Source organism: Corvus cornix, chromosome 1 (assembly GCF_000738735.6).
Source record: "Corvus cornix cornix isolate S_Up_H32 chromosome 1, ASM73873v5, whole genome shotgun sequence".
NCBI classification, from domain to species: domain Eukaryota; kingdom Metazoa; phylum Chordata; class Aves; order Passeriformes; family Corvidae; genus Corvus; species Corvus cornix.
In genome coordinates this window covers 86,935,341-86,998,941 of record NC_046332.1, presented here as the reverse complement: position 1 = coordinate 86,998,941, position 63,601 = coordinate 86,935,341, and the positions used below count along the sequence as shown (strand labels likewise).

The 63,601-nt window shown below is 40.8% G+C and overlaps 6 protein-coding genes across 6 annotated transcripts; 4 read left to right on the top strand and 2 right to left on the bottom strand.

Moving 5' to 3' along the window:
• Positions 1-4,460: 4,460 nt before the first annotated feature.
• Positions 4,461-8,762, top strand: LOC104686051 (lysozyme g-like). The gene is made up of 5 exons (XM_010394235.4): positions 4,461-4,534; positions 5,359-5,448; positions 6,434-6,630; positions 6,870-7,008; positions 7,712-8,762. Exons 1-5 carry the CDS (start codon positions 4,492-4,494, stop codon positions 7,840-7,842), a joined length of 600 nt encoding a protein of 199 aa, XP_010392537.1. The 5' UTR covers positions 4,461-4,491; the 3' UTR covers positions 7,843-8,762.
• Positions 8,763-16,282: 7,520 nt separating this feature from the next.
• Positions 16,283-18,784, top strand: LYG2 (lysozyme g2). Its single transcript, XM_019282691.3, is given in 7 exon segments — positions 16,283-16,399; positions 16,992-17,019; positions 17,021-17,093; positions 17,095-17,189; positions 17,301-17,353; positions 18,574-18,643; positions 18,645-18,784. Coding segments are annotated over 7 exon segments (480 nt in total). The 5' UTR covers positions 16,283-16,299; the 3' UTR covers positions 18,706-18,784.
• Positions 18,785-21,125: 2,341 nt separating this feature from the next.
• On the bottom strand, positions 21,126-23,664 carry MRPL30 (mitochondrial ribosomal protein L30). Its single transcript, XM_039548549.1, has 5 exons — positions 23,440-23,664; positions 23,020-23,100; positions 22,423-22,569; positions 21,560-21,633; positions 21,126-21,460 (listed from the first exon to the last, which is right to left on the bottom strand). The coding sequence occupies exons 1-5, from the start codon at positions 23,653-23,655 to the stop codon at positions 21,328-21,330; spliced, it is 651 nt and encodes a 216-aa protein (XP_039404483.1). The 5' UTR covers positions 23,656-23,664; the 3' UTR covers positions 21,126-21,327.
• On the top strand, positions 23,576-27,949 carry MITD1 (microtubule interacting and trafficking domain containing 1). The gene is made up of 7 exons (XM_039548541.1): positions 23,576-23,807; positions 23,977-24,078; positions 24,534-24,670; positions 24,749-24,835; positions 25,512-25,627; positions 25,953-26,013; positions 26,101-27,949. The coding sequence occupies exons 1-7, from the start codon at positions 23,654-23,656 to the stop codon at positions 26,194-26,196; spliced, it is 753 nt and encodes a 250-aa protein (XP_039404475.1). The 5' UTR covers positions 23,576-23,653; the 3' UTR covers positions 26,197-27,949.
• A 1,327-nt stretch (positions 27,950-29,276) lies between these two features.
• Positions 29,277-31,023, bottom strand: LIPT1 (lipoyltransferase 1). The gene is made up of 2 exons (XM_010394231.3): positions 30,947-31,023; positions 29,277-30,745 (listed from the first exon to the last, which is right to left on the bottom strand). The coding sequence occupies exon 2, from the start codon at positions 30,495-30,497 to the stop codon at positions 29,379-29,381; it is 1,119 nt and encodes a 372-aa protein (XP_010392533.1). The 5' UTR covers positions 30,498-30,745; positions 30,947-31,023; the 3' UTR covers positions 29,277-29,378.
• Positions 31,024-37,245: 6,222 nt separating this feature from the next.
• TSGA10 (testis specific 10) lies at positions 37,246-56,366 on the top strand. Its single transcript, XM_039555669.1, is given in 14 exon segments — positions 37,246-37,505; positions 38,868-39,023; positions 39,369-39,542; positions 39,730-39,807; positions 42,235-42,289; positions 42,292-42,371; positions 43,516-43,573; positions 44,765-44,928; positions 49,334-49,528; positions 51,160-51,335; positions 53,122-53,132; positions 53,716-53,899; positions 54,223-54,331; positions 56,259-56,366. Coding segments are annotated over 14 exon segments (1,632 nt in total). The 5' UTR covers positions 37,246-37,421.
• Positions 56,367-63,601: the final 7,235 nt, after the last annotated feature.

Genomic DNA, 63,601 nt, shown 5'->3' with positions numbered 1-63,601 from the left:
GACTTTTGAAGATGCGTAGATGTGGTGCTTAGGGACGTGGTTTAGTGGTGGAACTGGCAGTGCTGGCTTAATGGTTGGACTCGATGATCTTAGAAGTGTTTTCCAACCTATATGATTCTATGATTACTTCCAGGTATACTAGACGTGAAACAGGAAAAAATATGGAAATTTAATTATTAAACTGGGTGTGTCCCTTTAAAAGCTGGGAAGGACAACCATAGAGGATTTGTCTGAGACGATGCTATAGATGCATCTTTAACTGGTCAGTTAGTGGTAGGTATCCAACCTACGTCAGCAGTGATGGGCAGCTTCCCTATAAAGCAGTTACAAAGTCTGAGAATACCTGGTGTTACCTATAATTACATCCAAGACAAAAGGAACAACCTGAGAAATTCATCTGCCTGTCAATGTTATGAAACAAGTTGAAACTCACAATGGAGACAATAATTAATGTGGGTATCATTCCAAGTGATTTTAGATGGTATTCTCACCACCCAGTGACATGTGTTGCTATAACCTGCAACCTGAAGGAGAATAACATGTGCAGCATATAATTCTTTTCAAAATGATGCTTCATTTTGATCACTTCTCCATTAAGCAGAATGAAAAAACTTCACTTGGCATGAGGGGGAAAAAATATGAAGTGAAAATCTGTGAGTAGGAAAGAACAGTTGGAACTGAACCTTGGTGTGCTTTAGATCTCAGGAGTGGTCCCTTCTAGTTTATGTAAGACAAGTGGAAAATGCTTCTGTGTCAGGTAACATTTTTTGTCCACTCTGCTCTCCCTTTACCTGAATGTAACTGACAGTGTCATTGACAGATCACAGAGAAAGCATGTCTGTGGTCACTGACTGCAGCTGAATGCCAGGATGCACATGAATACCAGGAACCTTTCCTGCTTCTTAAATTTAAGAAGATGCAGGTACCATTTGGTAAGTGAAGTACCCCTCTTTCCTTGACTTTCCATTCCCTCCCTCCCAGTCACACTCTGTGCTGACCAAACCAAGCACAAGGAGAATAGGTATTGGCACTGTACTCCTGATGCAATTTTCCAAATTAAATCTATCATAAAAATGAAAAATTGTTCTGTACTAGTGACAGATGCAGCCCACTCTCATTAAGTGGCTCACCTACATTCAGTGCTCTGGGTTTACAGCCCCACAAAGGCCTTTGAGCAGAAGATGGTGTTTTCAAACATTCTGCAGCTCTCGTCACATGGTGGTGCCTTGGACAAATGCACTGGCTGAGAGCTGCTCCATTCAGTGTATATGAGCATGACCATGTTTCCGTAGAGAGGGTGCTTGCTTTTGGCTTTTACTCTAAAAGGCAGTTGGCAAAATTTATGTGGATAAGGAGGTTTTTAGCAAGAAAAAGTCCGTAACACTGCTGAAAAAATATCCTCTTATTTGGGCTTACAGTGGAAATTGTATGAATACAAGGAATCTGTCCCAGGGAACTAAGAGCTTCTAGCAGCACAGATAAAAATACTTGTATTTAAAACATAACATCCACTACTCACTGAGTACATAAGGAGCAATGCAATGCAGAGTAGGCATTAAGAATTCATGTGACTACTGGGAAATGTAGAAAAATGTGATTACATGGTAATAAATGAAAGAGAAAAATATGTAGCAATGACAAACAGTATTTAAATTCAAAACTTTATCTTAAGGACCATCAGCAAGTGGACAACACATTAGGAAATAAATCTTACCTAAGGTTAGAGGCTACTTCTCAAAAAAAGGTCCTAAGTCAGCATGAACGCAGGCTCAGTGACAGAGGAACATTAGTTGTTTGTCACTAGCATGATGCTGTTTTTATAACTTCCAGGTGGATGTTAATACTAAATTTTTATAATCTATTTGAGAGAAAACATCTCTTTCTAATAAAAATTGTCTTGTTCTGTAGCACATAAATGAATATGTCTACTGGGTTTGTTGCCATCAAGCTGTGCACTGTGAGCTTTTCCCAAATCATTTCTTCTGTCTTTCCTCCCCTCCAGCATTTCATCAGTTGCTGTTTCCTTTGAAAGGATTAAAGCACACCAAACATGTGATGTTTCTATTTTCTATGTGTTAAACCATGACAACACCACATGGATGTGCACCTTACATTATGTCAAACTTTACCTTCTGCTATATAAAACGTTAAACCCCAGTAAAAGGATTAAGTGATAGTCCAGTCTGAGATACCACAATGAGTTAACAGGTTTGTACATCAAGAATGATTGCCTAGCCTTTTTGTAATCTTTGGGAAGGTTTCATTAAGAGTTCTATATTTAAGACTCACCTTAACCCTTACACCAAGCCTCCTGTAACAATGCCTGGTTTTGAACATGTAAATTAGTATCCGGCCAAAACAGCATTTCCTACCTGCCCCATCTCAATCCCAAAAGAGAAATGGGAATAGATGGATTTGTGGTACATTAAATAATGAAGAGAAAGCTACCAGAAGAAAAACCTTGCCTTCCTAGCCTCCACGCATGCTGGGCAGAGTCTTGGGAAAAATATGACAACCGGAACAGGATTGAAGGGCACTGGTCTCCCAGTGTCCTTCCTTCTCCAAGTGACTCAGATGTTTTAGGTATGTGAAAAGTCTCTTGACTGCAAAGTGCAAGTCTTTCAGAGCCCCTCTGTGTGTCCCCACTAACTTCAGCTGCTGAGAGACCAGTTTCCTTCCTCCTAATTTCTGCTGCAACCTCCCACCTCCCCAAATCTGAAACTCAGACCCTGCCTCTGCTCTCAAAGTAGTCAAGTGCCCATCCTGAATTAGGTTTGTTGTAAGCAATGAAGCAGTGGGATGATTTTCCTTAATTGTCCTTGTTAAAATTCATATGGAAGTATGATACTTAATTAAAAGCTTGCCTAACTGAAATCATTGAGGAAACAAAACACAAACAATCCTTCCAGAAATATGTGCAGATGCAAAGCAAGAAGAGGACTACACAGGGATCTGTTTTTTGCCTGGCCTCTGCCACTGATTCACTTCAATAATTTCTCCAAGTCATTTACTGTGCATCAATGTACTTATTGATGGAGGAAAACCAGTGTTTATTTCCTTTCACAGACTTGTCCTGAGTCTGACTAACCACCACTTGTGCAAATCTTTGGATGAAAGGAATCATTGGAGTTCTAAGCTCTTAATATATATTACTTATTGTACTTTAAAACAGTCATCACACTAGGTAGAAATTAACATTCCAAAGCCCGTAGGGTGGATACCTTTTCCTACATATATATATAAAAGTCATCAAGTGACCTGCCTCAGAGGAAGGACACTGAATACAGGTGAGTCTGAATTCACTCACAGAATATTTATTTAGAACCAGAAGCCTTGATTTGTTTTGATTTAGCATTTCGCCAATATTGTGATTGCTATGCTGTTTCTACCTAATGCCTGTGAGGTTTTTGTGATGGGAGTGAAAAAAAAATCCTGCATGTGGAAAGAGCTACATCCTGTAGCTTTCAGTAGGGACCCAGATGGATTTGCCATTGAATTCATAGGTGTTGGGTCAAGCTGTATTAATCTGGGCTTGTGAATACTTAGTGTTAGAGCTCAAACGGAGCTACCGAGTGTACCCGGACCTGACCGTGGGCATTGCCAGCCTGAATAAGCTCAGTCGGGACAAGGGAGTCTTTCCAATGGTACTGGTGGATTATTTGTGTTTCTGTATCCACACAATCTGGTTTGTAGTAGAAAGGCAGGCTAGAGAAAAGGTCACATGCTATTAAAACTGATAAAGCATTTTCAAGTGTTAGCAGGACTAGTGTTAATTGCCTACAAGACTAATGGTGTGTTTTGTGTTTGAAATCTTCCTGGGAAAAAAAAAATGTAAACCATACAAGCTGCTCAGTTTAAATGTATTCATCAGCAAGGCAAATACAGCCAAATTTTTCCATTTGATAGCTATCATTTGACAACATTTTGGAATTTTATTTATAGGCACAACATACGCATTTATTAGTAAAGTGGTTATCCGCCAATACCACACAGAGAAGTATTATGTCATCAAATAAATCTTGGAGTTGCCTTGCATGCTCTTAGCATAGAATTAAGGGTCATAGTTCTTGATTTTTGAAAACAAGTTTTTCCAAAAGCCAAGGAAAAATCCTTTTTGAACAGAGAGGCAAGGATTGTGTGCACTTCGTAGCACATTAGACTTCAAACACCTATAAAATTTAAGCAAAGGTAGACACACTCCCCTTCGGGAGGGACCCTGTGAGCAAGCAGTGAGAACTGACAGAGGCTAAAAAGGTCCCTGCTGGCCCAGGCTGCCATCAGGGACCTCCCTGATCCCAATCTCCCCAAGGGGAGAAAGTACCTCTGCTGCCCAACCCCTCTTTGGCTAATGCCATCCCTCTCAGGATGGAAGCTTTTGGCACACCGACTTGACTTTGCTACAGTACTGTTGAAAATCAGCAGTAATTTCTTCATGTTTTGCAAACCACTGTGTTTCCAGGTCTCCTGGGACAGCTGAGGAGAGCCATCATCATGATCCCTGCACTGCTGTTGCTGGGCCTTTCAGCCCTTGTTGGTGAGATGGGTTTGGGTTGCTGTCAAAAGCACACTGGAAATTCTTTGCAGAAGGACCATGGAGAGGAGGTCTGCAGCCAGGCCTGAGGCTCCCTTCCTGCATGGCTCTGTAAGATCCTGTGTGGCTGAAGGTCCTCAGCTGCTGTATGAGGCTGCTTGCTGCCCACACAGGTCTTTTAAACCAGCACATCTGGAGGATGGGACTGAAACCAAGAGAGTCACAGACATGTCTCCTCTTGATTTTCCCAGCTAACCTTATCTGATTTCCCTGCATGCTCAGAAATGGTCTCACAAGTGGCAAGCAGTTTGATGGAGGCTGTTTGTTTCTCAGTTTCTGAGGAAAGAGGGTAATTTTTCCAGACTGAGGCAAGCATTCTCCTGAATTAATTCCTCACCAAATTAAGGAGGGACACAGGAGACAATCCCTGCCAGGGCGCTCAGACACCGCCAGCCATCATCTGAGTGGCTTTGAACACTGCAGGGCATTGAATGGGAAGAGCCCTCTGAAATAAATACAGAGGTTGTGGTTCTCCTTTCCCACACCAGCCTTTAGACCTAACGGGGCAGGTGCACATTCATCTAAATGGTCATTAGATCCCTTTGCTTCAATATTCAATTAGAAAAGAGCAAATTTTTGTTCTCTACCTTTCTTTGATAACATTACTGATGGAGAGCAGCAGCAACTGTACAAGCAGGGGCAACACAAGGGGATGTGGGTTGCAGGTCTGGACAAATCTCTCATGCTTGACTTGTATGCACTTGCAGCACTTGTATAGCACTGCTCTGAGATCTTATGTGTTCAAACACCTCCCTTTAATATTTCAGCTCCATCCGTGAGTTACAGTTGCTATGGCGATATAAGTGCTCTTCAACTCCCCACGATGTCCTGCACACCTGTAAGAGCCTCTGATTGTGGTATGTATCATTCATTACTTGATTTGTCATCCTGTTTGTACCTGACAGAGAGATGCCTAACCTTCTATTATTGCCAAATTAAATGTGGTGCAGCTATGCAGTTAGGTAAAGGGAGAAAGCGACAATTCCTCTCCCAAAATAGCATGTTCTGTGAAGCCTCCAGACCTGGTGGGAAGTGAAAGGATGAACTTCATGTCCCATAAGCAGGATCCTCAGCCTCAAAGAAAAGGGAAATAGTACTACCCCTTTTCAGTTAAAAGAGCTTCTCCATCAGCCAGGACTTTAGCATCAGCCTCCTCACAAAGCCCCAGGGCTTGTCTGTTCCCAGGGTAAGATGTACAGAGCCAGGTCCTGAGTGCTGGCATGTTGGCTGAGCTGGCCAGTGCTGACCTGCCAGAGACACACTTTACAGGGGGAAAGTCCCAGGTGTGTAGCCATCCTACCTCTGGTTGACTCATTTTTGGTAAATCCTTCACATTTCTCTCTTTCTTGCTTGGTGTTATTGCCCTGTGTCACCACACAGCTGACTGTGTCACATTCATACTGCTGATATCTCCAGGGATTTTGCCATGTTCCTCGGATGTAGGCTCTTCCGGGGCAGACATCTGACTGCGGATGTTCAAGCACAGATCTGAACCTGCTTGCTTGTTTCCAAAGTGTTCCAAATTTGCTTTAAAAAAGCCCCCACTCTATAAATAGAACACAGCTGTTACTGCAGTGTGGCCAGTCAGTAGCAACATATGGCTCAATTTTTTCAAATCCATTTTGAAACTTCACTTTTCTGACTCGGGAGGTGCAGCAGAAGAAGAGGACCACACATGTGTGGCCACAATAGGGCCGTGCTTGTTCCTCAAACCCCGCTGCCCAACTGGGTGTAGATGCAATTCCTTAAAAAGTTAAGTTACTCCTTTGTCACACTTGCTCAAGGGGGAAGCAAGGGGTCTGGACAGGGGTGTGTGTAAATCTGCCTTTTCCTACGCCGCAGGATATGCCATGGTACGGAGGACTGCTGAGGCAGACCTCGTACGCCTGAGGAGATACGAGATGCCAATTAGGAGAGTAGCCAGAAACCTGTGCTTGGACCCGGCGCTCATCGGTGCCATCATGTCCCAGGAGAGCCGTGTGGGCCTGCTCCTGGACAACGGCTGGGACCGGGAACGGCAGAAGTACGGCCTGATGCAGGTACAGCAGGGTGATAAGCAGGAGTAACAGCACAGTAATGTGGGGCATACCCCAGGGCTTTACCTTAGCAAATGGCTGCTCTGTGTTTGAAAGAGCTCTTTATTGCAATCCCTCTACATCAAAGGCTGTGCTCAAGTGCTGTCCTGAGTAAGGTCACTTCAATGTGTCAAAGCCTGGGAGTGCAATGAAGAGGGGGTGGCATTCAGAGGGAAACCCATTTTCTTGCCTGTCTTTCCTAGATCAGCAGGCAGCAACTGCAACCTTTTGCGGTGTGGGATAGTGAAGAGCACATAAATCAGTGCTCAAATATCCTGGTTCTTTCCATTAATGAAGTACGGGCAAGACATCCTACCTGGACCTGGGACCAGCAGCTGAGAGGTAAGGGATGGGCTTTGTACTAGGAAGGGACAGACTGACTGATGGGAATGTTGTGTGCTTGTTGATGTTGCTTTTAAGGGAAAAAGGAGCATCAGCCTGGCAGATTTTACAGCATCTCTTACCAAAAAACCCCAAACAAACAAAAGAAACCCCTGAAGCCCCAAAATAAGAACCAGAACCAGAGCTTTCTAGTTTAACAGAAGCAGTACCAGACCAGCAGACAGGCAATGAGAAATGGCTGTTAGGTGGATAAACAAGATGAAGCAACTAAACAAAAGTCACTGAGGAAACGGAGGCATGACAGCACAACAGGATTATTGTGGCAACCTGTTATGTCCAGGAAGCTTGCAGTTCAGGTTTCCTTGTAGTCTGTGCTATCTGTGGTGATGGTTTGTTCACCCGATGCTATTTCTTACTCTCCCTTCCTTTCTCTGATACTGCCCTTCCTTTGCTCTGCTTGCACCCTTTTCTGGTAACAGTGTTCCATTTCCACCTGCATTTGGAGAGAGTTATGGGCTCCTTCATTACAGCAGTAAAGATTTTACAAAATCAGTCACTTTTCAACAATAATGCACAATTGGCACTTCATCAAGCAGCTGTGTGTATTTGGTGAGGTGCATGGCCCTTTTTGGTACAAATTTTTGCTCTTAAATCTCTATTTCTTACTTAAAGCCGATAACAACTCCTTCTTAACTCTTTTCAGGGGGACTCTGCACCTACCGTGCAAAAATGGGCAACCTCCAGGTCTACGAGGCAGACCCATGCAACAGAGACTACAACTACGCCAACAGTGTGATTAGACGAGCCCAGTACTTTAAGAGAAATGGGTTCTAGGTCATAAACCTGCCCTGCCACTGAGCCCCCCTCTGCAGACTGGCCCAGCAGTGATTGTAGTACCCAGAGCAGCTCCCCAGGTCTCCTGGCAGGACCGATGCTGGTGGCATTGCCAATGACACCTTGCTCGCTCCAGAAAATCCCACCCCCTCACTCACTGATGGGCGAGCTCAGCACTGCCTTCCAGGAGACTCCCAGGGATGAGATACCCCAAGCTCAGGGCCCTTGAAAGGCAGTTGGGGACAGACCAGCAATGTTTAAATTTTGAGTGAGGAAGGTGACTCTTCCTGTTCAAAGCTGAATCCCGGGGCTGTTTGTGCATCCCCCAGACATGCACACAAGCAGCTCCCCCTTGGTATCAGCTGTTCTCTTCCCACCTGCATCCAGCTCCTTCCCTCTCCATGGCCAATGAGGGGGATGAATATCCTAAGTTTTCCTTCCCTTGGTGCTGCTGACTAAGGAGCAATGAAGAGACTTCTCAGCAAGCCTTTGGTCTCTGCAGTAGCTGAGTGTTCCTGTAGCCAGCCTTGAGGCGGACACTACTAAAACGTGCTTTGCTTTGTCCCCTGAGTCCATGGCCATGGTGCAACTGGGGACCTCTTCTTCTACAGAAAGTCCTGCAAGTGCCACAGCAAAATGCCTTTCCATCAGAGACCAGCCCCTGGAGCAGCCCCTGGAGCAGGAGTCAGCCCCGTATGTACCCACCCCAGCAGCTGTATCACAGCAATAGTTTTGGTAAAAAAACCCACAACCTTTCCTGCTTTAGCTTTGGCACATTTATGCTGAGTTTCCTCCAAATTTAAAAGCATTTCAGCATCTGTCCCTCTGCCAGGAATCCCAGTTTCTAATAGAAGTGAATGAGCTCTGGGCCTAAAAGGTTTGTTTGAAAGTGGACGGGTCTCTCAGTGCCAATTTATTAATTAGAGAATAATAATCAGAATAAGATAGAAATAAAGATAAATGTTAAATCCCAATGTTTATTTTTTTCAATTTCATGGGGCTCAGTGGGTAGCAATCTACAACTTGAGTAAATAACCCCATTCAGTACTCTTGGAATGGGGTCTAAAGCTCAGTTTGAGAACAGGGAGAGGATAATGGTGCTACAGACTGAATAGGTCAGAAGAGCTGGGCCTGAACACAGCTGCTGACCCAAACTTGTGAATGGGAATAGGAATGTTCACATTTAGCCTTTCAAATTACCTTTTTGGAGGTGTCAGGGCACTTTTCTTCCAGCTGCCACCATTGCTGATGCAGAAGTGGTGTGCCTGGCAGTCCATGCCTGGCAGCAAGGGGCAGTGCTGTGCGTGTGCCTGAGCTGCCAGGCAGGGTCAACACAGGCAGAATGAGAGCTGGTTTGGAGACAGCTTTTGCAAGCAGAGCAATTTTAATGCTGTGCCCCTTGTCTTGCCAGTTACTCATCTGCTTGCCATCATGGCAAGGACTCTGCATGATTAACATACGTTACAAGCAAACAAATTTTATCACCTCTGGAGACCAGAGGGAACTCTAGCTTGTCTCAAATGTCACTGATTTTTTGGGTTTTTTTTTAAGACTGCTATAAACAGTTCATTGTTAAGTAACCACAGATATTGAACTATATTTTGTTTAGTCATTAGAGAATTCTGCACTATATTAACATAATTTTACTAAAATCATTACTTTGTAATACAAATTTATGAAATGTATCACATGACTGTCTACTTGACAATACTTATGTAAAATTCATAGGATGAAGTCTTTGGTGCACTATGTTATGTAAACCTCTGTGTTACATAAACCTCTTATGTAAAGCCTATGAATGAATTTTTGGTAGATCAGTATAAACTTCAAACGGGGCAGGGAATCTCATTGCTGCCTATGTGTACAAAGCTGGGGTTTGAGTTCTGAGGGTGAACAAGAGTGGACCCCTCTTTAGTTGCCTTCATGTCAGCCTCAGTCACTGCCAGTGAGCTCCTTGTCACCACTGATGCTGCCAACCCTGCAGATCTCTGAGCTCCTCAGGAGTCCAATTTGTGCAAGTGCTACCTATGAAGCTGCTGTTTCATGTTGTGGTAGCAATATCCAAGGGCCTGCAGACCTGTCTGCTGAGTTGTGCAGCATCACCACAAAGGATTATTTGTATTTTTAAGTCTATTTAAAATTTAAAGTTATGGAATTTGTATATTTTGTTCCAAATATTGTTTTAGGGTATCAGCACTTTGCAGTGAATACAGAAAATCCCTGCAGAGAGTGAGTTAAAGCTTGATAAATTGGTAGGAAGGAGTAACTAATTAAGGAAAGTTTAACAGTAGCATGCTGCCTTAAGATTTGAGCAAAAGGTTTCCTGAAAAATAATGAGTTCAGATTGTTGTTCCCCTCTGATCTTTTTCCGGTCACCTTTGTCCATGTTACTGGAAGTTCCTGTTCTTCCTGATGTAGACAAGGAAGCTGCAGTCATGCTCTTGGTCACCCTTTTGACCCATGACCTATTAAAAAAAAACCAAAAACAACAGACATCTTGCAAAGCAAATGATCTAATACCAAGTAACATATCAGAAAAAGCAGAAGCAAGGGCAAGGAAAGAGAAAAACCAAATCAGATGGAAAAGAAAGGTCCAGGGAGTCAAAGATCAAGACACCTGCCCGAAACATTGAGGAAGATGCTAGAGTAAAGGATTGAATTTTTTCATCAAGAGATCCCATGGGACAACAAAACAGCAAGAAACAGTCAGGAGGGTTCTGGCAGCCTGGCTTGGCAGGGAAAAGCCACCTCAGACCAATTAAAATCTTTATCTAACTGGGTAAGTGGCCAAGAGAGAAGCCATGGTTGTGCTATATCATGAGGTCAATAAGGCTTTCAGCAGAAATATGAAGTGCCCTTGTACATGAAGGGCCTTAAAATAAGTAGAAAAAGCTTTGATTATCAGAAGCTTCTGGCCAAACTGCTGAGACTTTTCAAGTGGAGCTACACAAGTCTGTCTTATACCAGTTTCTCTGAAATTTGCAGTCAGGAAACTAATGGAGCATGTGAGCTATCAAACTGTGGGCTACATGGAAAGGGAACATGAGCACTTCCAGTGTGGTTAGAAACTGTGAAAACCAGCTAGGAACCACAGCACTGAAACCAATTTAACACAGGTGCAAAACACTTGATGAGGTCAAGAAGGGGTGTAGTGGGTGGGCAACTATCCCACAGAAAGGGCTGGGGATTCTAGTGGGAAGCAAAGAAGTTGGTGCCAGTAGAGGAGAGAGGAGAAATCAAAAGGAAGGAATATCCCATTTGGGGGTTATCTTTGTTATAGCACTGTGTGTGAAGCACCTGGGGTAACTCTTCTCTCAGCTGTTCAGCTGTCAGTGAGGCTTGGCGACAGTGTTTGGCCTGTTACACAAACAAAAATGTGCTCAGGACAATCACAATCCTGATGGAAAGTACAGCCTGTAGAAATAAGGAATTAGATTTTTTTTCCCCCGAAAAGAGAAAAAGCATACAGTTATGATTTTCTAATATGCAAAAGAAGTGAAGGGCAATGACCTGCCAAAGGCGTCCTTCCCTTCCCCTTGAGGGTAAGACAAATAGCGGTGAGTTTGGCAGCAGATTTGTGTTGGATACTTCAAAAAACTTTCAGGCTAATGAAGCAATACAACAATTCCTCGGTGTTTTAAACAACATCCAAGACCAACATGTAAAAGTAGCTGTACATCATATATAATGACAGAATGGTTTGAGTTTGAAAGGACCTTAAAGACCACCAAGTTCCAGCTCCCCTGCCTTAGTTAGGGACACTTTCCACTAGACCAGGCTACTCAGGGCTCCATCCAACCTGACCTTGAACACTTCCAAAGATGGGGCATCCACAACTTCTCTGGACAACTTATTCCAGTGCCTCACCACACTCATAGTAAAGAATTTCTTCCTAATATCTAATCTAAACCCGCTCTCTTTGCAGTCATGCTTTGTAGAGAGGGGAAATGCAGTAAGTGTTGTTTAAGGCTCTTTCCAGGCTAACACTGCTGAATCAGAATCAGCAGTCAGCAAAAGGAAAACAAATTACAGACAGAGAAGAAAAACTTTCTCTGTTGGGGTCCTGTGATTTGGTTTTACAACTGATGACAGTACTGGGAAATCTATTTAAATGTGCTTCCTACAATAAAGAGCAAGTGAGAGGTGGAGGCTTTCTCTTGCATCAACTTGTTAAGCTGCAGGTGGCATGGGCTGATCCCTCCATGGCTCAGGCGGGGATCTTCCTGGAGTCTGGAGCTGCAATGACTGGCTTTCATAGAAACCAGGCAGAAGGACCAATTAAACTACCTCTTCCATCAGTAACTGAAGCAGTGGGAAAACACTGTCCAAACCAAGTCCCTGTTGGGTCAGAGCCCTAAGCCACGTGGGAGAACAGATTGTTCCGATGGCTGAGTCCAAATGCTGCAGCTGAGTCTGTCTGAGCCACAAGTCCATGTCTCTCTCTTTGAGATATGCAGAAAACAAAGGGAAACACCAGCACATCAATGCAGAGCTGAATAACTGTGTTCGTTCTGCTTTGTTACTCATTGCAAAACTGGGCTGGGATTTCCTAGCCAGCAACCTGTCCCCAGGACAGGGCCTCTTATATTGCCCAGGATGGGCACCAGCCTGTGGACCCAGGGACCCCTATGGAGCCAGTGCTGCAGCTGGGGATAACTGTTTCTAATGCTTGCCTCAGTCTATTTAATTGCCTGCCTTGAAATGGAATACTCCCATATTGGATGCACATGGCATGCTTTTTCCCATTTCAGGGTTAAAAGAGATCACGCTGTAGGATTGCAACCTCAAAGCAGTTTCCCACTAACATCCCTCAAACAAAACCCTTGTGCCTCTCTCTAGTATTTGTTTCTGTGGGTTCCTCAACCAGCTCGCCCTAGAAGCAGGGAGTTATTGCAACTACAAAATTCTGCTTCTGATCCAGCTGGTATGCAGGCTCCCACTCAAGCCACCATCCTGCATTTACTGCTCCTCTGGCCTCACTGACCAATCTCACGGAACTCAAAAAGGACAGTACAGTCCTACTACAGCATTTTTATCAGTAGCGGCTGGGATTTCCACCCACAGGGTTTTAGCATGCTCCTCTTTTCCTGTCATATTTTTATGCTGTAACATTTTTATTCTTCACATACAGCATCACTCCTCCACCTCTACATCCTACTCAGTCGTTCCTGTGAGGCTGGCAGTGCTGCATCTCATTGGTTTTCTAGCCTCCACCAAGCCTCTGAGACACCTTCTACCTCAGGGTTATCATTTGGTCCAGGCATTTGGGTTCTGCCTTGATTTTGAAGTCTCTAGCAACTGTACAAAAACCCTTCTAAGTTTGCCTTTGCTTCATTGCTTAACGCTGCACATGCCAAATCCTTGCCACTGCATTTTGTCTTTCTCATGTATTGTGATTGTGCTGTTTATTTCCCTCATGTTTTTTTTCAGAGGTAAACCGAACATCAGCCTTGTCCACCATGCAGATCACATGAGTTGAAACTGGATATTCCTCTGTATTTTTCAGCTTTCCCCTTCTTCTAGTGGAAATGCTCATCTAAAAGCTCTTCAATTTCCAGTGATACAGGTTGTCTATGCTACAGCCCAGGTGCAGCCTGCCCCTTCTATGCTGCACCTCTCATCCATGTTTTGCCAGTTCCTCACATGTCTCAACCATCTACAAGTCCCTGCATTTCCCCATGAGGCCATCTTGCAGCCTCAGGACAAGGGACCTTCTCCCCGCATCCAGAGCACTGTGCCCTCCTGCCATGGGCTGGGCAACCTCCCACAGCTTAAACGGGCTTGATTGCTTTGGGAAGCTTGGATCAGCCTAGTTTCTCCCCTGAAAGCACAACTAGGATCACTCATTTCTTACCAACCCCTTATTAAGCTAATTAGCAATTAGGAGAAACGTTCAAGAGCACGAAAAAACCCCCACAGTGAGGATCTGGCTGACCTGAGACTCTACTGCTGCAGCCCTCAGCCTTCCACAAACACTCAATTTCCAAGAACTGGAAAGGTTTTTTGTTCCAAATCAGGCAAGGAGAAATTTGACTAATTGCTGTCATTTAAATCAGGTTTTATTTTATGAATTCCCTGCTTATTCAGCCACCCCTTAGCTGATTCAGATCAAGAAACTGACAGAGTTTTCAAAGGGGCTTGAGTGAGTGCATGATTACAGAAATCAGGATTATAGATTCCTGCCATAATAATAAAAATCCTGGGAGCATATTTTTTGTACCTTTCCTCTAGAAATGAAGACAAACTCTGAAAAGACACAGCTGCATGCCTGAGACATAAAGGCCATATAGAGGACCAAATTATCCCACAGATGTTTTCCCTGAATCATTTAATTGCCAGAGGCAATTCTTCCTTCCTGCCAGACACAGGACAGAAGAGTGAAGAGTAGCTGGTACTAGATCTGGTCCAGTGGCCTGCAGCCTGGCTTCTGGGTAAACCAAATTGTCCCTCCCCTGTGACCCTTGTGATCAATGAAGAGCTGCTTGCTAATCAGTCGTGGATACTGATATTGAATGGATCATTGTGGCCCTTGCTGTATGTACTATAGGTGGATGTCCTACACTTACACATGCACAAAATATTTCAGTATCAGGGCTGTCAGTTTGCCCTGTACGGAGGCTGAAGAGGTAGCTGAGTTTTATAAAGCAAGTCCCAGGGAATTCAGGTGAAACTGTGCAGGTGTGGCAAAGGAGGTTTGTATAGAGAATATGCACAGGGAATAAAGGTGTTCAGGGTGGGGGTGCCTCAACTACTGTGATGCAGAAGAAGCAAACTAGTATATCCTTTATGTTTCTGCCCCAGCAATGAGGGAATAGTAGCACAGACCATTTGGAGATTACTGGCTTGTGAATCACCTTTGGTAGTACTTTGAATTTTTTTAATGTCACTTATTTTGAGCCACATCTGCTCTATTTTCCTTCCTTCCAGATGTGCTTTCCTCTGTTCCAACCTTCTTTACACTCAGTCATAATTGTGAACTTGAAGAGCCCTATGCACGAGCTGCTGTGACTTTTTGCAGCTGGTTCTCATGGGTGGTATCAACAGTACAGGAAAAACTTACAGAATCGAATCTCTCAGTGCAATGACAAGGGACGAATTCCCCAGCTAAAAATGTAAAAGAGCTGCTGAAAGAGCAAAACAGCGCTTCACACCCACAAAATCTACCGTGGGGGAGAAGCGGGTCAGGATAGATTCTGCCGCGGGGAGTTCTGCCATCCAGCGGCTGTTTTCCTTACTGCTGCACAGCTACAGCAGCTTTGAAATCCACACCGCACGCTAATTTAGGGTTGTTGACCTTTGCTGTCTCTCTGCAAGACGGGATAACAACAGAGGCCTGGCATAGTCTCTGCATATCCGAATTCTCAGCAGTTGCAGCTCTGCTCATGTAATTGTTCCTGGATCTTTGCCTGCAAAAATTTGATTAAAACCAGAAGCACAGGTTCCCATTTTCCCATCGTCAGCATGTTTTTGCTTCCAAGAACTGAAGGGGAGCAGTTGTTTTCAGACAAGGCTCCTCCTAGTTCCAAACTGTTAGCAATGGGACTTTAAATTAAATTAAAAGGTATTTTATTTTTTAAAATCATAATTGTGTTTGTGCTGTAGAACAGAAGCCCTGTTGTGTTTGGGAGGATGCACAAGTTGTTAGGTGTTTCTGTTTCTTGTAAGACCAGCAGGGGTGGGAAGTGCACTGAGCCAGCTGTTGCAGAACACTGCCAGCAGATAGAAAGCCCATTTGTCTCCAGGAAGTGCATTGAGAAGGTGGGGAGACATCTGGCAGCAAACATGTCATGTCTGTGATCTTTGTCTAATATTCTTGTAAATGATTCACTGTACCAAAGGCTGTTTTCCATTAAGTGTTACCACTGCTCCTCTCAGTTGATGTTTGCATGTTTTCCCTCCTGCAATGGTGTGTTGAGACAACAGATAAATGCAGATAAATTGCAAGTCAAACAATCTGCAAGTCAGATAAATTGTAATGGGTGTAACTGAAGGATGTTTCTCTTCGATTTTCTTGTAGCTATGGAAAAGCCAGCTGGAGCCAGTAAACACTGTAGGATTTCCTTTGACTCTCATCAGATTTTTTTTTTTTTTTTAAATTTTGGAATAGGAATCCTGCCTTTTTGAGATGCCTTTCTCCATTGGCCAAGCAGGCAGCCCAAGTAACAGACTAAGACAACTAAGTTTTAGGCAATTAGGGGAGATTAATTGTTCACAAAGCACCAGTTCACCTCACAAGGTACACGTGAGCTAGCATTACCAAGAGGTAATCCCCTCCAGAGCAGGCCATACATACCGTGACTGCATCTGCTGGCACAAACACCTGCACTAGTATCAAAAGGATGCCATGGTTTTCAGTCATGGATCTGGAAGCAATTTAACAGCATGAGTCACACATTACACTGGCCTGACATCTGGTTGTAAATACTGCCCTGTGCTGGTTTCAGCTGAAACCAGCACATGGTCTTATGCTGTTCAGAGCGTTATGGGAATACACGGAACGTTGACACAACTGGAGCTTTGGAGGCAACTGTGAAACCAGAAGGTCTGAGCTGTGTAGGTAGGCACTAATTCAGTTGTTCATTCCCCCCTTGCACCCACGCATAAGCTCATGCCTGTTATGGATCCTGGTCTCTGATTGTTGGTCATTGCCAAGCAAGTAGATTTTTTTCACAATCAACAAAGATCCTACTTGGGCACATAAGTGTATGTTGGGAATAGAGTTGCCTTTGAGATGACATTTAAGACCTTCACAGACAAAATGAAGGACTGTTGGTTGTATCCAACTCCTGAACCTGCTTTTCTCTCTCCATTAAGAGAGTTTCCCTCAAAACATGAACTCCTAAACATTTCTCCACTATAGTTCTAAATTAAAAAGGACTAACTCTGGGACTAATCCAGAGGCTTAGATTTAAAACACTCTCAATCTGCATGCTAGAGAACTGCCCTCTGAATCTGAAAAAAAAAGTTTTTTGTATCATTTGTGTCTTGATTTCTAAGGCACCCTTCAGTAAAATTAGTCAATTCTACCTTTGTTTCACTCTAAACAGATTCAGAAGGATTCAAAATGTCAGCTCAGCTGTAATGGCCTTCAGAAAAACTGGGTTTGGATTCTAAAAATGAAAGGCAAAGTCATGCATGTCATGTTTTAGGAGTTCCTGCCTCAGAGAAGACAGCAGAAAAAGAACATGGAGAAATACCAGGCCAAGATGGCAAAAGCTGGCACTGGTGAGGGTCTTGCTCCAGCTGTGATTGATTGTTGGTATTACCTTTCAAGAGTCACACGCTGGGACAGTGCTGGAGGACGGCCTGGGTGACCATGGGAATGCACTTGGTTTAATGCAGCTATGGTAACCATAAAAACACAAATCTCATCCTTCCTTTGAAGCAGAGTCAGAAGAGTGGCAGGGGCCCTGCTGAAAGGCGACCCTCTAAACCTTTTCAGCCAATTCTTTGGCCAGCCTAAAGCCAACGCTGACCAGGCTGTCAGCTCCCAGCACTAGGGAAGGCCCCTGTGAGTATCAGTGCATGAGCAGAATGCTTTGACACTGTGAGACTGATGATTGCTTCCCAGCACTCCCTTGGGATTGAAGAGATTAATTGTCCCTATTTCACATTTAGATAATGTCTTGTTTCAAAAAGCACCTTTTAAAACTGAGCACACTATAGGCTGCAGCTACATACCATCAGGTTAATTACACTGTATGCACCACAGGGGCCTGGCTAGCGGGGGGATCTTGCTTCGTTATTCATGCCCACATTTGTGCCTCACTTGTTTGCCAAATTGTATCCTTGTCTGTAAAATCCCTAAACATTTGCTGCAGGCACGAGATCCACTTTTGTAACAGCTCCAGCCCCCTCAGACTTGTGCCTTACTACCTCATGGATAAAGGGAGAAGGACTGGGGCAGAGATCCAGGGGAGATCCCTATAGGAAACAGATTTTCCCACCCTTGATTCTGGGGAGGAGAGGAGCAGTCACTTTGCACCTGGAAACACTGTGAAGCAGCAGTAATCTTGCTTTCTGCATACTGTCACCTTTACAACAGCTGCTGTGCTGGTTTTTTAAGGCTCTGACAGATAAGGAAGTAGGGCAGGCATTCCTCTTCCTATTCCTTGGTTAGCCTTCTAGCATGTTTTTTTGAAACTTGGCAAATACTATGACATTTTTCAGTTGCAAGGAGTAAGGGTGGGCTCTCCCCCTCCTCTCTCCATTCTATTTGTTTTGTGGTTCTATACCCACCTACAAAAAGCAACCTATCCTGGCAACTCTGAAGGAGGAACACACTAATTTTGAAAACTCATGATCCTCTCTGGAGGAAACATTCCTTATATTCCTGGACACTGGTTACACTGAAGCACTCGTTATGGTTGGGTTCCTTCACCCCAACTACAATACAAACATGTCTGAGGTTATTGGTGTGGGTGGGTGTGAAGGAATATGCACTCATGGAAGCAGTCATAAAAGTGAAGATGTTACTGTTAGCAAAACACAGCAAGCAGTCAATGATCACCAAGTTTGGATGTAAAGGAGGAAATGTTGATTTCTTCCCTAAGTTAAAACACAGAAGGAACACCTCTGACAAAAATAGCTGGAAATGGTATTACAATGGCCAACAATATTGGTGAAAAGAGATCTATAAACTAAAGCAGTGCATCTCAGTTGCAATGTTTATTTGCTTATTTACTGATGAAGTAGCACCTCTTTTATGTGTTTCGTTCACCCTCATTCCAGGTGGGATCTCAGCCTATAATGCAGGAGTTAACACTGTCCAGACCTACGACAAAACGGATATCAGCAAAATACTATGCCAATGATGTGCCTGCAAGAGCCAGGTTTTATAAGAGATCTCTGAGTAATGATTAGATTTAGGCCCTGGTTGCATACTTTGCTTCTAATTAAAAACATTCTCCCCCAGAAACAGTTAGAATGGGGGAGGACAATGGAGCCAGGAACAAGTACAAGCTTGCAATGGGTTTTTATTCAGAGTTTTCATCTGTGCCTGCAGTTTCTCAAGCAGCAGATTAATGCCGCAAGAAAGTTGTAATGCTACTTAAAAAGATCTTATCCGCCTTACGTTTAATCTGTCAATACACGTCTAACAGCAGTACAAAACAGCAGTGCTGGCTGTCGAGAGAGGCTGAGCTGTCCCTGTCAGAGGCTTTCAAGGCCCACTGGACAAAGCACTGAGCAACCTCATCTGACCTCAGTGCTGGCCCTGTGTTGAGCAGGAGGTTGGACTAGACACCAAAAAGGCACCTTCCAACACGAATTTCGCAATCATCTTAAGCCAGTCTGTTTGTTCCCTACACAAAAAGGCAACGTCTCTTATCTGTGTTTCATAAAGATCTACATGGAGCATTACAACGCTCCATTAGTGAAAGGATGTGGACACACACTGTGTTTGTGCACCCTGCTGGTTCAGGTTTTAGTGTCGAGAGCAAATCTTTAGAGAATGTACGCTTATACAGAGAAGGTTTGGGATAGTAGACTAACTGTGCGAGAGTGGGGGCCCTTGGGGGAAATACTATTTCAGAAACACCCAAACTTACACATATATGAAAAAGTTTAAAAAAATACAGTTTTCTTTTTCATTGGAACTGTCAGCTTGTCAATTAAGTATCTCTTTAAACATCTCTTGTAGCTGAATCTTACCCAGAAACAACAGGTACTATTTATTTTCCTTTCTCTCTATGTGGGAGCCTGCTATTAGCTCTGCTTTGGCTTAGATAGTTTATCAGACACTTTTTAAGCAGTGAACGGTACCAAGCAAGCCTTTTTATTAAGACAGTCCCTCCGGGAGACCCTGCAGCACTTTTGCAAGCTGCAGCATCACAGATCCATACGCATACCCATACACAGACCGTGTGGGATGGAGCTGGCAGGGCCCTCTGCTGGAGGCTCACCAGGCTGCAGTGCCGCGGACACGAATCCCGAACGTGCATGGCAAGGCCTAGCCAGCCTGGCTGTGGTGCTCTGGGACACCAATCCTGGCACAAGTCTTATTATTTGCTACCCACCAGCAACAAGATCCATTTGCCTAATTTTTTGTGTCCTAGTACTTGCACCATCTCTTTAAAGAATGCCCTGTGCCTTAGATGCACTACACGTCCTTCAAAAGGGCTCAAATTCCACCTTGTACCTCCCTGTGGGAATATGATCAACACCTCACAAAGACTGCAGTTATAGCACACTGCAGCACAAGATGCTGTGCAGATGCTGGAAGAAAGGAGGGAGGCAAAAAAAGCAACATTAATTTATCTGCTTCACCTTTTCCATGCTATTTTATTTCAGCTCAAATTCTTGTTTCTGCCTTCAGCTTGGCCGTAAGGGCCATTACAGTCCTCAATGCCACTACCATGGCCTATCCTTTTCCCTCTGCACAGAGCCTCCAGCTTTTATGTCCCTGTACTGATATACCTATTCCTTTGAACTCCTACCAGTGTTTACTCTTCTCTGCAAGCAGGCAGCAAGGATAAACACTAATTTTCAGGGACTGCATCCCTCCGATCTTTTCACAACATGCAGTCATTAAGATTAACTCCTCTTCAGTGTGTCTAATGTGGGAGAGGCTCACAGCACGTTAAACTACATAGTTTATACTGCCTGGAATGCAACTACTTTATCATTTGATACAGCGGCAGCTTGCAAACTTTGGCTGCAGCTCTTAAAACTGTAAATGAAACTACGCACGCAGTAGTATTTTCTAAGCTTGCAGCCCGTAATTCTAACTCACATCAGAGGTATGCTTCAGGGTCCCTACATTTCTAAAGTCTGCAATTTTAGAACAGGAAAAGCATTAACCTTCACAGACTGCAGCTCTTAGGCTATTCTTATTGAACACTTAGGATCAGCGGATACATATGAAGACAGCAGGTTTCCTGAAAGACAAATTTGACAACTGACCAAGATGTGAATAACTCCTGTTACTCCCAAATGGAGAGCTCACCTACTTTTTAAGCTACAGAAGAAGCCAGTTGACAGATTGTTTGCAAAGGAATGAATGTGACATCTGGATAACCATGGTAAATCACTCTCTGTGCACAGCTAGTCAGTTCTCATGTGACTACAAAACAGAGGGCTTTTCAATTCCAATTCCCTCCTTTGTGCAGTGAAAGTCCTGCAGTATTGCTGTAAATCTTTACTGTTAGCTGTGAAATGTCCTCACCATCATTAGCTAGATCTATTCTACTCACTTCTCTGCTTATTTGACTCTATAAATAAAGTTCTCTAACAGTTAGCCATAAACTGCAGCAATCTAGCCACAAAATTAAAACACGAAGACAGAGAGCCTATAATTAATTTAATATTTCATGTAACTATTAACAACATTGAATTTCATATCTGTACACCTGCAATCCTTCTTTAAGCATCAGTGTCACCTTTGCCATTCATACCAGAGTAAGAATTTTTAGAATTTCATACACAAACTCTTAACTGGGGATTTAAAATATTTATTTTATAAAATCTAAATCCAACCAGCACATCTCATGACTTAATTTCTTTCTGCTCCACAGGTTTCAAGCGCTTTTTAATGACAAGCTCTCCCCTGGTTGTCAGAAAGGTGCTGGACACTTCCTCTTCTGTTGGCAGCCCGTGGGGTAGTTTCAGTGGCTGTACTCTACAGGCAAAAGAGTCTGCTTAGTGAAGTCCTGTGACTAGAAGAGAGTTACATTAAATGTTCTAAATTTACCAACAAATAAACAAACAGTTAACAAACCTTATTAGATGTTTAATAACTTTCAGTCTGGAATTCACAGAAGGGATATTTTTGTGCAGTCTTGGCTGATGTGCCTACGTAAGGGAAAAAACAGATTTTACAAATGTGTTGCCAAATCCCAAATCTTTGTTCGCTGAATTTTGCACGCTACCAGTAAAAAAATAAATCACATTTGCAAATCTAAGATTTAGAGAAGTGTCATGCATCAAGAACACACATAAACATATGCAATCAAAACCTGACTACAGTAAAATTACAATTTCAGCTTTATTCCTATTCCATTATAAATGTATTTTTCTTCCAACTGTTAATAATAGTGTAAATGAACAAGAGTTTAGGAACAGAACTGCTTCCTTCAGTTACATTGCTCAAGCACACATTTTTTTTCTCTGTAATATAACACTGACTAGACAAATCTTTCCAGAATGTGCAGTTGGCCTGAAAAACTTGGATAAACAGATCTTTGACACAAACTTTTAGAGTCTTGAATTTGGAAGCCTTTTCATTGATAAATGAGTTTTACTTGCCTTCCTACAATATCTGAATAATATGACCCACAGAGAACTGAATTCATAGTATTTACAAACCTATTTCTATTATTTTAGAAGAATTCTCAGGGTAAAGTTCTCCTCAGGCAATGCAGCACAATACCACACAGAGATATTCTGAATTCCCACTCAAAGCACATTTGCCACAAACATTCCCCTCAGCTCCTAAACACATCATCAGCTTCTCAGATTGCCTTACGGCTGCTATAAATGTAATTCTGGTTTGTGACTGCAAAACTGAGGTCCTTAAAAAGCCCACCACCTTAGTGCTACATTTCTGACACACACGACAAGCATAAAGAACAACAATCATACTTTATCCAGTCCCAGATCACGTATTATCTTCTTTTCCCAATATGGGCGACCAATGACACTTTTTATTCTAGTAATAACGTGGATTTTGTGAGGCTCCTCAGGGTCACCTCCATACTTTTCATGATCTCCAGGCCGTGGCTGAAATACCTAGAATAAAAAGTTCACAAAACCAGAAGTTTTTTCCCTAAATATCTATTCTATAGTTAACTACTGTCTAAAACATACTTCAACCTTGGTAAAAATTCTTACATATATTTTTCTTTTCAGGTGGTCAAAGCACCAACAAAGTGATCTCAAATTTAGCTTTTATAATATGAAGTCAAACACGCTTTCATAATGGTTTGCTGATAAATACAGTAACACTTGAGCTTGGTCCCACAAATGCACAGAAATACAAGGACAACGCCCTGTACCAGCACAACACCTAATTCACGTGAATTTTATCAGGCAGCCTGTGCTCAGCCTCTAGATGGCAAGTTTTTCCACAGGCTTTAAGAATGCTTTTAAGGAAAAGAGTCAACCGACACCAGATGGTATCTTACAAAAATAAACTAGAACTGTAAATGGAAAAATGTAAAGTGCAAGTCAAGCACATACCGAGTCTGGAATTCTCGACCTGGTAAAGAGACAACGAACCCACGCCGGGGACGCCATCCCTTCCATCCTCCTCCCCAGCATCTGCAAAGAGAGGAGGGCATAAGTCGTCTGCGCTCTCCTTACAGCTCTGAATAGTCGTAAACACACGACGATACAGTTATGAGTCCCAGCCCCACCTGGATCCCCACCTTCCCAGCGGCTGCGGAGCCCCGAACAGGATCCCCAACTGGATCAAATCCCACGAGACACCACTTGGATCCATCCCCTCGCCGGAACGCCATCTGGATCCCCACTTTCCCGGAGGCTGCAGGCCCCAGCCCCAGCCGGATCTCTCCACGGATCCCCACCTGGGTTTCCCCTCCTCCCGGACCCCCACTTGGATTCCCCCCACACACGCCATCCCCACGCCCCGATCCTCACCTTCCCAGCGCCTGCGAGCCCCAGGCCCGCCCGGCCTGCCCCGGCAGCCATCTCGGCGCGCACCCTTCGTTCCGGCCGGACAGCGGTGTCGCGGCACTTCAGTTCCGAGGGGGCGGAAGGACAGCGGTGTGACACGTCCCCTCTGTTCCCCGCCCAGTTTCTGTTTCCCGTCCCGCTGCCCGTCGCCGTCCCGGTCCGTGTCCCGTCCCTGCCCATGTCGCGGGCGCGAAGCGATGGCACTGCCGCGCTGGAGCGGGCCGGGGCGGAGACGATGAAGCGGGCGGTGCAGCTGGACGAGGCGTCTCGGTTCCAGGAGTCGCTGGTGTGTTACCAGGAGGGCATCGACCTCCTGCTGCAGGTGGTGAAAGGTACCGGGCTGGGCACCGCCGTCGGGGCTCGGGGTGGCCCTGGGGACACCCTGGCGCCCCGCGGGAGGGAGGGGGAGCTGGTGGTCTCCTCCCGGGAGAGCCGGACCAGGCAGGGCTGGGGAGCGCCGGCCCCTGTGTTTAACTGGCCCATGACTTTTTTGATTCACAGCCACGGCAGATGAGGAGAAAAAGCACCGCTACCGGCAGAAGATATCCGAGTACATGACCAGAGCCGAAGACATTAAAAAACACATTGAGAAAGAGAAACAAGGTATAAATACCTGCATGGGGGATACCAAGAGGAGGGAGTCAGGCCCTTTCCGGTGGTGCCAATCACCAGGACACGAGGCAAGGAGTAGAAACTGATGCACAAGAAGTTCCACCTGAATATGAGGAAGAACTTCTTTACTGTGGGGCTGACGGAGCACTGGAACAGATGGTCCAGAGAGGGTGTGGAGTCTCCCTCTTGGAGATACCCAAGAACCGTTTGGACACACTGTGCCCTGTGCTCTGGGATGACCCTGCTTGAGCAGGAGGTTGGACCAGATGTTCCACTGTGGTCCTCTGCAGACTGACCCGTTCTGTGATTCCATGAGCTGTGGTGTACTCCACGTACCCATTTGCTTTTAATTGTCTGTTGGTATGTGAATGTTTGATGGGCGAGGTGGTTTAACACGGAAATTATGTCCTGACCTTTACTGAAAAAGAGACTTACTTTCCTTTCAGATGGCAAATACCATAAACAGATCAGGATAGAAGATAATGCAACAGGTTTTGGCTATGAAAAGCTTTTCCATGAGTACCTCACTGAGATTGTTTCTGAAGTTTGGGTGGAGGACCCGTACATTCGGCAGGTTCATCAGGTAGATACTCGGTGTAACTGATACAGATGTAGCCACTACAGAAATTCCAAGCTACTAAATTAAAAAAAACTTTTTCAGCTGTATAACTTTCTACGATTCTGCGAGATGCTAGTTAAGGGGCCGTGCAAGGTGAAAACAATCCACCTCCTCACTTCCTATGATGTGGTAAGTGTCTAGATTTTGGGTTCTATTTCCCTATACTCAGGTGATGTCACATGCAAAACAAAATATAAAAATACAGACTTATTCCTACTTACCAGAACTTGTTAGGCTCAGGTTCTGATGCTTTCAGCAGAAAACACAGATTAAGAGAAAAATAAAAATGTGATAGTTGAACATAAGTAATTTTTTAAGTTCAGAGTTTTCTCATAACTCTAAAAAATTCTGGGTAAGCAGAATCTTAAACTGAAATTTCTGTGAAAGTTTTGTTGTGGAAAATGTCGTAAAGACCAAAGCATCTGTTGAGACAAGGGTTTTTTTGCTCTTCCAACAGCTGTATTTGTCATTTTAGAGGCTTTCAGAAGAGAGCTGAAATCTCTCAAGCTATCACTGCACTTATTTAAACTATTACTGCACTTATTTTGGCTCAAATACTACATATCTAGTTTCAAAGCACTGAGAATGAGCTCCTCCTCCACATCCCTTAGCAAATATACCTGGTGTCTGTCTGCTTTTTATCCTGCCTTTGAAACTGTAAATTTGCCTTCATCCAAGTTACTTTCTTTTGGTTTACTTTGATACTAAAAAGGTTTGTTTGTGGGTTTAAGAAGAGGTGACCAGAAGTAGAACATATAGTTAAAAAAAACCCCAAACCCCATCACGTTATTTTCACTTTTGATAGGGTAGTGGGAGGAGTCAGCAGTTGAGTGTCTTGGAAGAAATAAAACAGTCATTGAGTAATTATGGAGTAACACTGAATATTGATTTTTCATCTTCAATACACGATCGAGAAATCAGGTGAGTGATCTAAAAAATGAGCAAATTCCAGTTATTTGAAGACATACTATTTAACCCTAACTTTTGAGACAATTACAGCTGTGGTTAACAAAGTAAAAGGCAGTGGCCCTCACTGGATGAAATCAGCCCTTGATACTTCCACATTTTCTAATTGTGAATATAATATTAGTTGTCTCTGTACAGAATGGTGTCTTCTGTGGTTCACGCAGGTATTGGTGACACTAGGAAATAATTGTGATTGAAACAAGGTGCTTGTGCATCACGTGGATGTAACCTTTTTATCCAGTGTACTCACAGCATTCAAATTTGTGCATTTTTAAAACAGATTCAACAATGGGTGGATGATTAAGATTGGAAGGGGTCTTGATTATTTTAAGAAACCAAAGGTAAGGATGCTTTGACTTTTTAAATTAACTTAAAATGAGCTCTTCTACAATATATGCTCACCATGTAAATTCTGTTCATTTCTGCAGGGTCATTTCAGCATTGGATACTGTGACTTTGACTTGAGACCTTGTCATGAAACAACAGTGGATGTCTTTCATACTAAATACACAAAGAAAACATGATCAGAAATGACTGCTTTTAATAAGTGTTTTCATAAGCATAAAAATGTAAAGACTGGAAGGTGTTGCTTGAGTCCAGCTGGTTGCCCACAGAAGCAACTCTTTGAAGTACTTAGTGGAACACAGCTTTTATAATCTATAGGTTTAAGAATATTTGAGACTTTTCAGTCTGAGACAACACAACTACATGGTTCCTTCACTGTACTTCTGTAATCTTAATTAATACAATCCATGTCTAAATTTTATCTTGATTTCATAACAGACCCTCAGTATTGTCTTTCAAAGGTCTCTTTACCGCCATTTTTATTTTTACTGTTGATTTTGTCTTGAGCCAGTTTTGGATTTTATATCTTTAACTGACCACCTCACAATCATTGGAAGCTGGGCTGCCACATGTCCTCTTTTATAAGCAGTCTTATTTATTTCCTTTAATTCCTGTATTCTAGGCATGACTACTGTTTTGCTGGGTTTTAGTCAATCCTGTAATACTTTATTTCCCAGACTTTACCAGTAATCCCAAATTTAACATTCCGTTTTCCAAGGTCTTTGCCTACAAACGTGGTAGCGTTCAGTACACAGTCATTTTAGGGTTGTCTTATGTGTCTCTCCATAATGGATTTTGGACTGGGAAGGCTGCAAACACCTGTATTCTCTTCCCTGTCACTCCTGTGTGTTCTTTGATTCTGTGATACATGGTCATATACCTGATACCTGTCCTTTGCATTGGGTGTGGAAAGGATGTGTGATCCTCTCTCAGTCTTACTCTCTGACTTTAAAGTCCAATGACTGCCTTTTCATGCCACTCTCAACTGCAGTAAGCTAGTTCCCTACTACTAGGTAGTCCCCTAAAAAGAATAAATTTAAGTTTTTTCAATAGCTGGATACCCTGAGTAGCTCAGCTGGTCAGAGTATGGTGTGAGTAATGCCAAGGTCATATGTTTGATCCCTGTAAGGGCCATTCACGTGAGAGCTGGACTTGATCCTTGTGGATCCCTTGCAACTCAGAAAACTCTGTGATTCTAAGCAATATGCTATTTAGAATAAAGACAGAGTCTTCCCTTATCATTCCTTCACCCTTTGGAAACCAGAAGGTATTACCAGAGGAGCTGCTTTTTTTCTTTTATACAAGAGTTCTTTGTTAGCAAGGATCTGCCTAAGTCATACACTCTGACATGAAAAACAGGCAGTGGCCTCTTTTTCAGGTCCCATCAAAATCTTTTCAGCCTCAGGACTGACATGTGCCTTACACTTTCTGCCTTGTAACACAGTAGGCCTCTATATTCTAGTAGCATGTTTATTGCTAGAACTTTTTCTGTCTCCTGTATTTCTTTTTCCTGATGGTTGGTGTTTTCCATTATCTTCTTTTTTTTCTTAATGTGCTATATTATTTAATTTCCTGTCATCTAATGCTGCTATTCTTTTCCTCTTGCCTTTAACAACAAATCTGTTCCACAGCAATCAATAAGAAATGGAGCTGGTCTTTGCCTTGTTTTCTGGGTCAGTTTGCCAGTGGTCTGCCTTCTTTATCCTTTCTATAATAATGTTTCAGCTTCAGTGTTGCATCAGCAGAATGAATAATACATATGCCACAGAGCTGTGTGCTACTAGTCATTGCCCCAGACATTCCATAGGAGCTCCCTTGCTTGCTGCTGTGATACCAAGTTTTTAGTCACTGTTGTGAATTTTATTCAGTTGTGTATAATATATGCCTATTTTTAATGGGAATAAAGGTTATATTTTATTATTTGTAGCTTCAGTATTCTGTTTGATTTCTTCACTGCATTGGGAAATTCAAGGAAGCTGTGTAATGCCTCATAGATCCAGCCATGTTCTGGAGAAGGCTCACTGTAAATACAGTAATTTCCCAAATGCGAAGCTTTGTGTCTTTTAACCTAGTCCAGCAATTTCAAACATAGAGAATCACAGAATTAACTAGGCTGGAGAAGACCTTTGAGATCATCGAGTCCAACCTATGACCTAGCATCACCTTGTCAACTAGACTATCCAGTCTTCTTAAACACCTCCAGGGACGGGGACTCCACCACCTCCCTGGGCAGCCCTTCCAATGCCCAATCACTCTTTCTGTGAAGAATTGTCTCCTGATGTTCAGCCTAAACTTCCACTGGTGCTGCTTGAGGCTGTGTCCTCTTATCCTGCTGCTGGTTGCCTGGGAGAAGAGCCCAACCCCCACCTGGCTACAACCTCCTTTCCGGTATCAATAAACAGCCTGTGTTCTGACCTAATCAAAATTGCATTACACTTATTCTTCAACAACAGTGAAATGCATCCTGAGCCTTTCTTTCATAATTTTACTATATATTGAGCTATTATTTTTATTTAGCATTGAAACTGTCACTTCCAGTTCATTATTGCCTTTTAATGGAAAATTTCTGCTAGATGGTAACAGAAGGAACCTCTTTCTCCTAAATATGTATTTGCATTTCCAAAAGTTCAGCTTTGATACCAGTACCCACGGCAGCAGGGACTCTCAGCTTTGTGCCAGGCAGTGCAAGAACAAAGGAGGCACATACAGCCTCTGTCCCAGTTAGCCTCTCCTGCCCTCATCACATAAATCCCAACATTAAACTTCCTAATCCTTCCCCTACTCTTGCACACGCATGGACAAAAGCCCTAACGCAGGGTGGAACTAAAGTGATTCACCACCCAGTGATTCACTACTCAGTGCTGAGCTGAGCTCACTACGGTGCTTGTACAGCAGAGGCACGGGGGTACCAGCACTCTGCAAGAAGGGACTTTCAAACAGAAACCAGGGAACATCCCTCTCCACACAGCTCAGGGGCTGAGACATGGCCTTTGGGCTACTACCCACAAGGAGCAGGATGCAGGCTGGGGCATCCAGTGCAGCAGCACAGCACCAGTTTTGCACCTACCCCATCCCATCTGTGTCAGCCATTTGTACCTTCTCTGCTACAGGGCCAATTTGGGATGCCCTCACCATTTTCCTGATTCAAGCAGCAATGATGTCTTGTCAGCAGTGGTTTCAATCCTACACTTTGGGAACATCAGGTGCAGGTAGTGTGAAATTTAATTGTAATATTAAAAAAAAGCACAAGATTGAACAGTTTGTTTTCTACAAGCTGAATTTTTCTCTTACTAGTGAATGTTTTAATTTTGTTTTCAGTACATTAAGTAAAAAAGCAGAACTTCCATTTTCAAAATGCAAGTCACATTAACATTATCATATTCTCACACAGTAGACTCCACCTGCTGTGCAACTCATCATCTTGTGGACACACTCTTAGCAACGTTGTCACAAGCGTAGTGGTTTCATTTGGGCAAAACTTACTGCCAGTAAGACTCTTGACCAGTTCACTGTACAGTCCTGGTGGCAGCCACTGCTCTGGCAGATCAATGTTACAGACTTCAATCCTTCCATGCTTTACATCCATATTTACTTTAACGTCAAGAACAGAATCTTTATAGGCCATGTTAAGACAAGTGCTAACGCTGAACTTTGGTGTCTTTCCATACACCCATTCCCAAGTTTGTAGTTCTTTAGTTTTGTTACTAATTCCAGGAAGCAGAGTCTCATCAGCTGGATTTATTATGGTGATATGGTGATCTATTTGGTGTTGCGTAGCATATTCTTTAGCAATGGCATCCAGGAGCATCTCAGAAGTTAAACTAGGATCCTCTTCAAAGAGATTTTTCACTGAGGCAGGCACGCTTGGAGTGGCATTACTCTTTAGCCCTTTATAAGGACTTTTTAGCACAGAAGATAAAACAAACTTATCTGCATTACAGAGTAAGGTACAGTGGTGATAAGCACTTGTCCTTCCCAGCTTTGCAGCAGTGCCTGAGATTTTGTATTGCCTGTCTAGCAAGATGTCGTATCTGTCAGTGACACGTACATCTAACTGGGGTCGCAAGGCTTTCAGTGCCTTCACAACAAGCTTCAGGTTTTCCATTCGTTCATATTTTTTTCGGGTTGTGAAGAAAGTCAAGTTGATATTACCTAAGTCATGGTAAACTGTCCCTCCTCCACTTCTCCTCCTAGCTAGTTTTATATTTTTTTGCCTCAATAGCCTGAGGTTGCATTCCTGCCAGGGATTCTGATGTCTCCCTATTACCACAGCAGGGGAATTTCTCCAAAGGAAAAGGACCTGTTGCTTCTCTAAATCCATGTGGTCATGGATCCAGTCTTCCACAGCTAGATTTTGGTAAACATCATTAGAAAGAGACTGGATAATGAGGCCTCCACTAGCTGTGCTCCAGAAGCAAGCTTTTGGAGTTCTGAGGATGCAGGACAGCCAAAGGCAGTTCTTTATTGACTGGAGTACCATGTTTTTAATAACTGGACAGCGGATGGAAGGAATGCCTGCTCTGCTAATACTGAATGCGGCAGGAGCGCAGCCGGCTCTTGTGACTGAACTGCAATGCCAGTGGCAGCCATGAGACAGTCATGCACTTTCCACAGAAGCACGCGTGTTCCAAGGCATGGCGCTCCTCCGGTGATGCGCTCAGACCCTGGCGGGAGCCTCCCAGAACATCCGGGGGTGTCAGGGCAGCTGCTCCTCGCGGCCCCTGGCGCCTGAAAGACCAAAGGAAGAAACGGAATGTGTATTTTCCCCTCACTCAACGCAGCCTTGCTAATGCGGTTTCGCTTTGCGTAGTCCAGCTTTATTAGGGTTTTCTGCCTTTTTTTCCATGGGGTTCCTGGCGCGGCGTCCCCGCAGCCCCTGGCGCCGCGTCCCCGCCCGCACAGCCCCGCCGGGCGCCCTGCGCTACTCACGGCGGGCAGCGGAGCGCTCCCGGCGCCCGTGACCCTGCGGGCTCCTCGGAACCGGCGGCCTCGGGAGCACCTTCCGCTTCCCGGGTGAGAGGTGCTGGGGGCGGGCGCTGCGCCTGCCCTGTAGCCGGGGAGGAGTCGGGGCTCCGGGCTGGGAGCAGGGCGTGGTGCTCGGGGAGCGCCGGGGTTCCGCCTGTCCCGGCGCAGCCACGGCGCTGGGAGGGGGAGCGAGCTGGGAAGAAGCGAGAATGACCGGGTTACAGACTCACAGCATGGGTCAGGTTGGAAGGGACCACATTGGGTCTTCTGGTCCAGCCTCCTGCTCAAGCAGGGTTGTCCCAGAGCACGCGGCACAAAGTTGTGTCCAGGATGTTCTTGAATATCCCCAGTGAGGGAGACTCCACACCCTCTCTGGACAATCTGTTCCAGTGCTCAGTCACCTTAGCAAAGAAGTTCGTCCTCATGTTCAGGTAGAATTTCCCGTGCATCAGTTTCTGGCTATTGTTTCTTGTCCTGTTGCTTGGCACCTCCGGGAAGAGCCTGGCTTCATCCGCTTCACACCTTCACTTCAGATACTTAGGGGCATTGCCCACAATATTTACAGCGTCGTGGCAACAAGAGGCCGGTGCACAATGCATAAAATGGATGATTTTTCTTGCAAGACCCAGATGTGCAGTTCCTCTCTGCAGGATATTGTGGATGCTAGAAGCTTTTATGAGTTCACAAGGCGACTGAAAGGGTTAACACAAATGCACAGAGACTTTTGAAATAAACAGAAACTCTCTATAATGCTCGTGAAGATATAGAAGCTAAATGTTGATAGCATAATTCGTTAACAAGCTGGAAAGTGATCAAAGACTAGATGTATTGCCGGCAGCAGATTGTCTTCAGATTTGCATTTAAGCCATTCTTAAAGTCGAGCAGACCTCAGCTACAATTCTTCTTGAAAAGCCGTTGTCTGTGCTTAAGCTCACACCATGGGACAATGTTCAGTGCTAGCTGAAGTTTTTTATCCACAGTATTATCCCTATGGACAAATATGTGGTGTATTTCTCTCGTTCATGGATGTGTATTTCTAAAAGGTACATTGCATGTCTTTGTCTTCCATTCTGCCTTAAAAGAACTGTGTGGCTGTAGTAGGGCAAGTAAAAAGTAAGAAACCATCATAACATGTGTGCTGGTGGTGATTAGTGAGAGAAAAAGGCTCTAAAAGGAACATGATGTGATGTGTGTGCCAGCAACTGGAATGTTGTACTGTCATATTAAAAAAAAAAAAAAAGTTGGTAATTTTTTTAAGCAATTTGAAATGGGCATAACTTTTCACTGAATTAGACTGGTGATAATTTTTCACTGGGGTGAACTATTCTGTAATGTACAAGGTAAAGAGCATTTGGACTTCGTCCATAAAAATGTGCTGGAAATCAACGTTGAAGGCAGTTGACAAAATACAAAAGTGAACCCGTGCAGTCTAGCACTGGTCAGAAGTATGGAAATGCACCTTGTGAGACATCTGATGTTAGTAAAACCCAAAGAAAATGTGGGACCATTTGTTTCCGTTTTGTCACTTGATTCTTGAACACTTGCAGTATGTCATTTTGCCACGGGGTGTCCCTAAAAACCTACTGTGAGCTGTTGCACTCTCTGTTTTTCTAGTCAAAAACTGTTTTCATAGTTAGAACCATAATTTGCCAAAAAATGTAAAGTGCAGAATACTAGGTGGACATAAAAATGTCATGGGTCTGTTTCTGATAAGCTGAAATACACATGCAACAATAAATGCTTTCCTATTGTTGAGGACAAATCCAGCAAGATAATTAGAAATATTCTGACAATAAAAGTATGAATTTGTAAATGCACAGCATGATTTATTTATCTCTTCTGGATTGGACGTTTAAAAATTGTTTATGCTCCTACTACTATTGTATAAATCACATATCTGTAAAATACAGCAATTATTATTTTCACTTTTGAAAACAATCCTGTGTATGAATTTAATTTCTTCTTTGATCAACAAAGCATTGTTTGGTATACAAAAAGCAATGCAACTGCTCTGCACAACATTAACCAGCATTAAGATATAAAAGATAACTCATCATATGTCCCTTAGAGGATACCTTAGACATACCAGAACAAAACCAATTTAAAATGTATAATGCCACTCCTAAAATGAATTTTTACACAGAGTAATTCTGTTAAAGTTAGGAAAACATGAAATGCCCTTTTCACATCTCTTTTGGAGATAAACATGATAATGCAGAGTCTTCTCTTCCACCTTGCCAAAATCTGAAAGAAAGATCTACAAGAAATCCAGGATGGGGAGAGGGAAAAGAAAACAACTTGTTTGTCTTGCTCTGTTTCTGGAAGTTAAAATCTTCCAATTTGTTTTCTGGCTTTAGGTGGGGATTGTATTTCAGAGGTGTTATTCACTCCTAATGTCTGAAAAGGCGAGCTGTATCCATGAGTGCTTAATAGTGGCTGCTTGCCGAAAGACCCCATTATTCACCCTGCACTGTCTCCAGAATATAAAACCTGTGCTAGTGGCTAGCAGGGAAGAGAGGACATTTTGTCTGGTTTCTCACCTTGACTTTGGGAATACCTAAAGCAGCCTCTTTCAAAGGCTGTTTATATCGTTGCCATGAAGAGGCAGTAGGAGTCACTGGGTTCACAAGGCCTCCTTACCCTTTTTGCATCACTTTCTTCAAAGGCACCACTCTGCTTGTTCCTGTCTGTGCTGTTCCAGGAAGAAGATATATGCAGCCAGAGGTACTGTTAATAAGAACTCTTATCTTGGGATATAAGAAAACATAAGAAGTAATTTCTCTCAAATGATTTTGTTGGTGGAATAAAGAAAAGCATAATTAGCCTCGTAATACTCTGAGGTTTTAACTTCACAGTGTTTGTAAACCAGTAATAATGTTAGTCCTGGCATTAAAAATCAGGAATATGTTCAGACTGGGGTTTATTATATATGCAAAGCTAATGTTTGACACTGTGAAGAAAGAAGTGTAGTGCTAAGGGTAATATTTATTCTGGATGATACAACTGGCACATAGTCTTACAAATAGATACATAAATTAGATGGGCTTTGGATAGAAGATGAGGTTTAATTAAAGGAAGCTATTTTCACAAGATTAAGTCAGTCTTATTTAACACTTGTTTTGTTCTTGTCAGGCCAGAGAGATTGTGTGGCAATTGCTGGAGTTTTCATCTGTAAAAGTGTCTCCTTGGATATTAGTTTCTGGAAGAGATGAACCTAATTAGAGTAGAGGTGTTCAGCTGAGCTCCCTGAGTTCACTGTCAGTCCCGGCTGATCAGCTGTGGCAGTTTCAGAATACCCATCTCTCTCCTAGGGCTGGACTGACAAGACTTGGCTGCTTGGCTCTCTGAAATCTTCTGACCTGTAAGCATTGCTCATGCTGCCTTTCCCTCCCTTTTGCTGAGGCTTTTGCATTAATCACAGGCAAGGCCTATGCTCCATGTGTGGGCCTGGGAAGTTTGGGTTAAAGGTGCTTTGAAAGAATTTTTTAAAAGATTTTCACTCAAAACAGCAATGGGCGGTGTCTGAGTGTGCCAATTTATGATCCATCCCCCTGTTTCCATCCCCAAATAACTATGAAGAATTTAACTGTTATTTGAGGAAGTAACCTTTTTTCTGTCAAGATGTGGAGAGATTGTTGTGTCACTTGAGGAGATGCTTGGTTTAACTGCCTCCCCCAACAAAAAAGCTCTTCAAAAAGATGTGGTAGCAACCGGTCACTCAGTATTCATTTGTACTTAAAACCAAAAAGAAATATGAGCACCTTTCCTTGACTTTAGTAATGTTTATTGAGAAACTGTGCTCTACATAATAAACCTGATACTGAAAGTTGAATTTTCATAGATAAGAGTTATTCAAAAACCTCCCAAGATGAAATCAAGTAGAGAAATAATTAAAATTTCTATGAAAGTAGTGGTCATAAATATTTATATCAGAATTAATGGGGAAAGGGGTTTACTGATAATTTTGTACAAGATTTTACAATGCATCTTTTTAGAAATGTTTTTTAGGAATATTTCTAACCTTTCATTTTATAGAATTTCAGTCATATACACCTGTAGGAACTACAGATATTATGATCATTTTGGAAAGCAAGAGTAAAGAAAATAAAAGTGCAGAGACTGCATGCTTGCTAGAAAGCTATTTAGGTAAGCTGTTGTGCTGTACTGAGCCAGAAGTCAGTATGTCCATTACAGCTGCTTGGCTTCTGTCCTACAGAACTCCTGGCTCAAGGAAATCATAGAGTCACAGAATAGCTTGGCTTGGAAGACCACCTAGTTCCAACTCCCCTTTCATGGGCAGGACACCTTCCGTTAGACCATGTTGCTCAGAGCTCCATCCAGCCTGATGCTGAACACTTCCAGGTGTGGGGACTCCACAGCCTTTTTAGGCAACCTGATCCAGTGCTTCATCACCCTCCTAAGAAGAAGTTAATTCTTCTTGAAAATAAATCATTCTTCCCTATTATCTAATTTAAACCTTCCCTCCTTCAGCTTGAGGTCATTCCCCCTTGTCCTATCATTACATGCCCTGGTGAAAAGTCTCTCTCCAGCCTTCTTGTAAGCTCCCTTTAGATACTGGAAAGTCTCCCTGGAGCCTTCTCTTCTCCAGGCTGAACAACCCCATTTCTCTCAGCCTGTCTTCATAGGAGAGGTGCTCCAGCCATCTGATCAGCTCAGTGTCCCTCCTCTGGACTCCTCCAAAAAGGTCAGTGTCTTTCTCTAGCTCCAGACCTGGATGCAGCACTCCAGGTGGGGTCTCATGAGGGCAGAGTAGAGAGGGGAAAATCACCTCCTTTGCCCTGCTGGGCACACTTCTTTTGCTGCAGCCCAGGATGTGGCTGGCCTTCTGGCCTGCAAGGGCACATTGCCAGCTCATGTTGAGCTTCTTGTCCACCAGCATCCTTAAGTCCTGCTCCCCAGGGCTGCTCTCCATCCATTCTCCTCCCAGCTTTGTGTCCATGTCACTGACAGATGTTAAACTGCAGCAGCCCAGTATCAACCCCTGAAGAACATCACTGGTCTCCACCTGGACATTGAGTCATTGGCCACTTTGAGTGCAACCATCCATCTAATTGTTATCCACAGAATCGTCCATCTTGAAGTCCATATCTCTCCTGATTAGAGACAAGGATGTTGTGTCAGACTGTGTCAAATGCCTTGCACAAGCCCAGGTAGATGACAGCAGTTGCTTTTCCCTCACCACTTACTTTACATCACTGCTGTAACCCCCTTGTAGAAGGCCACCAAATTTGTCGGGTATGATTTGCCATGGTGAAATCATGTTGACTGCCACTAATTACCTCCTTATTTTCCATGTGCCGTAGTATAGTTTCCTGGGGGATCTGTGTCATGGTCTTGACAGATACCAAGGCAAGAGTTGCTGGCCTGTATTTCCCTGTGTCTTCCATATTTCGTTTCGAATCAGTAGGAACTTCACCAAATTGCCACAACTTCTCAAACATGATGGATAGTGGCTTAGCCACTTCATCCACCAGTTCCCTCAGGAATGGGCCTGGCCTGGAGGAAAGGACAATACTGTGAGAATGTAATGGTTATATGAATAGCTTTTCCTTCGGGGGAGAGCTGGAGTCGGGGTTTCCAGGAGCTCTTCACAACCATCCAGAATAACCAGATACCTGAAGAAGACGAACCACCTCCCGGCTTGGCATGCGGAGAGGGGCGTTTGGGAGGGCGCGGCAGCTCGCCGGCCGCTGCCAGGCTCCCAGGGAACGCGGCGGGACGGATGGAGGGAAGGGAGGAGGGAGGGAAGGAGGCGGGTGTCGGGGCGGCAGCGGTGATGCCCGGGGCGGCAGCAGACGCCAGTGCTCCCCCTGGCCCCGGTAATGGCCATGAGCGGCTCCCCGAGGCGCCGGAGGGGGAGAGCGGAGAGTCGCGCCGAGATAGCGACCGGCGGGACTCGGTGCGCGCCCCGGGCGGCGGGGTGTGCGGGGGGCCCGGGGTGTGCGGGGTGTGCGGGGGGCCCGGGGTGTGCGGGGGGCCCGGGGTGTGCGGGGTGTGCGGGGGGCCCGGGGTGTGCGGGGCGTGCGGGGGGCCCGGGGTGTGCGGGGGCCCGGGTGGTGTGCGGGGTGTGCGGGGGCCCGGGGTGTGGGGGGCCCGGGGTGGGGTGTGCGGGGAGCCCGGGGTGTGCGGGTGCGGGGGGCCCGGGGCGTGCGGGGGGCCCGGGGTGTGCGGGGCGTGCGGGTCCCGGGGTGTGCGGGGCGTGTGGGTGCTCTGGGGAGCAAGGAGGAAAGGAACATCTGAAGTGGTTCATCACTGAACTGCTTGGGAACGCAAACACGTTTTGGGGGGCTTAATCAGTCCAAAACGTTTGCTAACTCTGAGTGCTCCTGGTCCTGCAGGAAGAGCTGCTGCAGGTGTCTCTAGTGCTGCATGAAGCCACCAGTGAGGGGTTCTGATGGGAAGCTGAATCCCAGTTGTGATGGGGTTGTGTTTTTGCAGTTTAGAGGATGGTGGTGAAATGTGTCACAGCAGTAAATTCTTACCACTTTATGGCAAGTATAGTGTAAGCATATATTTTAGGATATATAATATTATCATGTTTTCCAAAAAGTGCTCTTTCACTAGTTGGTAAAAGTAGTATTCTGAGTGAGCAAATACTGTGTGTAAATTCTATGTGGAGATTTGAGTGCTCAGTGCTCAGTGAGGTACTGAAGGTGCCAGCTGCTTGAGTGCTCAGATCTGTTCCCTTCCCTAGGACTAGGGCAATGCATATAACTGCAGAACCTGAGAGTGCCTCTTTCAGAGAGAACAGAATATTACGATGGGATTCACCTAATATAATTGATATGTCAACAGTGATGATGACTGTAATAGATATCTAGGCTGTCTTTATCATCAGAGGTACACCTAGGACATGACTAATTTTAGTATGAATGCAAAAAATTGATTGTAGGAATCACTTTATAGAAATTACTCTTTGTAAAGACCCAAAATTAAATTAGTTTACTCTTAAACAAATGGGATTAGATGTGCAGTTTTGAATTTCAGAGTTGCAGTTTATCTTCAGAATCCGTTTTAGGCCCCTACATGACTTTCTGGAATTCAACAATACTTACTTGCACATTACTTTATTTCCATGGCAAAAATTCACCTTTCGTGGACCTTGAACAAACATGGTGGCCTACTTCTACTTCCTTTCATATTTAAAAATTCATTAGATATTCCAGGACAAATCTACTTAATTGTCCTCCTTAGTTTTGAACAGATATATTTCAAGTTAATTAGCATTTAGTTTTTATGTCCTTTTCTTTCTTGTTAGATCCATATTAGAAGGACATTCAGACATATTCTGCAATATAACTAAAAAGAGAAAATACAGACATTCAGAAGTTACTTTAAAGTATTATGTGGATATTTATTTTAATTTGATATCTGCTTCATCTTCATTTTGAAGAGTATATTTATCTGTTTTACATTGAAGTATCAATAATTACAAAAGTTTTGTTTCAGTGAAGGCATTCTCTCATTTATGCTAATGCAGGTTATTTTACAAACAATCTGAGATAAAGCAGGGGAGGTCACCTTCAAGGCTTGATGCCTTTATTAAGTCACTGGAAAAGGACTGCTATAAATGTGAGACTGAGAATTTGTTGCAGGTATTAGGAAACACATTTTTAAGTCCTAAGTGAACCTCTACTTGTGGCAGCATGTAAAAAAACAATTACTCATCCAGGTGAGCTTGGGAAATCACTTTGGAAGAGGAGGAGTGTACTTTTTAGAATGTCAGTTTATCTCATGTTAAACTACTAAAGCTGTAACTACCAGGAAGAAAAACAAATTGATTGTAAACAGAAACCAGATATAATTAGCAAGTGTTTTAAGCTCTATTGCTCTACTTTAACTTTCTATCTCCATATTCTTTAAGGGAGTGATTTCTGATCCAGGAATCTTGAAAATGCCGAGAGAACGTGAAGAACTTGAGTCAACACTGAAAATATATGAGTGTCATGTGGCAGAAATTCAGGGTAACTTCAAAGTTTTAACAGCTGAGAGCAACAAAACTGTCAATCTTTATGAACAGGTAATTTTATTTATATTTGTATGATTAATAGAAATAACAAGGTAATGTGCAAGAAAAAATATTTTTGGCTTTGTATGAAAAAGGAAAGAATGCAAAGTATTTGTTAAAAAATAGAAAAAAAAGTTATGGAAATTCTGTTATTTGAATCTGTCAGTTCAATGCAAGTTTGTAAGTGCTGTCCTGAGTTAAAAATCCTTTCCTGAATCAAAGAATGTGTGCACAAATGATTACTACATCTTTGATATTACGCAGTTTCTGGGATGTTCTGCATTACCAGCCATAGGCCATGGTAATATATTGATTATCTATTCCATGTTTCTGTTATGCTGCTTTTTTAAAAAACAGGCGCAGGAAGAGAGTTCCCAGCTTCATCGGGAAGTTATAAAATGCCCCAGGACTCCCAAAAGCACTGTGATAGCTCAAGCTGTATTAAGACACATGGAGATAGAAAGGGACACAGCACTGTCAGATTTCTGAAGGATGCCTACAGAATGTGATAGCCTCAGGGAGCAGGTACAGGTTTGATTCTGTTCCATCCCACCTCAGCCCCACCCCACAGGTTATTTAAACATGAAAACTACTTAGCAGTGTAATTAAAGTTGCTACAGATTTCTGTTGTGGTCCTGAGAATTAATTGCTTTACAAGTCTGTGGTGAATTGAGACTTGTTCTATATGTGATTTTGTTGTTGCTCTTACTTGATACAGATTTCCCAAGAAACTGCATTTAATGAAAAGGCTCATTTGGAACAGAGAATTGAAGAGCTTGAAACTACTGTTCATAATGTAAGGGAAAATAATTATTTATGGCATTTTAAATATAATACAGGTGATGTTCATGGTTAATCCTGCAGGACCAACCTGACTGCTATCAGGAAACAACAGGCTGAGAGCAGTGGATGTTATTTACCAAGACTATTTCCACTCTACTCTGCTCTGGTAGGACATCACCTGGAGGACTGTGTCCAGATCTGGGGTCTCCAACATAATAAGGACATGGACCTGTTGGAGTTAGTCCAGAGGAGGCCACGAAGATGGTCAGAGCAGACTGGAGCACCTCTCCTATGAAGACAGGCTGAGAGAGTTGGGATTGTTCAGCCTGGAGAAGGGAAGACTTGGAGGAGATATTTTAGCACCTTCCAGTACCTAAAGGGGATCAACAAGAGAGCTGGGGAGGGACTTCTCACAGGAACATGTAGTGACAGGACAAGGGGAAATGGTTTTAAACTGGAAGACGATAGGTTTAGAGTAGGTACAAGTTAGAAATTCTTCACTGTGAGGGTGGTGAGGCCCTGGAACAGATTGCCCAGAGAAGCTGTGGGTGTCCCATCCCTGGAAGTGTTCAAAGACCAGTCTGGATGGAGCACTCAGCAATCTGGTGTAATGAAAGTTGTCCCTGCCCATTGCAGGGGGTGTGGAACAAGATGGTCTTTGAAGTTCCTTCCAACTGAAACCATTCTGTGATTCTGTGATTTTAAGACTGTACCAAGCTTTCAACACTGTTACCCACAGTGTTCATATATCCAGGGTAGGATAGGCTTGTTCCACCTGAAATAGGACTGGCTTAAGAGGGACATAAGTCCTGCCTGCCAGTACTCATCAAGAAATCATAAACAGGCTTTTTACTGCAGTGCTCAGTGGAAAGATGAGCAACAATGGGCATGCATTGAAACCAGAATGGTTCAGGCTGAATACAAGGAAATACTTGCTTCTCATGAGGGCAGCTGAGCAGTCCCCAGCCTTGGAGATTTTCAGGACTGGACTGGACAAAGCCCTGAGCAGCCTGACCTCAGAGCTGGCCCTGCTTTGAGCAGGGGTTTAGGCTAGAGACCTGGAGTCCATTCAAATGTGAATTGTCTTATGACTGTGTATTACTAAGACCTGGTGCTTCAAAGCTAAAAGTAATTGCTCAGTTCTGGCAAGTTGTATTTAATATGGTTTAAGTACTTGTGTGTGCAACTGTTTGCTTACATATGGCACTAAAATAGAAAATGAAAACATTAATAAAATGAATATAAATCTTAAATTTACTAACGGTCTTGGTAGAACTTGATGTTTAAATAAATTAACATTGATTTCTGTAGTATATCTTTCTTCTAGATCTTGTGGTTACAAATTCTGGTTTATCTTCTTTTTCCCCTCAGCCTTCTAAAATCCTACCAAGCTTATAAATATAATACCACAGTTTATAATATTAAACTGAGTGCATCTGATATGAAGAATACACTGTAGGCTGAAATAGCTCTGAGTAGTAAGTGATTTTTAATCACATGCCTATGTACGACTTGTAGTGAGTATTGGGAGCCCTGTTTTAGGTACATCATCTTATTTCTTCAGTTCTTTTGGTACCCTTTGAGGGCGATACATCAACATGAAATTTATGGCACTTGTATTGAAAAAGGTCCTGTATCCCAGAGGCTTACTGACTTGCTCCTTAGAGGCCTGACCTTTGATTATAGTAACACAGAAATTAGTACTGAAAGATTTGGTAAGTGAGGAGGGGGATGAGGTGAGAATTTTTGTACTTTAAAAGAGGTATTTCAAATAATTTAGAAAGGACAGTCTTTCAAATGTTAAGTGTAAGCATTTTAATAAAAAGATAGAGGTTTCTTTAAACTGAATATTTCAAACCAGCTTTGCTGGAGCTTGTGCAGGAGGCTTTGGATCTGTTCTTTGTCCTAGCTACAGACCTGAAGTTACTCATGATGGTAACTTGGTTACATAATGCTTTATGCAAGTGTTCTACAGTGATTTCTTTACCCGGTTATTGGCATAGGTGTGTAACTTAATAGAGGCCTAAAGCCATTATTGGTCATGTTGTATCCCAAACTGTGATTTCTTCCTTCATACACTCACAATAATGTTTTCTTTTATGTTATTTTGCACTAAAAACTTTTAATGTTGATCAATGACAAACATTTTTTCCCTCGGGCATGATTACCAACAAAAAATTTACATGAATAAATGAAAATATTCCCAGAGGTCTGAAAGATGGAAAATTGATTTACCTTCAAAAGAAGTGAAAGTCACATTTCAGCTCTTTGCCAAGTATCTTCAGTAGACTGAGTCAGGCCTTGAGTAAATGAGATACTTGGACATTTCTTCTTCAGCAAAAGAGTTGTGCTAAAAACAGAGTAAAAATTGAAATAATATAAATTCTACAAATCAGCTCTTTTTTTCCCCTCAGCTGTTAATGTTTGATTATATTTATAGTTAGATAGTGAACAGTTAGAACAGATGTGCCAAGTGGCACTAATGAAAGACACCATTCTCTGGAAACTGAGATGAAAAGACTGACAAGAAAAGCAGTGGATTCTGAAACTGAGCTGAGTTGACAGGAAGCTGAATATGTTTCTCTTAGTTAAGTAAAAGTGTGTAATTGCATTAATTTGACTAGTAACATCAGCTGGTGTCCACTGGTTTACATAACTGTTATATAGCACAAAGGGAAAGGAATTTACGAAAGCTGCTTATGAGCCATCCTCCTTTTTGGAATGAAATTGTTTTCCTCATTGCTTATTTATATATAAATGTTCTTGTCTTGTTGATATGATGATATGGTGGAAACCATCTTCAGTGAAAAAGTAAAATTCACTTAATTTAGAATTAGGAGCTTGCTATTAGAAACTATGGGGATTGATGAGTTTTGGTAAATTGCATATGAACAATTTTCTTTCCATTTATTAAAACTGGTTTTTTATATAGAAACAGGCAAACATACGTAAACCAGTGAGTGTCGTGTTGTTAGTTTTAAAGATCCATTTCTTAAGTCTTGAAGCCTTTTCATGAGAGGAAATAAAACTGAATCTTTGCATAGGGCCTATGGTCTGCTGCTCAGCTGGAATTCCTAACCATGTTCAGAAGCATGGTAGGACTAGACTCAATCAAAGCCTTTAGGGAATAAAACATAGATCAGCAAGTGCTGCTTTATAATAAATTGTCACATTCATGAATACTGTTGAATTGTTGAAAACTAGTTGCTGCTACTGAAAGGTCTTTTTCTTTACACTCCCAAACCAGACTGGTAATTCTTTCCAGTTTCTTGAACAGTGTTTGTCATTAATATTACTACATTTGAACAGATAATTTGGTTACAACTTGAAACAGGTCGGGCATTCCAATGGATATCCCAGGGGATGATTTTTATTTTAATTATTTTTGTGACTGTTTTATATTTTATTTATATTTTATTTTATAATTTATATTGCACCTGTTGCAAAGAATTCTTCTTACTTTTCTGTAATCCTTTACAGGATTATTCAGAATTTAATATACTGAGATTAAAGTTAACATTAATAAAATATCCCAAATAGTCTAAAATAGACAGAAAAATTTCAATTTTCCTATCTTTTGCAATTTTAATGACCTTTCCAAAAGAAAAAAAAATTAATATACCAATGTCTGAACTCTCCTGTTTAATGCTTCTGCTTTTCCAGTTTATTGAATGAAAAGACATAACTGAGTCTTTCAGGGACTCAGTGAAGCCTTGTGAAGAAAAATCTTGAAATGCAACTTAGTCAAGAGAAAATTATGCTTTTAGATGAAAAAGCTGGTGAGTGGCAGATCCAATTTTTATAATGGAATTCAATAGGCTAATTTTAATATTCTGCAGTTGTCTTCTTTTTTTTTTAATGGGTTGGAAGAAAAGGTGTTGAATGCAAATAAATATACTTCTGAAAGTTTTAACATTTTGAGTGCAAAACTTTAGTTTTCTTTCATTATTGAAAGGTTTTTGCATTTTAAAATTATGTGACAGAGCTCTGGCAAATGTAAGTTTCAGTGACAACACATGCTGTCAGCTGAACAGCATGTGCTAGTATCAGTGTGCAGTGTCTGAGCACATCAGTTGTATTTGTGATTCACTAAGGCAGTGGTAGCACCTCCCAGCACTGTAAAATACTGATGGTGGAAATTAGGAAAACATACTTTATAGTATATTGTAGTATGTATCCTGTACTGTATGTTGCACCTTTTTTATATTATGGGAGTAACAGAGATGAATAGAAGGATTTTTATTCCCGTAGTGCCAAGGAATGTGTTCTTCCAAAACTACAGCTGTAGAATGGTGATACTTTCCCTAATGCAGAGCAAGATACCACTTGCCTTCTTTACAGCAAGGGCACATTGGTGGCTCATGTTCAACATGGTGCCCATCAGGACCCCCAGCCTTCCTGCCAAGCTGCTCTCCAGCTGGGTGGCCCCCGATGTGACTGGTGACAGGGGCTGTTCCTCCCTAGCTTCAGGAATTCTGTTTATTGAACTTCATGAGGTTGTTCTCAGCCCATTTCTGCAGCTGGTGAAGGTCCCTGCGGATGGCAGCATGACTCTCTGGTGTATCAGCTACTCCTCACAGTTTATTACCTCCTGGGTAGTATCAGGAAAACAGTCTCTTACTTCATCTGTAATTACATGCTGCAGTCTACATGTTGCTTCTGTCCATAGTAATTCTGTTTAAACTTTTGTTATAATACCAGAGAAAGTTATTTTCAATGATCTAAGTATTTGCTCTTGAAAAATAGATTTGTTCTGAGACATGTAATTTAAGGCTCTGATCTAAAGAAGAATTCAGTTCTGTAAGTATAATTTATAGATTATTACTGTATTTTGAAAAGGTGCATGCTTCAGTGCTTTCTTGAAGGGGAACTTCTGCCTTTTTCTTTTATGCTTTAGAAGTGTATTAAAAGAATTTTAAATTCAAATGGGTTGAATTAATAAAAAGTGAGACCCTTCTGATTGCATCCAGAAAACTTTTCAAGACAAAGTCTTTTACAACAAGAAGACATCTGTGCTTTGAAAGAAGCAATTGCGCAACTTAATAAGGAGAAGCCATCTTTGCAAGACTGTGTGGAAGAAGGGAGAGAGAGCATTGCTACTTCTGAGGAAAGCCTGGCAATTAAAGTATGTTCTAATATTTAAATAGAGACAAAAGGTAAATAGGGGGATCTGTTGGGCCATCACACCTACCTTACATTGGTGTCTACAACAGTGCTGTGTGCTGGTCTAGTTCTGCTTCAGTTTAAGGGCAGCAATGAAACTCATGTTGACTCCAACAGCGGTAGGTTTGACCTGCGCTGATCATCTCAGTTTTGTATTTTGTATCAGTTATACTTACCGAGAGAGGAGACTTTACCTACTCTCCTGAAGTGGAAAAAATTAGCCAAAAAAATATTTTGTTTGTCGTAAAAGTTAGCCTCAGTTCTTCCTTGGGGTCCTGTGATGTGAAAGATGTAGGATTCTGAATAATATTGCCTTGCTTGTCATTGAAAAAACATCTGAAATATGTTCTTTTCATCTTAAGGTTTATTGCACAGTGTGATTTCAATCTATATAATGGAGCTGCTCAGTTATTAGTTATGAAACTGGACTTTTCACTTCAGCCTAAGTGACATGGATGTTGATTTAGGATAAACTAAACAAGGTATTTTTAAGCTGCTGTGGATTAATGCAAGAATTTGCATTGATTTTTAACAAAATCTTAAAGAAAAATGATTGCAGCACATCTTTCCGTAAGCACTGACTTTGCATTTTTCAAACAGTAAAGTGTAAAATTGTGTCTGTTTTAGAGAAGAGATGGCTGTCTCTTACCTCTTGTGTCTCTAGTAAAAGACATTTTCTAAGCCTATGCTTCTCTTAGTATCTGTGTCCAAAGACAAGGGAGGAAAAGTAATATACTTTCTGATGGACTTCTTTTTTATCAATTAAAAACTACCAGACTAGTAGTTTATTCATTGTGGAAGAGCTGTGTTAACTTACCTAATAGGCAGAAGACATCATTTAGGTTTGTGACTTTGAGCCAAATGCTATATTTGGATAAACAAAGGATATAAAAATTTAATTAAATTTATTATATTCTGCAAGAAGATAACATTTGTTCCTTTATTTGCTAAATTAAAAAAAAGAGAAGAACTTTCAGCTCTAAACAGTATATGATGAAACTTGGAAAATCACAATCCATTTTGCATTAAATAGGAATTTATTCAGCTAGCTGAATAAAGAGTAATATCATATTCTTTCAATTTTTTCACATTTATACTCAGCAGTGGTGAGAGATATTTTAATTTTGCATTTCTTTTAAAGGAGAAATATTTCAGATTTCAAGATCCTGATTTCAGAGTTGGAGCATTCCACAAGGTAGAGGACAAAAATTCAAGATCATTATAAAATTTTGATTGATTTATAGCTTTAAATAAAAAATGGAATCATAGGGTGTGCTAATATGTTACAGCTTTGTTTCATGACTTGAAAAACACTGGAAAAGCTATAATTTATATTTGGTTGGGCAGTATTGTAGTACCTGAACAATTTTTTATTTGCTGCTTAGAAAATCTGCTGAAGAAGTCTCCGTGAGAAGGGTATCACCAGTTTGTACCAGCAGCTGCAAGGAACCAACAAAGAACTCAGACTAACAAGAACAGAGAATCATTAGCTCAGGAGAACAACAGATTACAAGAGCATCTTTCTAATATTAAGCAAGAAATTCAGGTATATTTGTAGAGGGAACCCTTGACTAGAAAGAAAAGATGGTGTCTTTTACAAATAGCACTGAGAATTGGTGGGTCCTCACCTGAAATAATTCCAGGACTAGTTTTTAGTTCATGTTTCAAACCCAAATTTTCCCCTTATTGCTCAGCTCACTTGTATAAAGAGGACCAGCTATTCTTACGCAGTGGTTTGGATATTTGTCTTGAGGAACAGCTAATTAGTGGGTTTTTTTCCCTGATCTTGAAGTAAAAACAATGAGGCAGCTATAATTATCACTTACATGGAAAAGTACTATAAAGGAAGCAGCAAGTATTTCTTACAGCGTGCTGTGACTGGCCTATAGTACATAAAAGCTTATGACTTTGACTTGCTAATAATTCAACACAATACACATTTTAATGAGGTTCTAAACTTTATTAGAAGTATTGTATTTATGTTTCTTCAAGAGCGGCTTTTGGATGAAAGATAGTGGCTTATAATACTGTCTTACATTATCTACTGTGTTATTTATCTCAGTCCAGTTCCTAGTGAAAGTAGTTAAAATATTTCAAGTGTCATCTCATGCACACACAATACTTCTACACTGATATGTTTTCCAAGCAGCTAGAAATTTAGCCTAATATCTGTAGGAGTTCCTCACTGTAATGTTATGGATTTTCTTCTTTTTCTTCAGCTTCTTGCCTTAATTTAGATTTCCTGGTATTTGATCTGTGTACTTATTCTACTGCTTGCTTGACTTTATGTTCCCTTAGAAGTGCTGCTCAGTTTTAAAGGAGCAAATTAACTGCACCTGATGTTAGGTATGTAAAAATTTTAAGTCATTAAGGCTCCCTTTTAAGTGATGAAAAGTTCTCCAGGACATTCATCCTATCCCAGTTTTTAAGTAAAATTAATTTTACCTCTCACCCTTTATTATAGAGGTAGTATAGCTAATGGCTTTTGATCAGGTGCTTAATTCTTAGGTGAGACCACAATTTAGGTGAGACCACTTGCATTCTAAATAACTTTTCTCCCAAACATATTAATTGTTTCTCTTAAGTGCCCTCCCAGAAAAGGTGAGGTTGGTAGTGGCTTTGACTGCCAAAGGTTCACCAGGGAATCACTTCTTCACCTTCTCCTGGAATCACGGTTGATAAGGATGATGTCATCTGGTACAAAATGCAGCTTACTGTTGCTCCCAGGTACTTTTGAAAGCTTCACAGTGTTCTTTGCAATACCTGGACACTTGCAGAAGCAGTTGGAAACAAAAAATCTTGGTCCTACAGGATAAAATACTTTTTAGTAGGATGGCCTCTAGAGTATGTATTGGTTCCTCTAAGCTCTTCCATTAATTGAGGTGATACTCCAATTATTTAAAGTATTATATAAATTATATTTATATAATATTATATATTATATAAATTTATATATTATATTTAAATTATATATAATTTCTTTTCTTGGATCTACTGGAAAAGTTCACAAATTTCCAGAACACCTTTCTCAGTAACTCAAAGCCTTTTTGCAACAGGAATAGGTGTTTCTCCATAGTCTTCCCCCACACCACCACACCTTCCCCCAGTTCTTGCAGCTGAGTTCTCCTAGGAATTTTGCACAGAATTTTCTGAACTGTGCAGTTCAAGACAGCCTTTCTGCAGTTTTTTTTCCTTCTTCAGTTCTCTTTCTCAAGCAATAGTTGTCAGAAATTCTGTCTGTTCTCCAAATACTTGTGGCTTTATTTCTCCTGATTGGGAGTTAAAGACTTAATTAATTAGGATATAAGCAATTCATTAATAATTAAGTTACTTAATTTTTTATCTGTCTTCTGCTTTTTAAAATGTAGGCTTTTGAAAACTGTAATGTAAAAAAAGATGGAACTGACTGAGCTCTGCTTGTTAAATGGGATAGGCTGTTTTGTTTTGACAATCTAGCTGCTAAATAAACCAGCAGTATTTTTCTTCTTAACTGCTACATTCCTTTATGGATGTTTTTCTTCATTCTAAGAAGATTTAGCATTATTTATAAGTTAAAAAAAATATTTTTCGTGAATGAAAAATTTGGTTTATAGAAATACACATAATTTGAATTTTACATAGCCTTTAAAAAACTAGTTAATATAGCCCTAGACCTTAGATACACACTAACTGGTTTTTTTAAGGTACAAGCAGTATACTTAAACCTTATGGAAAAAACCTTTCTTCATAGGTACTATATAAAAAACTTGCAAAGTACCAAATCGAGCTTGATGATACGAAATTGAAAGCCCAGGATTCAAAACAGTTATTTTCAGGCTGAAGCATGTGCTGAAGTCAGAAGTGAGTATACAAATTAAAACTGTTGGTTTTTAACTGAAAATGAAATTTTAATGACATCTCCATGGAAGAATTTGCTTCCTAGCCAAAACTTGTTTGCATTCTATTAATTTGGTTTTAGTTGTTTGAACACATTTTCATAGCTATTTCTGCAGTGCAAAATTAATGTAGTATATTTCATTGTGGTTATATATATACACACACGTGTGTGTTTATTAAACTTAAAGAACCAGACGGAATAATACAGAGACGTGGAACTCTTTTGTCTTCATTACTTTATGGGATTAAAGTAAAAAGACATATTACTGCATTATATTTCTGTACCTTGCATGTCTAATGTATCCTAGCAATTCTGAACAGATATCTTTTGCCCATTAAAATGTAGTCATCTTGAACAAAATTCTGGTTCTTGAGAAGTCTCTCAATGTTTTGGCTAAATGGCAAAATTTTCAGTGGAAAGTTAATATCCAATACTGTATCTGTAGATCTATAAATATCCCTATTTTGTGGAGCTTACTGTAAATTATTAAATAAACAAGCTTTACGTGTTGGGAGAGAGAACTGTGAGCTCTTGGAGAATTATCACAAAGCCCGTGAACAAGGAGAAAGTTGGGAAGCAAAATGCCATGAAGCAGAAACAGGCTTTTCCTGTTACACTGGCACTGGTCCGTGCAGAGTCTGAGAGCCACAGTTGGAAAGGGAAAATAGAGTCCATTGAAACACAGATGGAGCAAGTGAGTTGAAATCCTTCTTTCCGTAGTTCACCCTTGAAATGGTCTAGTAGTATTTTAAAATTATGTTTAATTCCACTTCTGTTTAAGAGAGATTTTCCACCATGAACTGTATGATTGTGACTTTATATAATAATATGATTAAAATTCCAGAAAAAATATCTTTAAAAAAATAATAGCAAATTTCAAGAAAAACAAAAAAATTAAATGCTCTCATGTTTGGAATGAATGAAGGCATAAAGTCACACACAACTCCACAGCATACCTGAAACATGTCAAGTGCTTTGTCACCTGTCATGTTCCTGTCCCTGCTCTTCTTGCATTGAGCTTCTCAACCTTCTTTCCACTGCTTTAGATGTCCCAAAGAGCCTCTGAAAATCTGAAGAACTTAAAGGAAAATTCATGGCTTGGCTTTGGAAATATGTTGCGAGTATATAAACATGGTTTTGGGGTTCTCCAGTTTTTGTTACAGATCATCTCTGCTTCCTGAATAACACATAAGCTGCTGAGAGCTACTCAAGAACATCAGATACTCTAGAGGAACAAAACTGTTGCTGTTCAGAAAGTGGATGAAAATGCAGCAGTAACTAAACAGCACATGAGGATGGTGTGGCAGATTTTCACATTCCTTAAAGATATAATAAAACTGGTACATGGTCCTAGTTTGTGCAACAAGCCTGAAACCAGCAGATGTTTCATCTTTCTAATTCCTCCCAACATGCCTGCTATTAAGTATAGGAATAAACAGGTCTCTTCATGAACACTATGTCAACATATTGGGTCCAAATTCCAGATGCCATATTCCGGTTCATACAGTTACATGCAAGGCATGTATCTAGAACACAGACGTTTATATTCAAAAATCTTAATGTGCTCAGCAGTGCTCTGTATTCCTTGTGCTTTTTTTCAGGTGAGACGGAGCTAGAATTAATGTGATGTGCTCCCATATAATAATCCCTTTGGATGTCGTTTCTAGCAAATTCTTCAAGCAAATCACAGTGCCTCACCTCTCACTTTGCTCTGTTAACCTTCCACACTCATTCTGCCACCTTCTGAAACTTGAGTTGAAAGTGACTGACCAGGAATGTAAGTATCACTGGGCACAGTACAGGCATTTTTTAAAAAGGAAAAACCTAGGTTATGTTAATTTTAAATGTACAAAATTCTTAATGCTTTTAGTCAGACCTGCTGCTGCTGCCTTGTGCACTCCTCTTTAATGTGATTCTCTCATCTTTTACTCATACCTGAATTCACACATGACAACAGTATAAATATGACTGACAGAATATCAGCATTCATCTACATACAAAACCAAATTTTATTGCTAAAATAAGAGGATCTCATCTGAAAATAAAATGTGGTCCGTGGCAGAATTTTCAACCTTATTAATTCTGCAGGAGTAGAATTCTAGGAAGAGAGTATAAAATGTCAGTAGCTAATTTTGCTGTCAGAAGCAAGAACTCTTCTAGTTTTTTTATACAGGAGTTATTTAAAGAAATAACTTTAAAGTTTATTGTAGAATAAATTACTGTGGCCTCATAAAATTTGCCACAATTACATAGAGATATTTCGTAGGATTTTGGAAGCGGTTTTAATTCTTTTTTTTAGTAGAGTTTGATATTGCTTTACTGTAGCTTTTAACAACAGAAGCAGCGTACAAATGTTCTATTTCTGCCTTAAGCAACTCTCTTGTGAAAATGGGTGGAGAGCCTCAAAACATACGTTGGAAGAGAGGCTCTGTATTTGCAAATGTCACATCTACACAAGAAATTTGCATTAAGCTAGATGCAATCAAAGAACAATTAAATTAGCATTTCATTTCCACAGCAGAGAAGGTAGAAAGGGTATGTGAAATATATTAGAAAAATAAGTTTATGTTAATGTTATGCTTAAGGGATCCAAATATACTTTAGGATCATGAATGATCACTTTTTCAATTTTTTAAATGTTTAATTTGGCATTTCTCAGGGGCATACTCCTCAAAGGGCTTGTGTTGTACACTCTTTGAAAAGGAGTCTGCTTCACTCCTTTGCAGGGCTTTACTATGAATACTCAAAAGTCAGGGCTTAAAATTACTATTGGTTTCATGAAAGATATCTTGGATTTTACAGCTAGTTTCTAGGTAAGCAGAATAGCTGGAGCTGTTTATTAGCAATGAAACTTGACATGGACTTTAAAATGATTGACTGTTTTAGGAAGTATCAATATCTTCAATCTTTTCTTAATTTCCCTTTAAAGTCAGGTTTTGTTGACCTTGATTTTTACAAAAACTACAAAATTAATGTGTGATACACAAATTTTTTAAAACTCAGCTTGGATAAACTTTGAAAAGTTGTTTATACCCACTCAGATTATTCAGGTATTTTCAGTGTGATTCTATCACTGACCTGTCCATCCTCTGCTCCAACTGAGATGATTTCTTGTTCTTTACAAGAATAAGACTGCTTCCAGCAGTCTCTTTTAACCTTTATACCTTTTGCAAACACAGTGGGTAAAGCTGCTGTTTCCCATTTGGTTATCACTTCCAGCCAAATGTGTGTGATGTCTTTTGTATCCTTGTGAAATCCTCTATGATTCTTTTGATAGGGAAGGGTTCCAGCATATGACATTTATCTGAAACTTTTTTGAGATCTAATATGGCAGACTCCCTGGATCCTTCTGTGAAGGGGATTGCTGGGACTGTGGAGAACAGCAACACTTTCAGGAAAGAAAACTGCAGAAATGCAGTTGGACAGTTGGAGAAAAGTCAGAAGTTGGGAAATTTTCAATCATTTTTCAACCACTAGTTGAAAAATATGTTTTCAACCACTAGTCTTTCATCAGCCATGTATAACCTTCAGATAAGGCTCTTACTTTACACAATATTCCAGTGCAGAATCTACATTACTAGATTGCAGCATATTTATATTCAGAAGTGGAAAGTAAACCTGATTCTGAATAATATTGTTCTTTCAATGTTTCTAATACTGTTTATTTTCCTACATCTTCTTTGTCTACAGTTTTCAGTATTCTTTTGTTTTGAAATACAAATGTAGAATATCAAAACTGTTTCTCTGCAAAGGAACTAGATTTTTGAGTGACAGTTCATAGAAAATGGGATGTTTCAGAATGAAGAAACCTTTCAGTTACGTTTGGTAAAAGAAAAAAAAAAATTGACTTTTGCTTTGATAAATGTCTTTTTCTTTCTTTTTTCTTTTTTTTTTCCTCTCTGTTGGCCTATCATCTGAGTTTTTCCAGTATCTTTCTCCTTTGAACATACAAGTGGTTATCTTCTGAAATTTCTGAGGAATGTGCTGGAGAGGTGGAGTGTTTGTTAAGATGTCTCAGTTCATAGATTTCCCATGACCTTTGGCTAAGCATTATTGTGCTTAATGTAAACTAGGCTTGAGTAAAACACAGATAAAAGTGTTGCAGCACCCCAAACAGACTCACTTAGACAGACTATAATGCATACATGAAAAGATGAAGGGAAAATAGCATCCAGTTTACTTATGCTAAGATTAAAAGAGGCAGCTTTCTTTGTCTGTGTAGCTGACCCAATACTGATTTTCCTGATTCTCAGCCTCTGGAATTATTTTTTTTATATGTGTGTGTAGTTATGGCTCAGGTATGTCCATCGTTCCCTTTGCAGTGGAATATACTAGGTTTTATGGGTATTCTTTTTTAAGTTCCTCCAAGATATATAGATATTTAATCTCTTTTTTTTATTTTTTCATTTTTCTTTTTCCCCTGGTTTATTCTTGATGCTCCTGTAAGTAAAATAAGTGTAATCTCACTCTGCTGATGATGCTGGTACCAGTTTGTAGTACCATGTTATTTCCTGCATCCAAACAGTTAAAAAATAGTTTTTTGCCTCAAAAAAATGTGAAACTTCCTTCCTCTTCTGTAGTGAGTCTGTCTACAGAATCCAGTGATCCATATATTTCATAGTATTTTGTCATTTGTATCAAGTACATTTATATCAAGATATAAATTGATGATTTTATAAATCTGACAGAGGATTTTGATTGGGAAGATATGGAACTAATCACCCATCTTGGAGAGAAAGCAAATTTTATCATTGATCCCAGACTTCCCTTTCTATTTTTATCTTTTTTTTTTAAAGGTTACCCCAATAGAATGCCAGTAAGCTTAATAAACATACATCTGAAACCTTAAAATCTTTATTTATCTGCAGAGTAAGTGTGAGTAATACCGTTCTGAAACAGAGCTGCTAAGAGAACAGCTGGGAAATGAAAGAGCATCTATGAAAAACCTGGAATCTGTGCTTGTGTCCAATTGTGAGAAAGCATTTCGGTCACAGAGAGCAAAGCAAGAGAAAGACACTGAAATTCAATTTCTCAAGGAACAGCTTGCTTTGGTAGAAAATAATCTGTGCGTAAATGACCAGGAGAGTATTGCCATTTCTATCATTCTTTCCAAGTGTATTTAAACAGAGGTGGTTTTATATCTAGCTGCATTTTCAAATGGCCAGTGTAGCTTGACTACCTTAATAGCAGAAGATACCAAAAACCTGCTTTTGATTCCTCAGTTATACCCTAACAGACTTTTCTGCATAGTGTTATATTTTGCTCCAAAAAAATGTTCTTAATCTCAATTGCATGGTATAGCTTCCCTTTTAATTTTGAATAATTGCATGTGGCTACATGCTTGGAGAATTAGAGTTGCTATCTAATTAATGTGCATGGACTTCACAGTGCTGTGCAGAATCAAGATTTTACTCACCTCAGAAACAGAGCAGCTCAGTTAGAGTCAGAACTGGATATCACCAAAATACAGCTGGAGACTGAGCTCTTTGACAAGCAAGTATATGTTTTTGTATTGTGCTTCCTGCAGCTAATTGGGGTGAAATGCAATATAGTCCTGAGACTTAGACTAATAAGTCAGATAAACAACAAAGTTTGGGTTTGCACTGATGTACATCTCTTGTATGTTCAGAGACTATTCATGTCACTAAATTTAATCTGTTCAGCTGTTACACATGCTGTCTAAATTAATTCTGTAGGTTGCCTATATAGCCAACAGAATTAGACAGTGAGATAAACTACCCTCTGGAATAGCCTGGTTTAGGATGAGATGGGTCACTTTCCTGAAGATGCTCATCTCTCTTCACTCATTTATATTGATGCCTGTCTTGATCTATAGTGAAAATCCAGGTGAGTAGTCACTTATACAAGTGCTTTACAGCCTACTAGTTCTCTGCACCCTCTGGAATGATTTTCGCCTGTACCAACCCCCATTCTCCCAAGTACTACTTGAAGTGCTGTGGATGGTTCCCAAATGGCAGTATGACAAGTTGCTTGGTTTTGTTTTGTTTTTTTTTTTAACTTTGCAAGAAGAGACTTTACCAACATGTAGGAACTATTTCATATGATTTGGCCACAGCACCAGAGAACGGTCCCTGTCCTGCTTCATGAATTAATTTATCTACATAGTCTTGGTGTCTTATATAGTTTCCTTATCTTTGAAACAACAATACTTCTCTATTTCATGCATGTATTGAGGATAATATATTACAGTTTGGGATATTATTTTGGATGTGTAAAAGAGTGAGCTAAAAGAAGCAGAGTGATGTGATTATAGCACAGGTCTGAGAATGAGGTGTCTCATTTAACTAGTAAATTGTTGATATTCTGTTCTCTCATAAGTAAGGACGAAGGGTCTGGAGAGGGTATCTCTGCTTTCATGGAAAGAAATTAAAGCTCCAAACCAGCTTCTTAGAGCCAATCTATTCTTTTGGCACTGGTAAGTGAAAACCAGCCACATAAGAAAAATATTATCATTAAAGTCAGTATCATGTTAGTACATAATGAGAGCAACAGCTGTGAGTAGTGGCTGGTTTGTTTTGTTGTTAGTTTAAAGGAGTGGGTATATGATATCCTTGTTACAGCACTCACTGGATTAGTCGTACTGATTTACTGCCTTGGTGCAGAACAAAATAATGCCTGAAATTAGGAGGTGGAAGTGCCAACACTGTCAGACCTTGAACAGGCACCAAAACAGTGATACCAGGAGGCTTGATCCATCTGTCTGGCTTTTTCTTTACCAGCCAGGAAAAGCACCTCCCCATCCCTCAGACTGCAGAAAGAGTTTGGACTCCTGTGGAAACAACACAGACTAGATTCTTGTTATGTAAACAACTGACAGACTGAAACCAGGATCCCAGAGGAGTACGTACCTTCAAAACTTTCCAATGTATTATCCAATCCCACATACTTCCTTCCCATACAGCCAGATGCAGGAGTTATGGATTGATCCAATAGCCAGGCCCTATCTCTTGCAGTCAAAATGACAGGTACTTCCATTTTGCAACTTTCCCATTGGGGATTCCAGCATCTCTTAAATATCCAGCAGTTTCAGGGCACTTCAGTAGACTCTAGTCCACTGGCCTTGCCAACTCAAACAGCATAGGAATACCACAACTTTTGAATAACCTTAAAATTAGGCTCTTCCTCCCTGGAGATGTTTACAGTTTTCAGTTTTAAACCTGCAGTAACCATGGCTATCTTCTGTCTTTCAGGGAAAATTGAGACAATGGATATGCAGTATCTCAGTAAGGGAATAACACAAAAAGACTCGCTCATTTGTCTTTCAGAGAAGCATATGATGAAAACTACATTTCCTTTTAAAATAAAATTTAGACGCTGAAAATCTTAAATAGAAAAAAAGGGGCTTATAGTGACTGTGAGATAGTTTTGATGGTTTTTGAAAAGTGCTTAGTCTCACAATAAAGTAATATTTATTTAGGGAACTTCAGGAGCTTCAATGCCAGAGTTGTACAAATTCACATCACTTAAGCTCTACATTAAAAACATCATCACCTCAACATTCCCATCACTGATCTCCTGATGGGTCTCTAGACTAGTCCCTGGAAGGCTAAGTGGTTCCACAACATTTAACTTCCAAACACTGGGTCGGAAATAAAAACAAAAACATGAACTCTGACATTTCTTGTCGAAATATCAACTGAATTCCATGGAATTATATTCATGGAGGAAAAGTTACAAGAAGATTCAGGACCACAATATTTTGATGATACTCCTTTTATTTTGTTTTATTGAACTGTATCAAACTATATAGTCAACAGCAACTACTTGTACTGGGATGCTGTAGTTAAAAATTCTTAAAACAGTAATGGAAATAATGCTACAGAAAATATCAGCTTGTCACTGTTTTGCACTAAGTGTAAATGTAAATATTTTCATCTTTCTTACAGAAAAGCTCTTAACTATCCAGTCTTTCTTCCAGTTTTCAGGATAGGTTTTACTCTACATATGTCCACATTTTTACAAGAACATAAACACATTCTGTAAGTCTTCAAGTACTCGTAATCCTGAGGAGGGGCAAGCCCAGCTTTCTTTTTAACAATTAGTGGAATGGAGCTTCCACAGTATGGAGCTACTCCTGTCAATTTCAATCTCAGCTTAGTTTCCTATTTGGTAGCTGCATGCTTGTTGCATCACATGTTTTTGATAGATTGATGGCAGCATGCATTAAAAAAATATTGCCAGTTGAGGGGGAAAAAATTCTCAGTTCATGACTTGTTTTTGAGATTATTATGTACTTCCAAGTTTAATTTGTTAACTGAGATTATTATCTTTTGGCACTTGATTAATCTTTGCAGTCAAAGGCTCCTTTAACTATTAAAAATAGGTCCCAATAATATGAGACAAGTTTCCTCGGGTCAGTGAGCCGGTTCTGGTGCCCCTAGCAAGAAAACACAGCTGTGCTAGACAGTTATTTTGTAGCTATTGCCAATCCTTGATAGCAAGTACAGGGAGTCTTCAGTCCTCTGATACAACTGAGTCTACTCCTCCTTCATCCGAGTACAGTGTAGCTCTTAAATTTGTTGAAAGAAACATTGTGTCATTTGGAATGGTTTCATTCGCCTTTAATTACCACAACACTTCCTTCTATTTTTGATACTTACAAAGAAAAGAGGAAACAATCCATGTAGTCACCGCATCGATACTAACAATTATGGTGCTTTTTCTATTTGCATTACTTCCTTTTCAGGGTGATAAAATTCCATTCTAAGTAGTAAACTTCTGGCTAAATAACAAATGAAGACTAATCTTCTACAAACTAGATTAGGAATTCAATTCCTATCTTGCTTGATGTTCCTTTTCTTTTCTTTTTTTTTTTTTTTTTTTTTTCTGGTTTTGTGGGGGATTTTTGCTTGGTGTTTTGTTGTTTTGGTTTGATTTGGGTTTTTTTATCCTGGTTGGCCTTATGTGGCCTTTGCACATTCCTAGGGTACAATGAGTTTAAGGACTAAAATTGAAGTAAGTGAGCCAGGTTCATTTAAAATTTTCAGACTGTTTCAAGCTAAGTTTTTCCTCAATTAAATCAATGTAGCTTTTGCATGGAAATGAACTTAATTTTTCTTCTGCTTGGTTATTTTCCATTTTTGAGAATTCAAGATATACAATTCATATATAATAACTAATATAATTCATAACTTCTTTTCCTCATCCAACTCTTTGTTATACTTTTTTTTTGCTAGGTAGGCAGAACTAGGGTTGTTTCAGACTTACAGAATCCCAGAATGGTTTGGGTTGGAAGGGACATTAAAGACCATCTAGTTCTAACCTTCCACTACACCAGGTTGCTCAATTCCCTTGAGCACTACTTAGTTACTTGTTTATGCTAAATGGTTTGGGATTGTTTTCATTAAAAAAAAAAAAAAAAAAAAGTGCAAGAATAACTGAAACATTGGAAGTTTGTGCTACATTTTAAAAGCTTAAACAGAAAGAATTTGTCAGGTTTGTGTAATGTAGTGATACAGTAATGAATAAAATAGCCTGTTAGAAAAGGCTCTCCTAAAACAGAGCAGAGATCTGAATCTGGAAGTGTCTGCTTTGTATAAGTAATTTACATTTGAGTTGCCTATTTGCTTTAATGTCCACAATACTAAAGTTCTTGATAAATTTTATGTCAAGAACTTAGAGTGTCTATTGGGAAAAAGATGGAATAGTAGAAATGTCTGAAGTATCTATGCATGATGATTTTCTTCTCAGCGAGCTCTGGAAAGATTTAGAAAATTCATTGAGTCCAGAACGAAATAAAAACCAATGTAAAATATTGCCTGAGAGTAAAAGCAAGAATATTAATGCAAATATTTGGGTGTAATAATCAGCAGAATCACAGAATTAAGACTTTTAAAATGGATATTTGGGGAATTGATGAAATATGAGCTAGGTGTAAGTTCCTGTTAAGTACTTCAGGAGGGTCCTCCTGGAGGGGAAATCTCATTTTTCAACTGCTTTGAGACAAGTTATCAGGCATTGAAAAAGGTATTGTAGAAACAACTGCTAGAAACTGGAGAGGCTTCTTCCACAGCTAATGTGTGACTCTACATGAAGTATAATAAGACAGCAGTGCTGGAATTACTATTAATGCCCTTACTTTTCTCTGGGGTTCTGCTGCTATTTCAGCAGAAAGTCTGATGGGAGATGAGGCAGACAGTCACCTTTTCATTCTATAGAGGATGTGATATCAGCAGTAAATTGGACAGTAACTTTTTCTTATTATTCCTTCTTTCTCTGTATCTTTATTGAACCAGACTCCTTGCTCCAGTAAAGTGAAAAGGATGTGTCCTGCCGTTTGTATTTCAGACCTGGTGGGAAATACCTTGTCTGTCTGATTTTTTAAGTGATAGGAGTCCAAAGCTTACCTTACACATCAAATGTGTTATAACATTTTTACACAATAAAATCTAATCTGTCAAATGATCTGGATTGACTATTAAAGAGACTAGGAAGTGCTTTCAGAATTCACACCTCTATTCATCCTTTTTTCTATCTTCATAAAAGAATTGTTTAGGTCTCTGGTTTATTTTTGCAAGCAAAAGCATGTTGGTCACAATAATGGGTTAAGCATAAACTTGCACATATGTTCCTTTATATTAATTTTTTTTATAAGATGACTGCTCAACATTAACATTCATGTTTGAGTAATAATTAAAGACAACATAACCCATACAAATGCACCTGTGTTGCTTTTTAGGAACAGGTAGCTTTAACAAGCCTGTAAAAATAGTTTCTGAATAATGTTTAAAAAAAAAAGTATAAATATGTAAGTGCTACATACATTTTAGGATTATCTTCCACAAGAGTAACAATACTTTTCAGTACAGGTGAACTGATTTTAATTTGGAGGTCCTGGTTCTTCATTCCTTATTTGGCACAGCCACGGAAGCCATTTCAACCATCCCCAATGTTAATGGGACTGCTTGCAAGTAATAAAGACTGTAGGAGCAGACATAATGATATTAACCATTGCCACATTATGCAGTTATTAAAAGGCATATTGTACAATTTTCCCAGATGAGAGAAGATGATCATTTCATTATTCTGGAAGATGAGAAAGAGATTTGTTGTTTTGCAATCATATTGTTATATTGATTTTTTTTTCTAGAAGATGATCATAAAACAGTTTGAGAAATGTGATCTTGGTCTATAAAACTAATATGCTATCATCTAGAAGATGAGAAGCAGATATTAGATAAACTTAGTACAGATAAAGGGAGTTCTTTTTGGGAGTGGATATGCTGTGCAGAGGCCCATGTCCTAAGATGTAATTCTTTAGTTGCAATAATGATGCTTTTCCATGTAACATAATGAAGAAGTCAGTAAAGAGGTGCTCACCTACAAAGTAAAACCAGAAGATTCTTAAGCAATTTGGACTTTAAAATTCTTCTCTTATGCAGAGGAATAAGGGAATATGACATTATAAGTATCAAGATGTAATAAACCTGCTTTTTCTTGAGTACTCTGGTAAAGCAATCACCTTTTTATTAGGGTTAGCATTTCCTTAAAAATTTTTTTGGAAATTAAAACTTTTAGTTTTTGCAGGAAAATTGCAAGGGGGTTACAAGGTCATGGATGGAGCCAAAGGAACTTTTGTCAATGGTGATGGGATACAGACTTCAAGTGACTTCTGACAGAAATTAATTGCTGCATAATTTTTCATGGTTAAGGAAAAGAAACCATGCAAGTGAGTATATTCAGAGAGCAGGATCACTGCATTGGGAATCCCCCTATGTCTGACCTAAGTCAGAAACTGAAAGAAAGAAAAAAATGAAGTAATTAATTGAATTTGCTGAAGTTTGTAAACAATATACTTTATTTGACAAATTTGCTTATTGGCAATGTCTGTAGTAATAGCCCAAGAGGAGTGGAATGGTGTTTGTTGGTTGGGAATTGTATGTACTGCCCAGTAGTATATTCTAAAAACCTTCAGACCATGACTGAATATTAAACTTTGTTCTTATGTAAAGGGCAATAATGAGTTCAGAGTATTTACAGTTCTTTACTTTTGGTTGTAAACTCTCTAATCTGTAATACATCTTAATTTTTTCAGTACCCAGGAATTACTGTCATATATGCCCAGCCTGAAATGTGTTACACACTTTGTGATAGTATCTGTTTCCTCGTGTTGTGAGTTACTTGTGATTTTCTTGTCATTGCTTAGTTACAATATTTTTATTGGAAAGAAACCTGCACCAAAAAAATCTATTTATCATTTGTTTGCATTTGTGACAGTTATTTGCAACGATGAACAATGTTATACTTAATTTTTAGATATATATTTAAATTGCCTTTTACCACAATATTTTTACATAGGTAAACCTGAAAATACAATTCATGGTTTTATACAAAATAAGAGTATTTTAAACTCAGCTATACTGTTATGACCTAAAATCATGTGGTTTGTATAACAAAGAAACCTATAGTATTTGTAAAAGTATTCATGCTAATTTTTAGCCACTGGTTATAGAGTTATTCCCAACTAAGTTTGTTTACCTGTGGCAATGGAAACTGTCCCCATTACTCAGTAGAAGGTATTTTACTTGAGCATAACTGGTTTACAGGGTTTGTAGAAGAAAGAGTTCAGTAGCTCTGGTGTCCTTCTCCTTCGTATCTCTTCTGCATACTAGAAGCAGCAGGATGTATGGATACAGAGTAGTATCTCCATTACAATATAGTCCCACCTTCCAATGGGGAAGAATTCATTGTGTGTTTCTGGGTAGAAATGTTCCCCTGCTTCTTGTAAAATCTATGCAAGCAACCTTTCAGCAGCATTTGGAGCCTTGTATCTATGTGATTTATCCTGGTTTTTCCACTCAAAGAAAAGCAGATTTAGAATGAATCAGATTCATAGAATCATAGAATTGTTTGAAAGGGTTGGAAAGGACCTTAAAGACATCCAGTTCCAACCCATGTGGTACGGAGGACACCTTCCACTACACCAAGTTGCTTGAAGCTCCATCCAGCCTGGCCTGGAACTCATCAGGGATGGGACATCTACAACTTCTCCGGGCAATCTGTTCTGGTGCAACACCCTCTGAGTAAAGGATTTCTTCCTAACACCTAATCTGAATCTGCCCTCCTTCAGTTTAAAACCATTGCCCCTTGTCCTGTCCCTATCTGCCTGTGTAAAAAGTCCCTCTCTCTCGTTTTATAAGCCCCCTTTAGGCACTGGAAGGATGCAATTAGATCATCCCTAAGCCTTCTCTTTTCCAGGTTGAAAAGTCACAGTTCTCTCAGCCTTTCCTTATATGAGAGGTGCTCCATCCCTCTGATCAACTTGGTGGCCTCCTCTGGAACTGCTTCAGCTGGTCCCTGTCCTTCCTGTGCTCAGGACCCCAGAGCTGGATGCAGCGCTCCTGTTGGGGTCTCACCAGAACAGAGGGACAGAATCCCATCTGTCGACCTGCTAGCCACACTGCTTTCAATACAGCCCAGGATACAACTGGCTTTCTGGGTTGTGAGTGCACATTGCTGGGTAATATCCTGCTTTTCATCCACAAGACACCCCAAGTCCTTCTTTGCAGGGCTGCTCTCAATTATTTCTCCCTGTCCACTCATAATCTGGGATTGTCCTGACCCAGGTACAGCACCTTGCACTTGGATTTGTTGAACATCATGAGGTTCTCCTGGGCCCACTTCTCAAGCTTGTCCAGGTCCCTCTGCACAGCCTCCTGTCCTTCTGTTGTGTCACCTGCACCGCTCAGCTTTGTGCCATCTGCAAACTTGCTGAGGGTGCACTCGATCCCACTGACGGTATTTGATGAAGATACTGAAGAGCACCAGTCCCAAGGCAGAGCCTTGGGGGACACCACTCATCACCCATCTCCACCTGGACATAGAGACATGGACCACAACTCTGTCTGCATCCATCCAGCCAATTCCTTATCCACTGAACAGTCCACTGATCAAATCCACGTCTCTCTGATAAGAAGGTAAGGATGTTATGTGGGACAGTACCAAAGGCTTTACAGAAGTCTAGAGAAATGACATCTGTTGGTCTCCCCTTGTTGACCACTGCTGTCATTCCATCGTTTCTTTTTCTTTTCAGTCACTAATAAAGCTTGAACTTTAGCAACACTAATCGAAGATTCTGCTGTCAGTGTTAAAGCAGGTGGTTTTAGTCTTTGTGCAGAAAAAAATCTTCATGGTGTGGGGTAGTCTATGGTGGTACTACAGCTGAGTTTTTTGTTCTATCCCTTTCATTTCTTCTCAGACCAACTAATCTTGGTTGGTGTCAGTGTAGGCAGTGGAGTATTAGCAAAATGGCTAATCAGCAAAATCAGCATCAGATGTAGTTTAGCAGTTCTGTTACTCAGTTGCTTTTCTATATTTATTTAATCTTTGATATTGGCAGTTACAATGGTACGGTAGAATGCATAAGAATTTAGTATCTATTCCATATTTAACTAGTTAATTTGCATTAGCTTCTCCTTCCACATCATTTTGGAATGGATAGCCTTGCAACAAGAAATGCAAATTGATTTACTGATACAGACTGGAGGGTCTGTAAAGAAGTGTGATCTTCTAATAAAAGAAGCAAAAGAATCTTTTTAATGTATCTTGCACTCTTAATGATCTTTCCTCTGAGCCACTGAACTTTCATGCTAATTCCCAGCAGAGGGAGTAAGTGAAATGAAGATGAATGAATCATACATAGCTTGTGGTATTAACATGCACAGTTATCTGAACACGTGGAAAGATATTTCAGTTAGTTTTACATTTTGGACACTTTCCAAACAGAAGAAAAAGCTTGATAAGACGG

What these genes read in the sequence shown, in the direction of transcription:
- LOC104686051 (XM_010394235.4), top strand. Translation starts at nt 4,492, where the DNA reads ATGATCCCTGCACTGCTGTTGCTGGGCCTTTCAGCCCTTGTTG. An exon ending in TGTAAGAGCCTCTGATTGTG is followed by an intron (nt 5,449 to 6,433) that starts GTATGTATCATT and finishes CCTACGCCGCAG; the next exon opens with GATATGCCATGGTACGGAGG. An exon ending in AGAAGTACGGCCTGATGCAG is followed by an intron (nt 6,631 to 6,869) that starts GTACAGCAGGGT and finishes TGTCTTTCCTAG; the next exon opens with ATCAGCAGGCAGCAACTGCA.
- MRPL30 (XM_039548549.1), bottom strand. Translation starts at nt 23,655, where the DNA reads ATGGGCAGGGACGGGACACGGACCGGGACGGCGACGGGCAGCGGGACG. An exon ending in GTGATCTGGGACTGGATAAA is followed by an intron (nt 21,634 to 22,422) that starts GTATGATTGTTG and finishes TCCCTTACGTAG; the next exon opens with GCACATCAGCCAAGACTGCA. An exon ending in GTTATTAAACATCTAATAAG is followed by an intron (nt 21,461 to 21,559) that starts GTTTGTTAACTG and finishes TTTTGCCTGTAG; the next exon opens with AGTACAGCCACTGAAACTAC.
- MITD1 (XM_039548541.1), top strand. Translation starts at nt 23,654, where the DNA reads ATGTCGCGGGCGCGAAGCGATGGCACTGCCGCGCTGGAGCGGGCCGGG. An exon ending in TCCTCACTTCCTATGATGTG is followed by an intron (nt 24,836 to 25,511) that starts GTAAGTGTCTAG and finishes CACTTTTGATAG; the next exon opens with GGTAGTGGGAGGAGTCAGCA. An exon ending in ATTATTTTAAGAAACCAAAG is followed by an intron (nt 26,014 to 26,100) that starts GTAAGGATGCTT and finishes TCATTTCTGCAG; the next exon opens with GGTCATTTCAGCATTGGATA.
- LIPT1 (XM_010394231.3), bottom strand. Translation starts at nt 30,497, where the DNA reads ATGGTACTCCAGTCAATAAAGAACTGCCTTTGGCTGTCCTGCATCCTC.